General features: G+C 31.2%; 3 protein-coding genes and 1 long non-coding RNA gene across 4 annotated transcripts; 1 reads left to right on the top strand and 3 right to left on the bottom strand.

Moving 5' to 3' along the window:
- The first annotated feature begins 45 nt into the window (after positions 1 to 45).
- Positions 46 to 5,175, top strand: LOC147802504 (uncharacterized). The gene is made up of 4 exons (XM_087152739.1): positions 46 to 429; positions 550 to 644; positions 1,278 to 2,886; positions 2,938 to 5,175. The coding sequence occupies exons 1-4, from the start codon at positions 46 to 48 to the stop codon at positions 5,173 to 5,175; spliced, it is 4,326 nt and encodes a 1,441-aa protein (XP_087008865.1).
- Positions 5,176 to 20,179: 15,004 nt separating this feature from the next.
- LOC147802503 (uncharacterized) lies at positions 20,180 to 22,246 on the bottom strand. Its single transcript, XM_087152738.1, has 2 exons — positions 21,113 to 22,246; positions 20,180 to 21,070 (listed from the first exon to the last, which is right to left on the bottom strand). The coding sequence occupies exons 1-2, from the start codon at positions 22,244 to 22,246 to the stop codon at positions 20,180 to 20,182; spliced, it is 2,025 nt and encodes a 674-aa protein (XP_087008864.1).
- Positions 22,247 to 32,387: 10,141 nt separating this feature from the next.
- Positions 32,388 to 34,712, bottom strand: LOC147802502 (uncharacterized). Its single transcript, XR_015429998.1, has 3 exons — positions 34,652 to 34,712; positions 34,040 to 34,081; positions 32,388 to 32,611 (listed from the first exon to the last, which is right to left on the bottom strand). It is a non-coding gene; the product is annotated as an uncharacterized LOC147802502 (long non-coding RNA).
- Positions 34,713 to 36,787: 2,075 nt separating this feature from the next.
- LOC139427204 (uncharacterized) lies at positions 36,788 to 44,804 on the bottom strand. The gene is made up of 3 exons (XM_087152736.1): positions 44,495 to 44,804; positions 39,506 to 44,191; positions 36,788 to 37,299 (listed from the first exon to the last, which is right to left on the bottom strand). The coding sequence occupies exons 1-3, from the start codon at positions 44,802 to 44,804 to the stop codon at positions 36,788 to 36,790; spliced, it is 5,508 nt and encodes a 1,835-aa protein (XP_087008862.1).
- Between the last annotated feature and the right edge of the window lie 27,285 nt (positions 44,805 to 72,089).

Raw genomic sequence — 72,089 nt, 5'->3', positions numbered from 1 at the left:
ATCGATAGTTTTAGAAGCTAAGAATTTGATATTAAGATAGTAAAAATGGAAATAATAAAAAGAAATAAAACCGCTCAAAGAGCTTCATTTACTAAGGCCTACAAGAAACTAGAAAATTTATTAATTGGCGATAGTGTGACGTATGACGAAATTGAAACGGCTCTTTGTTTATTTAAACAAAAGGTAGACATTTTGGAAATAACTCATAATAGTTATTTAGATAGTTTGCGAGATGAAAAAGAATTCGAAACTGAATATAATTCCGTTGAAGAATACAGAGAAAAAGCTTTGAGAATTCAATTAAAAGCTAAACGTTCCTTGGATAATTTGAAAAAGAACTCGTGTGAAAACGAAATTGTTACTTCCGAAAATAACGGCGAATTACCGAACACTATATCTCCGAAAGCTTTATGTCAACGGCTCCCCGAAGTTGAATTATATAAATTCGGCGGAGACTTGAAAGATTGGTTAACGTTTTGGAACCAATTTAAAAATATTCATGAAAATGTTAATTTAACGAAAGCTGATAAATTTCATTATTTAATTCAGTCGACGAAGCTGAAATCGGAAGCTAGGGAAATTGTGGAATCTTTTCCTGTAACAGATGAAAATTATCCTTTAGCTGTTGAAAGTTTAACCGAAAGGTATGGCCGAAAAGATCTATTGATAGATTTTTATGTTAGAGAACTCCTGAAACTCGTATTAAATAATGCGAATAAGAATAAGAATGATTCTTTAAGTTGTTTATACAATAAACTGTCAACTCATTTGAGAGCATTAAACTCACTAGGAGTTACATCTGAGATGTGTGGTGTAATTTTGTATCCACTTGTTGAAAGTTCATTACCATTAAATGTGTTACGCTCATTTGAACGCCATAGAAAAAATTTAGAAAGTGAACAAAAACTATCCAGTCTTGATGCAATAATTTATTTTTTGAAAAACGAAGTACAAGCGGAAGAAAAAATAAAATTGAGTAGAACTGAAATATTTCATCCCCCCTTCGAACGAAGGAACTTGACACCACCGGCGAATCTGAATTTGAGAGATCGGAAATCGTCTGCGGCTGAATTAATTAGTCATAATTCAAACGATGATATCCTTTGTTTATTTTGTTTTAAAAACCACGAGACTCGTTTTTGCAAGAAAGCGTTTTATATGCCTTTAGAAGAAAAACAGTCTGTTATTAGAAGGAAGGGTTTATGTAAAATTTGTTTATTGAAAGGGCACCTGGCTTTTTCTTGTAGATCAAACATTAAATGTTCAATTTGCACAAGAAAACATTTAAAATTTATGTGTCCTGACTTAGAATGTAATCGATCGGATGAAAGAAAACAAGATCATAATGAAAGCAAAGAAAAAGAGACTGGCACCTTACATTCGCGCGTGCATGCAACTAAAGAAGTATTTTTACAGACTCTTGTAGTAATTATTAAGGGAAATAAAGCGCAGCGTAAAGCTAGAATTATTTTAGATACGGGTTCTCAAAAGTCTTATATTATGAAATCTACTGCAGAAGAGTTAGGTTTTGATTTTGAAAGGGAAGAAGAATTTTCGACCTCATTATTTGGGGGTAAGAAAACAGAAATTCAACGGCACAAATGTTATAAAATATATCTCGATAGCCTTGATGGTAAATATAGTTGTAATTTAGATGCATTGGATCAGGAAATAATTTGTAATAATGTTTCTAGCATTAGACAAGGGCCGTGGATTCAAGAATTGAGACAAAAAAGGATATTTATAACTGATTGTGGGAATTCAGGACCTATTGAAGTTCTTTTAGGGGCTGATGTTGTTGGTAAACTATTTACGGGTAAACAAGAACAATTAAAATCTGGATTAGTCGCCATCGACACTAAATTAGGATGGACATTAATAGGGAAGGTTCCTCAGTTTGAAAACCATGATAATTTAAATATGACGGTTGTAAATATGCTTTCTCAAGAATTACCTGTTTCATTTTTATGGGATTTAGAATTACTTGGTATTAGAGACCCTGTGGAACAAAACACTAGAGAAGATACACAGAGGGCAGTTATGATTCATTTTCGAGACACAGTTTATCAAAATTCAGATGGAAGATACGAAGTAAGCTTACCATGGAAAAAGGATCATGCTTCATTACCGAATAATTATGAGTTGTCTCTTAAAAGATTAAAATCTACTAACAAGAAATTAGAAAAAACGGGTTATGAAAAGAAATACCAGCAAGTTTTTGATGAATGGATAGAAGAAGAAGTGATTGAGAAAGTTCCACAAGAAGAATTGTCAATTAAAGGTACACATTACCTCCCACATCGCCCAATTATTAAGGAAAAGTCAACGACAACTTCTTTGAAAATTAGACCCGTCTTTGACGCTTCAGCCAAGAATCCGAACTTCCCATCACTAAATGATTGTTTAGAGACTGGAATAAATTTTATTGAGACAATACCATCCATTTTGGCTCGATTTCGATTGTATGAAATTGGTGTTATTTCTGACATTAGAAGAGCATTTCTGCAAATCTCTCTAAATGAAAGAGATAGGAATTATTTACGATTTCTTTTGATTGATGAACAAAATGAACTGAAGACTTATAGACATCGCCGAGTTGTTTTCGGTGTAACCAGTAGTCGTTTCTTATTGATGGCTGTCATTCATCATCATCTGTCCAAACAGACATTCAAGATACAATATTCTGAAGAACAGTTGGAAAAACTCCGAAACAGTTTTTATGTAGACAATTGCGTAACGAGTGTACAAGATTTAACTGAATTAGAAACTTTTATAAAGTCAGCTATAGAAATTATGAAAGAAGGTCAATTTGACCTAAGAAGTTGGGAAAGCAACCAATTATTAGATTGCCCGTCTGCAGCTACTGAAGGGCGAGTCTTAGGCTACGTATGGGATAAAAACTTAGACTCGTTATAAATTGATTCTGACTCACTGAAGCTGGAAGAATTCGAAAAATTAACTAAGAGAAAAATTTTGTCCCTGATAAGCCGAATCTTTGATCCGATTGGATTTCTTGCTCCAGCTTTAATAAGACCTAAGCTTTTACTTCAAGCAACCTGGAAGACTAAAGATCATTGGGATTCGGAAGTTAATGAAGAAATAAAGAAAAAATTCAATTCATGGTTCAAAGACTTACATTACTTAAATGATATTAAGATCCCAAGATGGTTGGGAGTTACTGCCTTATCTAAACTCAGCTTCCATACATTTGTTGATGCAAGCAAAACAGCTTATTCAGCTTGTATATTCCTAAGAAGTGAATCCCCTGATGGCTCTGTAAATGTCCAGCTACTCCAAGCTAAGTCAAGAATAACTCCACTGAAAAAAATAACGATCCCTCGTCTTGAATTGATGGGAGCAACTATTGGAGCTAGACTGTTCAATTCTATGGACTCTGCTTTAAAACTCGAAAAAGGAAACATTGACACCTACTTTTGGACAGATTCGTCGACTGTGTTAACTTGGATTAAGAGGAAAGAACAGTGGTCAGTGTTCGTGAACAATCGAATATCTGAAATAAATAGACTGACATCACCTGAGAATTGGTATCATGTACCAGGAAGCCAGAACCCGGCCGATCTTCTCTCGAGAGGATGTGGAGCTAAACAACTTCTGAAGTCCAAGTGGTGGCTAGGGCTTGCCTGGCTGAAGAATTCTAAGGATGATTGGCCGATGACAGTAGCTAATGTTAATGAAGAGGAAGTTGAAAAGGAAAAACGAAAGACTGTTGTTTCGGCTATCAATGTAGACTCGGAATCCATTGCAACTACTTTAGCATCCAGAATTTCGAAGTTTTCTAAGATAATCAGAGTTGTAGCATGGTTGTTACGCTTCCAACCAAAAGCTAAAGATTTAAGAAAGAATGTTGATTTAACGCAAGAAGAAATAAGAAATGCACAAAAGATTCTTCTGCGGTCAGTACAAAAAGAGTGCTTCAATGATGAAGAAGGTAAAAAATCTTTGAAAAACTTTCAAGTGTTTTCAGATCATGAGGAGATACTTCGATTAAAGTCTAGACTTTTGAATGAAGATGAAACCCCTGAATTCATTGCGCCTTTGATTCTTCCGTCAAAGCATCTTGTTGTCACCCGACTTATTGAACAAGAACACCTGTTGAATAAACATGCAGGAACGTCCATTCTTCTAACAATCCTGAGAGAGAGATTTTGGATTATAAAAGGTAGAAGAACTGTTCGCTCCGTTATTAGAGGATGTGTCACCTGCAAGAGACAAAAGGTTAAAAATCCTGAAGTACCATTTCCACCTCTGCCTCCTGATCGAACTAGATTATCGGCTGTATTCGAAGTGTCCGGTGTCGATCTGGCCGGACCTTTGATGACCAAGACTAATGAGAAGGTTTGGATCGTCCTTTTCTCCTGTGCTGTATATAGAACTGTTCACTTAGAGCTGATACCTTCTCTTAGCACAAACGCTTTTGTTCAAGCATTACGGCGTTTTATTGCTAGAAGAGGTAGAGTAGCTACACTATACTCAGACAATGGTAACAATTTCACTGGCCTCAACGCCTCCTTAAAGCGCCTTGATTGGAACAAAATCATGAAAGAATTTGAAGTTTCCCAAATCCAATGGAAATTCAATCCACCATCCGCCCCATGGTGGGGAGGATTCTGGGAAAGATTAATCGGAATTCTCAAAGATCTCTTAAGAAAAAACTTGGGACGGTCATCTCTTACTCATGAAGAACTCTCAACTCTTGTTTGTGAATGTGAGTCGATCATGAACAATAGACCTTTGACTTATGTGTCTGAAGAACCAGATTTGAGAGCTTTAACACCATCTTCATTCCTTCAAGACCTCCCTACTAACGACGTAGCCGACTTAGACAAAATTGACAAAACTAATTTAGACAAGAGATACAGATATGTTCAAAGATTGAGAGAAAGACTAAAAGAAAGGTTCAGGATCGAATATTTAGGTTTCTTGCGTTCATCTGTTTCCAAGAGACTTGACCAAACAAATATCGGAGACATCGTCCTGATTGGCAGAGAAGACAGAAAACGAATTTTCTGGCCGTTAGGAAAAGTTATTGAGCTGTTCCCTGGAAGAGATGGACGAGTAAGACTAGTCAAATTGAAAACGGACAAAGGGACTTTACTAAGACCTATTCAAAGACTATATCCCTTAGAGGTAACTGAAGATGCCAGTGAACATTAAATAACTATGAACATTTTTGGACGTTAAATACAGATTTGTATCTTTTAAAATTCTTTAAATTTTATAACATAACAATTGTATGTCTGCCATAATTTTAGTATTTTTTTTGTAATTTATTGTGTTGAGTTTTCTCCTACATAAAACTCAAGTGGGGAGAATGTTGCGGCAAACACTAACTCCAATTAGTTTGCGCCACCAAAAGTATTCAGAATATGTAGGTTACTCTGAGTATGGCAAGAGAAAAAAGAGAGAACTGGAAATATCGTTGAATTGGCTTTTTAAAAATATCTTTGGAACGCTGTGTTTTGTTTTGTTTTTTGTTGTTTTTTATTTAAAATAAATGTTTTGTTTTGTCTGTTTTTAAACGTTATCAATCAATAGACAAGATGCCTCTCACAAACACAGTCAATCCGGTTAGGAACGACACCCGTACTACTTGTACCTCGTCGCGCCTGAAATGCTGATGTGGATGGAAGGAAGGACGATGGCTGGAGATTGTCCCCTGAAACCAGTGAAAGCATCCCACCCGATGATCCTACAATTCCATAGTGCCTCTAAGTTGAAAGAAACATCATCCATGGTAGTGATTCGACACCGAGTGATCCTACAATTCTTACTACTCAAGTTTTGAAAACAAAAGTGAATGCGCGTTGCGAAGAAAAATGATATATTTTGTGTCTCTCGTCAAAGAAAAATAGATGAAGGTCAAAGGAAAAGTGTGGCAAATGGAAAGGATTGACTGTAGATAGATATTTTTTTCCTCTCTCATTTTTTTTCTTTCTCAATGTTATGATTAAATATTTTAGTAATATTAGATATCAGTAGTAATCTAAATATTTTATTTTGAATAATGGAATAGAGTATTATTATGAGTTAGATTGTATTTCTTGTGTTTATATATATATTTTTTAATATAATATTATGATATAGTATTGTATTTATCGTACATCTAAAATGTTTTTAAAGGAAATAAATGTGATTCAAACGTCAATTAAACTAGTGACGGCAAACTAAATTAGTTTTTTTTTTAAACTTTTGTTTCCAAATGATTTTTTAGATTTAACCACATGAAAAATTAAATTGTTCAGAACTTTCTTTTGAACTTAAAAATGAAGAGTTTTCAAATAAGCTTAAAGAAAGTGTAATACTTCTTTTACTTTTTCGGACTTGGTCAAAACTAAATATTCCTATTTAAAAAATGTGAAAACTTATATGTTACCCAAACAAACGGACAGTTAACACTTAACAAAATTTGTTAGACTCCCTTATTACGATAGGCCCAATTGTTAACTCAGTTAAGTTTTTTATACTTGATACTGATTTACCATATGCTTTAGTAGGGTTGTAGACTTGCAGGGATTTTTGTTTGTTTATTGATTGCTTCGGGCCAGTTGTTATTCTATTTGGTAAGAGACTGATCATCTCTGCTAATTCTAAAAGTGACAACTTATCTTTGCACATTAAACAGCAGAATTCTCAAAATGTTAAGGTTAAAAATGGTGAAAAAGATGTTTCAAAAAAAGTAAACATCGAAAAAAGAAAAGAATGATGTTTCAAAAAAGTAAGCATCGAAAAAATGAATGTTAAGGATGTTTCAGTAAAAGTAAACATCAAAAAATAGAAAGAAAGAATGTCCAAAAAGTTCAAATGTTTCGAAGATAGATCTAGTTAATGGATGCGTTCATTATCAGGTGAATATCGATGAAAAAATATGTAAAGGGTAACAAAAACAAAAACAAAAAATAAAAGGAAAAATAGGAAAAGGAAAGAATGACCAAGAAACTGATTACAAAAACAAAATAAACAAAAAGAATAATTTAAGTAAACAAAATTTTGAAATAATACATGTATCAAAGCTTAGGAAATATCACCAGGGGCGTACGCAAGGGGGGGGTTTAGGGGTTTAAACCCCCCCTCCCTTGAGCTCAGACAAAGTGAATTTACAAAATAATACAGATAAAAATAAAAATTTTAGTAGAAATTATGCGGGTTATTATTTTTTAAGACTATATATTTTTATTTGCCTTATGCCTACTTTTTTTTCTCACGGTATTTCTCAGAATACTGATAAAACATTTACTATAATAGGGTTGTATTTTTGAAACCAAATTCACGTGATACTGTTACGGGCGAGCCCCGATCACTGGTTCCTTTCTGTCCTGCCAGTCGCGATAGTTTTCGAGACTGGCTGGCATTCGCGAGGTCTGGAATCCTAGACGTTCTGTCGTCTTTGAGACAATTCGAGAATTTTGTAAATGCGGTTAAAAGAAATTATATGAAAGGGGGTTACATTTATTTTCGATTTTAGTCAGACTAAGAGTTATCTCTGCCGCTTGTCCTTCGGAGCTTGTTTCTAAATCTGTTTTGTTTTGGAGACTCTGTGCTCATTGAAGTTATTCATTCCAGCTCGAAACTTTGAGATCGTAGCTTAGTGGATATTTCTGTGCCAATATATATGTATATATTTTTGCTGTTCTTGGATCTTTAGGATGTCTAAACGCAAGAATTTAACAATTTTTAATTACTTGAGAAAAAATCACGACCTGAAATTAGTGAGGTGACAGCATCTAGTACCAATGTAAGTTTTTCTGTTGAACAGAAATGTGATACTTCCGTTGAAGAAAACGTTTCTAGCGTAACAGAATCGGATGAATGTGAAAGCGGCCCTCAAAGTGTTACTTCCCACCCATATGACATTGGACTTTTTTCAGAAGATAATACATGCGAGGATAAAAAACTGGATATACTTAAAAATGTTTGGGAACCCAATCCAGCATTTGTTTTTCCTGAAAAAGGAAAAAGAAAATTGAAATTTCAGTTCAAATGGCTTGCATATTCAGAGGTTAAGGGTGGTGCCTTTTGCAAATTTTGTGTACTTTTCGCCCCAAGTGGTGCCGGTTCTGGAAAGCAACCTTTAGGCCAACTGTACAATGTAAAATTTGACAACTGGAAAAATGCTGTAGAGCGATTTTCTGAACACGAGAAATGTCTTTATCACAAAAAATCGAACGAAACTGCTGGGACATTAAACGATATTTTATTTGGAAAGATGAAACCTGTGGATGAACAAGTTGACAGTGCAGCAAGCAGAAGAAAATTAGAAAATAGAAAAAACATTACTCCAATCATTGAAACCATCCTATTTTGTGGAAATCAAGGTCTCGCTCTAAGAGGACATAAGGATTCGGGAATAATTGCTGTACAATCAGGTGAAGAGAAGGACGGAAATTTTCGGGCATTGCTTCGTTTCCGGAGTAAGAACGATTCGACTCTTAAGAACATTTTAGAGTCAAGCAGAAAAAATGCTCAGTATACCAGCCCTCGATTTCAGAACGAAGTTATTGAGGTTTGCAATATTTTAATCCTGCAAAAACTAGTCAGCAAGATCAATGATGCAACTTGCTTTTTCATTCTTGCAGATGAAACAACTGATATTGCAGGTATAGAGCAATTATCGTTATGCGTTCGATATGTCGATAAAGAAAATTTTAACATCACCGAACAGTTTTTGCAATTCATTCCGGTGCATGACTTAACCGGAAAAGCAATAGCAACAACAATATTCGACCAATTACGGTCTATGAAAGTTGATATAAAAAAGTTACGTGGACAGGGGTACGATGGTGCTGCATCAATGAGTGGAAAAATTAATGGTGTACAAGCCCACGTAAGAAGTATTGTCCCCTCAGCACTCTATGTACATTGCTCTGCTCATAGCCTCAATTTGGCTGCATCAAATGCATGCGAAATAACTGGCATTAGAAATTGCTCAGGGACAATTAAAACATTATACGACTTTTTAAATACGCCAAAAAGACAGTATGTCCTATCTTCAGCAATAGAGGAGATGGAAACCAGCTCTAAGAGGGAGAAAATTAAACAGCTATGTGCAACCCGTTGGATGGAAAGATACGACTCAGTAACCGCTGTGGTGGAACTTTTCGAGCCTATCGCCGAAACACTACAAAAAATATCAGAATGGAAGGATAAGGAATCAGCTACCCAGGCTAATTCTTTACTGTGCACAGTATCTAATTGCCAGTTCGTAATATCTCTTTTGTGCATTTACAAAGTTTTCACCATAACAATCCATCTCTGTATACCTACAAAAAACAAGCATAGATTTGATAGAGGCAGTGAGTCTTACAGAAGATGTCATTAAAGATCTAAAATTAATGCGTGAAAATGCCACTGAAACATTCTCTGAAATATTCAGCTCTTCTTCTCTTATGCTAACAAGCATTGGATCTTCCACTTCCATGCAAATCCCTAGAATAACAGGAAAACAGAAAAATCGCGATAATTTTCCCTCATCGACACCGGAAACATATTTCAGAGTTAGTGTTTTTATTCCATTTATAGAAAATTTTATAACACAATTAAACTTAAGATTTGTATCGCATCGTGATATTTTGAAAGGATTTCAGTGTCTTCTACCTGCCGATCCTTTCATTTGCCAACCTTCAAACATAAAGGCTTTTGAAGCATTAGTGGAATTTTACGCTGGAGATTTGGATACCTGTAAAGAAAGCCTTAAGTCTGAACTAAAATTCTGGTATAAAAGATTAAAAAGGATTAGTGAAGACGGAGGTAGTGTTCCAAAAACTGCGGCGGTTGCTCTTGGAATGTGCAATAAAGATATAACACCAAACATTTTCAAACTCCTAGAAATATTGGTCGTTCTACCTGTTTCAACGAGTGCAAACGAAAGATCCTTTTCGACTTTGCGCCGTTTGAAGACTTATTTACGCAACTCAACGGGAAATAATAGATTGAATGGATTGGCGCTCTTAAGCATTCATAGAAAATTTACCCCAGCTGTCGAAGACATTTTAAACGAACTTGCAAAAAAAACCCCGTCGTTTGGATATTACAGCATAAATCAATAAATTTTTAGCGTGTTTGTATACTGGTTTAGTTCCCTATCTGTTGGAAAGTCATTTTTTAGTTAAATTCATTGGTTTTCTATGGAATATTCACATTTATATGGTTATTATTTAGGTAGCTGTTACAGTATGAGTAGTTTTTTCTGGCTTGATTTATTCCTACTTTTTAATAAAAATAAAATATTTTACCTCTTATTATAAAAAAAATTGTATTCTTTAACTTAAAAAATAAAAACAAAATTTAACTAAACAATGTTGTCTAAATAAAAAGTCAAAATTGTCTAGCTGTCAAAATTAGGGAAGTAATAGTGCTTTATTGCATACTCGAATTTCTTTTAGTAATTTCTGAAAATTAACCCCCCCCCTTGAAAAAATTCTGCGTACGCCACTGAATATCACAACCCACAAATGTTGAAATTAAATTCTGAATAAATGACACTTGTTGTCCAGTTCGTTTCCATAAAAAGTTGTATATTTTTGTGTGAAAAATGTTTTTGAAAATTTTAGTAGAATATTTTATAAACATGCTTCATTTTTTTTTCTGTTTTGATGTCTGAACAGATAATTTGCATAATCATGTTTTTCATATTTTTGTCATTGTAAAAAATTGTTTTTTTCTTCTTCACATAATTGAAAAAATGTTGTTTGTAGTAAGGAAAAAGGAACAGTCGTACCAACCTAAAAATTTTAAATTTAAAGTATTCTAAATTTTTTTATTTTGGCTTACCAAAATTTTTTTTTTTGGGGGGGGATGTAATACAAAAATTAAATACTTTTGAATTTATAAAAGAATTAAATCTCTTTCGTTTTCATAAAATGTCTTTGTTAAAGAATAAGCGTAGAGAGATTCTATTTTGGGAATTCAAGGCTACAAACATACCATTGAAATATAAATAGATTTATATTTCAAGGGAAGAGTTATTTTTAGAATCGTTCCCTTTTTCACTTCCATATAAGGAAGCATAAATGATTTTCCTTAATGCGTAAGGTTACAAGGAACGTACGAAGTGTGTCTTTTTACCTCAAATCTGTGTTGGTATAAAACGTAAGAACACATAGTTTTGCGTGTCCTTTCATCATGAGTTGATCCTGATAAGCTGTGCCGGAATTGTCAGGAGTCTTGTCCACTCCCCCTCCTTTGCAGGAGTGGGGACGTGAACTGTTATTCAATACCAGCCTACATTTAAATAAACCTGTTTAGAACGTCTGATGGCTTAAGACTGCAATTATTTCATGCCAAATACAACACTGATAACAGGGTTGTAGCCCTGATATTACATATATATATATATATATATATATATATATATATATATATATATATATATATATATATATATATATATATATATATATATATATATATATATATATATATATATATATATATATATATATATATATATATATATATATTATACAGGGCCAGTGCTAAGGATTTCAAATTCTTAGCCAAAACCAAACTTCAACAATTTTTATGATTAATTTTTTCCCGTAAAAACCCCGTAAAAATACAAATTTACTATAAATAAAAAAAATTTCTGAAATGCAAGTTCAAATCAAGAGGCAATTTGCAGTTAGAGAGGGTAGTAATTGAGTAATGAATGGGAAAGATATATGAATAGGTTGGGGATAATTTTTGATTATTTTTTAGACTTCTTAGGGGAGGGGGGAATATTGGGATAAACATTAAGCAATATTATGTTGTTGCCGTGTTGTTGATATGTTAGTGTCGTGAGGAAATATATTTTCTGCAAAAATAGTTGGATGATAATATGCATCTTGGCTACCACTTAATCCGTTTCATTTACACAGACTGTCGGAAAGATTTCGTCACGTGATATCGCGAGATCAGGTAATATTTTGGTACTATATTTGGCATGTTTTTTTATTTTACAAAGCAAAAAAGAAATATCAACATTACTTACTCTAATGGATATACAACCTCACTGTACTGTAGTAAACTTAACCATGTGCCAGTAAATCTGCCCCAAGATCCTACCCATCATTTTATCACCTGGGGATAATTACAGCTTTATGGCTATATCACACGAGAGAAAATATGTGCAACTGCAAGTGTAACTGCAAGTGTAAGTGCAACTGTAAGTGAAATTTCTCCAAAAATTGCTCGTGTGATATAGAAATCACGGTTGCACGAAATATCTGCAACCGTTCAGGCAATTCCTTTCATGAACCAATCAGATCGTTTGCTTTTATGACGTTTCAATTTTATGTGATGACGTATACAAATGTAAATAAAAATGGCGGCGACGTTGGTGAAGAGGATGATCGGATGAAATTTTTTATAGACGAAACGGAACAGTTTTTTAGTTTAATAATAACATTTTCTTTAAAATCAAAGCATTAAAAATACTTTCACACGATGAAATAACCATCTCAATACAGTTGATGTACTACCATAACAGGGACCTGCACATCATTTTAGTATCGGTGAGTATAGTACACTATTTTCTAGATAAATTTTCTTTTCAAAATATTTATTTATTTTAAGCTAATAAAATAAAAACTTATTATAATTTGTTCCGATCAAAGTTTTAATTACTTTAAATAGAAATAATTTCTATTTTTATATATGTAAAGATTTATACTGGCGAAAAGCTTTACTGTGAAATATTCGCCAAGCAACTCGCCAAACTTTGTTACATTATTATAACATAAAATATAGAGGAGAAGGTGTAAAAATGGGCACAGGTGTAAATATGGGCACCCCTCCCTAGTAGCTATGGGAGGTACTGAAGACTGGCGGTAAGGACTGTATATGGCGCCAGTTGCTAATATAAGATTGTACAGAGCAGTTGAAACCATTTTTTCAAGTAGTGTGGATGCAGCGTGAGTTATTGTGCAAATTGGTGTTTATTCTGGACTGCAAACTTTTGAGAGGTATGTGAAATCGTTTTCTTTTCATGTACTTATGTTCAGTTAAAAATAATTTGACAGTGATATCCGGAAAGCGGAGATCTTAAGCTATTTTTTGAAGCACACCTTTAGTCACGCACGCTTTTAGGTTACTTGTGATAGTGGCCATCCTTCTTAGGTGGGGTTGGTGTAAATATGGGCCCCCATTTAAAGGGTGCCCATAATTACACCAACTTTTTTTAGCGGAGTTTAGCACATCAGGCTCTAGTTATACCAATTGATAAGGCAGCTGAAATACCTCAATGTTCCCCGGGAACTTCAAGTGCAATTTCTCCGTTCCACATATCTCCTATTCCCAACATTAAGAAGATAACCACTACTCGTGGACGCAAAGCAGCAAGGTCCAGCCTCATCACCGGATTACCATACAAGGATCAGTTGACCAAGACGCTTGACAAGTGCTCTCAAGAAGACGTTCTTGAGTTTTCCCGGGGTAAGAGACCGGCCAGAGGGCAGGGTGGGAAGACGAAAGGCCTTCAAAAAAAGAAAATTCGGCCCACGCAACGATACGATTCATCATCGGACTCATCAGACTCGATGACCCTCCTCTTATCTACAGCGATGATGATACGAATCAAATAAATGTCAACGGTGGGGATAAACCAGACTCAAGCGATGCAACTTGCAGTTTTTGTGATGGAAAGTTCTCTGAAGACACTCGAGGAGAGGTGTGGGTAAGATGCGTTATGTGCCAAATGTGGGCACTGTGCCGGGGGTGAAAGAGCCAGTTATGTTTGCGATTTCAGTAAATAATTTTTTTTCCTGTAATAAATAAATTATCTACCATTTTGTATTATTTTTATCCTGTTTTTAAACTATTTTTGGTGGCTTTTTTGAAGAGGGCCCATATTTACACCCCATTTTTTCTGGTGCTTTTTTAAAAGATTTTTGAAAATCGTCGTTTTTGAAATGAAATAATTGATGTTAATCATTGTTTTGCCTTCTCGCATTTAGGAAACTTGTTATAGTTGTTAATGAAAGATAAAAATCTAGAAATTTTCAAATTGAAAGTAACTTTATCCAAAAAACAAAAGAGGGTGCCCATATTTACACCTTTTCCTCTAATAATGATTATATTTCTTTATTTTCAAATTTTAAACTTTATTACTGTTGATTGTAAAAGCATGTGTCCAATTATTTGAAATTTTTTTATTATTATAATTATTTGTGAATTAATTATTTTATTCTTCCCTAAGAATTTTTTTAATTTTTGAAAATCTAAAATGCAAATTTCCAATCTCCTTGTCTGTTTCTACATTCATCCCCTCAATTCTTTTTTCTTTTTTTGTGTGTGGGATGATTTACTAATGATACTTTACTTTTTATTTATACTTCACATTTATATTTTGATACTTAGCTTTTCTACAATGACAGTAAGTATGTAAGTGTACCTTACTAATTTTTCAATATACATAAATTTTTAATAGTCTTCGATCATAAATACAATCTATTTTTCTTAAAACAAATTTCAATCCAAACATAAGAACTACAAAACCAAATATACCTGCCATCTTTCGTTAGTGTATAGAATAATCTTAGAACTCTAATCAAAATATCTGTCAAACTTAAAATAAGTTTAAAGGGGATACCTAAGGACTTAAATGATTTCAAATTAATGGTATTTAATCTCTCTTATTCTAATAATGTGTTGGTAAAATTTTATCATGAAAGTGATTTCTTTCTTTTATTTCAGATATTTCGTATAATCCTGTAAGGTTTGTCTGGTGAAGAAGGAAAGAGATGCAATACTGTTTTTATGAAAGAAATTAAAAAATAAGAAATGAAAATGAATAATGTTCTAAATGTTTCACTTGACAATAAATGTTTTGTTTTTTAAATTGATTCTTGTATTATTTAAAATGCAAAACAAAACATGTAAAAGTCTTAACAAAATAATATGATACATAAAAAGTATGTTCTTAATAAAATATTGTTTTTTTTTTCATAGTTATAAATAAATTTTAATTTAAAACTGTATATTACAATAAATTTGTCCTAAAATAAATCCTATAATTTTTAATTAAATTATCTCATATCAATAAAGAATGTTTTAAATTTTACAATAATAAATTGTAAGTATGACATTGAAAATCCTCTTATATTTAAAAAACAATTTTACTAAGAAATTGGAAAAAATAATTTTCATAAAAGTGATATTCCTGATATGCAACGTGTAAATGAATAAAATTGATGATCCCTTAAAAACTAAACTAAACTCAGCGGCACAGCCCACAGAGAGCCAAGGCCTTCTGTGCCCATCTCAGTTTTCTTGACCTTTGGGCTCTGGGATGCAGGAGCATTTGTTCCGGTTAGGTAGTCAGCCATACGTGAAACCCCCAGTGTTTAGCTCCCAAGTATGCTTGGTACTCATTTATCGACCCACTGAAGGAATGAAAGGCTGAGTCAACCTTGCTCGGCCCGACGATCGAACCAGGGACCTATGGCACGACAGCGCGAAGAGCTACCGCTCAGTCACCGGGCGTGATGATTCCTTAATGCAATGTAAATTAATTTGATGACAATAAAATTCTGACACATTGTAGTATTGACAAGTATAGACATTAGTAGTATAGACATTATTTATTATGTATTTTTTAGACTAAATTAAAAAAATAGAATTGATTTGATAGAACTAATAGTTTTGATGTTATAAATATTTTATGAGCAAAAGGAAAGTCAAAAATTGTATATTTCATACATTAAACCCTCATTTCATCTAAAGAATTATTTCAAAGGACTATGTTTTTTAATTAAGCTTAAAAAATTAAATTTGAAGAAATGCCTTACTTGTTTAGATAGCAATGTCAGTTGCATAAAATGGTATAAGTCATAAAATTGTCCTTTCTACACATGAAACTTTTATAAATTTTCGAGTATCTAAACTATTAAATCAGACAGCTTGTTTTTATTCTCATTCGATTTAGCGTATACATAGATAACGATACCGCACTTGCCTAGCTAGCATGTTAGATAGTAAATATATATAAATAAACTATGCTTTTACAGGGTGCGGTGCCAAATTCAACAAAAAATAAGCAACTTTTAAGAACATTTTAGGCACTCAAAAAATCTTTTTAAGCACTATGTAAATTGACAAAATGCAAAATAAATCTCAGACTTCACATGATCATGATAAAATAACTAGAATTTGACAAAGAACTCTTTTCTTGATTATATTAGCCATTAAAAAATGATGAAGAGATTTTTCGGTTCGATTTCAGAGGGTGAAAAATAAAGCCTGAAATTGAGAATATCTTGCAAAATACAGCAGAGTTGCACATGAGAAAGCAAGGATCTCACCGAACCCAGCTCACTAGACGCACATGCGGACTCGCAAGTACTTCACCAAACCTTTAAAATGATTGGCGCTTTCATACGTTATGGACTGACTGTACGCTGAAATTGATCGTGGTTGAATGAATTCTGAAAACGTGAAATAGAAAAATGTGAAAAACACGTTTTTACATAATACGTGGCGAAAATCGACATTCCCTTTCATAAATTTCATTTTCGAAAAGGGAAAATAAAGCACCTTTTAAAAACACCCATTAAGAAAAGCACCTTTAAGGGCCTTTAAAAAATGAAAATCGAAAATAAGCACCTTTAAGCACTTTTCAAAAACGCTACGCACCATGTTTTATACCTTAGTCACTCAAATCAAGATAAAAAAAATTGTCAAAATTCTAGATAGTATTTAAGTCTATCTCCCTTTCACCCCCTTATCCTTTCAGGGACGCAGCATGAAATTCAATGATATCTTAATATCATCTCATATTATGAGGTAGAAATCATAATCCTTTTTATACTATGCTACTTCACTATTGGGGAAATAAAGTTTTTTAGAATTTTAATTTGCTGCTGAAAAAAAGACTTAACACAAATACAAATGTAAAAAATTAAATCAAAATCAATCAATATTCTACAGCGTCTGTGATTTCTTTTTCCTCCCTTTACGAACATCGTTCAGAAACTATGATATAATAAAATATGATAAAATAAAATATGAGCCAAAAGTAAAGATAAATAACAAAATATGGTAACCCAATTACATGCAACCGTTCAGGCAATTAAGCAACCCTTTCGGCAACTCCGAACGGAGGAATTGCGCTTAGAGTTTCACTTACACTTGCAGTTACACTTGCAGTTGCACATATTTTTCTCTCGTGTGATAGAGGCATTAGTCTTCTTTCCATCGTTCGTGTCAGAGTCTACCTAAGCATAGCTCACCTAACGTTTTGGTTTTCTCGCCATGGTGATAATTATTTAACACCAAAGCACTGTCACACCACAGGGAAGCGTTATCACCACTCTATCTCTGATGAGTTTCGCCAACCAACTGGATAGGGAAATAAGTTTTCGCTAGAGCTCTCGCTTGAAATCTTGCGAATAAAAATAAATAAAAGTTTTACTTATTTGAAATGTGATGGCTACGTTATCGGTTTTGATGATACGAGATTACAAACTATCTTCAATGAATATAGTTTTAATATTTTTTAAAAAATAAATATAAGTAAATAAATAAAACGTATTATTAGAAAGGAGTTAATTACAAAAATAAAATAAGATTACAAACAGATCCTTGTTAAAAAAATCTACTTTTTTTTGCTTTTGTGTAGATTCATTCATTTATACATTTATTTATTAATGATAAATATTATTAAGAAAATAAGTGTGTTTTTTCCTTCCTTTTGTATTTTCTGATATTATCTTGCGTTGCTTTTTATTTACGGAGTAATCAAGAGGAAGATTTGAATGGTAGTAAAATAATTCAGCAAGATAATTTTATTAAATTTTCTGTATTGCTGTGAGGCAATAAAACATAGAATAATAGTTTTATGTCATTCCATGCATAATTTACTTAGCAATACAGAAATACTAAATAAAATTATTTTAGCGAACCATTTTCCTCCCTCCAAAGTATATCTTATATTTAGCTGATTTTTTGAATATTTCAAATTTATGTATGAAATAATAATATATCACAGCTTTTATTGATATTTTTTTAATTATTCATACATTAAGTTTTCTGACAAATTTTATATCTTTAATAATTTTCAAGTATTTAACTTTAAAATGTACTCTTAAATTTTTTTTCTTAGAAATGAGCTTATTTCATCAAAATCTCATTTGAATTTGTTAGTTTGTAAAACATATTTTATAAAATGTGTAACTTAAGTCATTTGTTATTTCACAATTATCATTCATTATTTATATTCTAAAACTGTAAACTTAGAAAACCACACTACGTAATTGCAAATTTAAATTTACATTTGAATTAAGTTGAAAATTAACATAATTTTTTTTCTTTTAAAGTATAAATTAGTCTTTCAATTCCATAAATATAAAAGTAAAATTATATCTCGAATTTTCAAGTTGTTATTTTTTGTAATAATTGAAACAATAAAGAAAATTTATAAATATTCCAATTATTTATTTGCATAAATTTGTTCACTGAAATTAAATGGAAAAATACTTACTTAACTTTAAGAATCTGAAATTTTACTTACAAGACACTTTAAACAAAACCCAAAGGCACCAGTAGAAATATTTCCAGGTAGTGAAACGAAAAAAAAGCCTTTATGAATTTTAATTAAAAAAATTTGCCAATAACTTTTCGTAAGGTGAAAATAATTTTACATTGGCACATCAGAAATTTTTATTATTCAATAAATAGTTAAAGGTACTTATATTTACTTAAAATTTACGCAACATTTAAATCTCGAAAACAAAAATAAGTAGTAAATATTATATTTCATCAGAATTAAATTTGCACAAGCATTTAATTGCATACAAGTATGAGACGAAAAAACATAGCATATTTTTTTACTATAAGCTGCCTTTTGTATTGATCCAAACTTGACAACCATCAGTCATTTTTTGAAAACCTTGCTATCACAAAATTTTTGTTTGAAATCAATCAATTTCATTGTTTGTATTTCGCTTATAAGAGTTTATGCATTACAGTAAAATCATACATTACCCGCAAAGTAAAGACACACATATTACAGCTTTAAGTCAAAAGAACTTTTTACGATTACAATTATTTTACAATTACATTATTTTGAACATGATAAAAATAAAAAAGCATAAACTCTTTGTCTTAAATTTCAAATGAACAATCATGAGAAAATTTCCAAAATTAAAATAATAAACACAATGTTGATTTTGAAAATCTTCACGAGTTTAAGCTATGCTTTAAAATAAGCTTTAAAAGAAAATTGCTTCCGATATCATCTCGAAAGATTACAAATAACAAAATTTTTAAAATTTTCAACTGTTTTCATGACATTTTATTATAACGTTAGTTTTTTTTTAAAAAAAACCGTCGTTGAATAGGTGATCCAATTTAGGATTTACGATTACCATCAAGTAGAGAGGAAAACCTTCCACTGTTCCACTAGCCTGACAGCAAGGGGACTCTAACCCACAATTCATCGACCACTGAGGATATTTTACTTGAACCCTGTGATCGGTGTGAGCCGGGTTCGAATTGACCAGCCATCCCTGGATTCGAACCCGGCTCACCTCATTTGGAATCGATAGTTCTATCCCCTAAGCCGCAAATTGCTCTTTCAATATTATGTAAAATAATCAGTCTTAAACATTCCTGAGTCTCGCAGTGGACTGATAGTTAAGACACGGTTCCCAGCAGATCACCGAAGTCAAGCATCACTGACTGTGGTCAGTATGCGGGTGGGTGACTACTTGGATCAGTTTGCGTAGGGACCGAGAGTGTGCGATATTGGTCCTCGTTAAATTGCTCTACCGTTGTCAAAAAATTTCGAATCAAATAATTAAGACGCTACTAATACGTTTAATATAAAAGGAAGATTTATTAACTAAATAAAATTACCGCATCGCAGTTCCAAACAAAAAACAAATCTCTTACTCTCTCAAACCACTATTTACATTCTAAACCATCACCATGGCAACCAAAAAACTCTTCTCTTTGCCATCTATAAACTGATATATAATAAATAAATTATTTACCAAAAAATACGATGCGCATAAGCACATAATATTTTACATCCTCCCACCTAAGTTAACTATACTAACAAAGGAGTTAACTTACATAACTTAAAAATATTTTGGGTAAGAATGGCACCCTGCAAGAATTTGAAAAAAAATTTAAAGTTCTAAATCAATATGCAGTTCTCATAAATATAGTTTGTCAAGCCTTTTTAACAGCTTGTCCACTCCCTGTAAAATAAACGGCACAGGTAAATCTTGCCCTTTGAATTCTCTTTCAAAATCACAGGACCAGCAAAGTCCACACCCGTTACTTGGAAAACAGCTACATCTTGAACTCTCTCACTTGGTGGAGATGCAGTTGGTGGGTTTACAGGTTTGGTAGAAAAACGCTTGCATACTACACAAGGTCTCCATACAGATTTTACTTTTTCTCTACCACACAGCAGCCAAAATCTTTCTCTAAGAAAATTCAATAGGTATGAAACATCAGCATGTCCCCTTTTCTTATATTCAGACAGTACTAAACGTTTTACTATAGGATGCTCTCCTGGTAAAACAGCAGGTGTTCTAAACTCCTCAAAATTATCTCTCTTATATACAGTTGTTTTTAATCTATAGATTCCTTTCTCTTCAATAAATATATCCAAAGTTTTAAGGCTTTTATTTGAAACTCTTGTAAATGACTCCTGTTGTATCAAGTATACAGTGGCTTTCTCAGCTTCCTCTAATTCCCTTACAGAAAGATCTCCTTTTCTTCTTTCTTCCTTTTTGCAATTAAAAAGGAATCTCGTCACCCACACCATAGTATGTACAATTTTTCGATAATCAGAAATATTAGAACTCAAAAGTTTAGTCACTTCAAAATTTATCATTGAGGTTGTGACGCCTTTTCTTTTCTCACAGTTTACTTCCTCTTCATTAACGACATATTCAGACGAAGTCCACAATTCTTGAGGTAAATATATGGAACACTTCTTGGATCCAATTAGTCCAAAATACTTTGGAATATTAATTTTCACAATGTGCAGTACACCTTCAATCCATTTTAAAAATTCTCTTCTGGTGTTTTCATCAACATCATCATCCCAATTCAGTTTCAACTTTCAAATGCTCTGAAGAAGCAATTTTGGGATCAGTGTTACAGGACAGATTATACCCAAGGGGTCAAAAAGTCTATGTGCAGCTGACAGGATGGTTCTCTTCGTTAGTTTCTTAATGTTAAGCTCTTTAATGCAACCTGTACTGACTTGAAGAATATCATCTTTCTTATCCCAGCTCATATCAAGAACATTTGAGGATGGCTGTGAATTTTCCTCAGTTAAGTCGGTGAACTCCCACCCTCTAAGATCGAATTTTCTACTTGCCATTATTTCAGTAGCAACTCTTTCAAAAATATTCAATTCTTCTATATCCTTGACACTCGTGACACAATTGTCTATATTGAAACTTTTCATTAGTTTTTGTACAACATATTCAGGATAAGAGGATTTTTGTTCCCTTATTTCTTTCAAAACATTCATCAGAAGGTATTTGATAGTTGAGGACAACAGAAATGGTCTACAGGTGATTCCAAATACTATCCTGCTATGCCTGTAAATCTTCAAGCCTTCATCACTAAGCCACAAAAATCTTAGGTAATTCCTATCAGTTTTAGTAAGTCTGATTTGTAAGACGGCTTTACGTATGTCTGAAACGACACCAATTCTCTCAGTCCAAAACCACATCAAAATACTTGGTATCAATTCAATAAGATTTTCACCCTTCTCTAAGCAATCATTTATACTTGGAAAACCTTTGGCCTTAGCTGAAGCATCAAATACGCGTTTGATTTTGGTAGTGCTACTTGGTTTAATTGCTGCCCAATGATGTAGATAGTGTACATTTTCCTCACAATTATCTGTTACTTCTTCTATTATTCCCTCCTCCATCCATTCATTAAAAACTTGCTCATACTCTTTAAAAATAGACTGTGATTTAAGCCGATTGACATTCGAATTCAATCTCTTATACGCCAGATCATAGTTGGTTGGCAATGGAGGATGATCTTCCAGCCAAGGCATGCTAACCACAAAACGGTTTTCTACATCTAGTCTGATTGTCTCCAAAAAGTACTCTTGTGTAGCTCTTTGCAACTCTGCCTGCACTTTCTTCGCAGATGGATCTGTGATTCCCAAAACATACAATGACCACAGTTGATTCACTGATGCTTCAGTTAAAAGCAATGAAAGAGATGAATTTGTCGTCACAGCAATATCATTTTTCGGTATCTTCCCCATAAGAGTCTACCCTAGATGTGACTCAACGGCAACAGGACCTTCAATCAAACAATTTACATTGCCTGTGAAAAGCTTGCCGGCCACATCAGCTTTAAGTAATAATTTGACGTCATTAGATACTCCTAGAGAACTGTACTCAGTATCATTCACACAAATTCCATATTCATTCAACTTCTTTATCCATGGACCATATGGGATGCGTTTGACATAATCACAAATCACAGGTTGATCTAAACGAAGTACTTTGCAATAAAATTTGTTATCAATACTCGCTAAAGTAACTTTGTATTGAGAATGATGCTTTTCACCTGATGATACACCTCCAAACAATTTGTGTACTAACATAATTTCTCTATACCCAAATATTTGACTACGTCTCTCGTAATGCATGTTCTCTCAGAGCCTGTATCAATAATAGCTCTCACAAGTTTGTCTTTATTTCCATTTTTTATGCGCAGGACTAGAGTCTGTAATAAAACTTCAGAATGAAGTGATTGGCTAGTTAAGACGTTATCGCCAACGACACTTTCAGTTGCTTTACTCTCTGGGATTTGAGCTTCATTACTGGCGACAAATCCTCTACAAAGAAATATGTTGTGCTTTTTACCACAATTAAAACATGGTTTCCGTCTGCAACTTATTACTCTGTGGCCTGGTCGTAAGCATAAGAAACAACAACGTGATCTTGCAACAGCAGCTTCTCTATCATTTAAACTCCAATTTTTTGCATATTCACAATCCCAAGAATTGTGCTGGTTTTCACAAAAAAAGGCACTTTTTTTTTTCATGTGGTGAAGTAAGCAATTCAGAAGTGGAAGGTACTTGCGCAGATTTACCAAATTTTTGTTTCAACGGGAATCTACCATTCGTAGGAATTCTTCGTTTCTCACTATCATCTGTACCACTCACGAAGGATTGAGATGCATGTTCACTCTCTCTTCAGCCTCTACTTCTCCCTCTAAGAACTCTAGCATAGTATCCAAGCCAGTCTTGGTAGTGGGTTCAGCTCCTTCAACAATTGGAATAATATGAACAACTGACCGTTTATTTATAGTCCGATCCCTATTGGAAAAAATTCCCAGTACAAAAATTTTAATACCGGCTTATGAAACACCGGTTCCGGTATGATACTGGATCCAGTATAATACCAGTCCCAGTACCATACCGGAACCGGTGTTTCATAAACCGGTATCAAATTGATCCCAGTATGATACTGGAACCAGTATCATACCGGAACCGGTGTTTCATAAACCAGTATCAAATTAATCCCAGTATGATACTGGAACCAGTATCATACCGGAACCGGTGTTTCATAAACCAGTATCAAATTGATCCCAGTATGATACTGGAACCAGTATCATACCGGAACCGGTGTTTCATAAACCAGTATCAAATTGATCCCAGTATGATACTGGAACCAGTATCATACCGGAACCGGTGTTTCATAAGCTGGTATAAAATTTATTCCAGTATGATATCGAACCCAGTATCACTAGTGTACTGCACACAGTAAACTGGGATGATGTAACAATTTATTTTTAACACAAGTATAGTGAGGTACTACAGTTTGATACAGGAAGGTTAGTGAACTGAGCTGAATGGGAAAATAAAACATTGATACGAGTAAATAAATAAAGTTACCTGGTTTATACAGGGAAATAAAACATCCCCTATGAAATATCAATTCACACTTTGTCAAAAGCTATAGTTTGCATTAGGTTAAAAAAAAACAAATAAACTGTTTATTTTAAAACTTCTACACAGTTAATGTAATTTTTTTAATAATTTATGTATTAGAAATAATTATCAATAATATTTGAATCTAAAATACTACACAAAAAATGTTTTGCAGCCACATGCAGAAAAGTGTAAATGCATTCTTCAGATTTTATGAAAATTGATTGGGGATTAGAAATATCATGTAATGAATAGCCAAAAACTGACTAAAATAAGTCAAAATCTTAATTTTTATATCCTTTGAAATTACAAATTTGAATGATAAATTTTGTTAAATAAACCTCGGAAATATTTGACAAATGCAAATTCATATGCACAATAAGGAGACCGTGTGAAGTGTATATATCTATAAATATAAATTTAAACAATCTAATTATAAAATTATGATTTCATATAAATCAATTAACTTTGGTTTATATTTGTAATTCATAAATAAAATTGAATGCAAATAACACATATAATATATAATGTTCGAAATGCCGCAAAAAATATTTGAAATGAATCTAATTTGACACTGTTCATTTACTTTGAAATCAGGCATTGTAAAATATAATTATATAGTTACTAGGAGGCTTCACCCCCTGCTCGCTGGCGCTCACCAACCCCCGGAACTGCTTTCGCAGTTCATTTCGGATTGCTTCGCAATCCAATGCTCGCTTTGCTCGCTCATTGGATACGTTCTTAGCGTCTAGTTTTTGTATACTCTTTTGAATACTGAAGTTCCGAAAACTTTTCACTGTAGAAAATTCCAAACCTGTACATTTCAATATTAATTTGAAATTGCAAACAGTTCACGTATTTTTCTTAATTACACTATTTTAAATTTCAGTTGTTGATTGAGAAAAGTAACTGTTGTAAGTTTTGTTTTAAAGTCTTTCCCACCAGAGGGCTTAGGCCATGTGTTGTAAAACAATATGAAATAGTAGTCTGCCACTGAACGCCGGATGTAAAGCATCGGCTTTGATGAAGATAATTTTGTATTTTTAATTCTCTGGAGGGCGCCACCTTAATAATATGGAATTTGTAAAATAAATGTATATATTTTTGTTTGTTGACGAAGCCCATCATTTTGTGTTTTCATCAGTGTTTAGAAGCAGAACAACTATAAGTTTTTTATTTCATCACAAAAATATAAAATGTATAAAAAACACAGAAAAGAGTAAGAAAATGAGTATAGTCATAGAAAAAGTTAAAATTATAATATAGTATTTGTCAGTTAAAATAAAACTTTTTGCTTAAGTCATTGCTAACAACTCAAATTTCTCCGAGGCAATTCTAAAGTATAAATTAAGGTAGTACACTCTAAAAACTGTACCTCTTAAATAAAAGGCACAAGCTAAATGTACCCTTCATTTTCTCGTGTTAGAGGCACACAACTAATGTGCCTTTAAAAATGAGAGGCACCACAAGAAATGAAAGGCACCAAAGCAAACGCGAGTCAATGCGCGGTACGAAAGGATTTTACCGGTTCCCTGTGCCTCTCAAATGGACTTCAATTCTTTTTCTTCGGTACGATGTAACGGAGAAGAAGCGCATGCGCACATCAATGAAATATTTTATGACGAAATACAAATAATAAAAGCAGACGATAAAATTAGAACACCAGAAAGTTGTTGATTTTTTAGAATTAGTTTTGTGCGGAATTTGAGTTTTCATATTACCCGTTACGGGTTTATCTAGAGTGCCTTGATATTTTATCTATCCCGTTACGGGTGAGTTTTCATATATCCCGCTACGGGCACTTTTTCTAGTTTCCTTTATGAGATTTAACTATCCCGTTACGGGTACTTTATATTTGTTATTGTATTTGTTGTGGTGTGAAATAAATGATTTTATAAAAAAACTCAACAGTTCTTTAATATAGCTTGATACGCTACAGCTATGTATTTAATTGGTGGCAGCGTTGGGATCCGTTCCAGAAATGTTTTATTAAGTTTTTTAAAGAATTGGTGACAAATATTATTGTTATTATGGATTTCCTACTGAAGAAAAAATTAGTGAATGAGATGTTTAAAATTGATGCCAAGAAGTGTGGAATTCGACGGTACTTCGAACTCTTTGAACAGAAAGCGAAGAGATTTAGTATGAATTTCGATCTTTGGTTTTCGTGTGCTTTACAGCTAATTCCTGCTGAAAGGTCAGAAATTTATGATTATAATTATTATTACTTTAAAGAAAATCTCATTGCCAATTTTCAGTATGATCCACAAGATATTCCGTGTAATAACGATTGCCAGAAAGAACATTTTAATGAGAAATGGAATTCGCCAAGTATTGTGAAGAAATTTAGATCTGAAAGTGAATGTTTCTATTGTAGTGAAATAGGGCATTTCAAGAAATACTGTAGACATCGAAATTCGGATTATAGAAAAGAGAATTAAGATAGAAGTTTGAAGTTTATTAATCCTCAATCCGACTATAATCCGATTGTTGTAATTAAGTTGAAGCACGAAAGTAATTCTTATTTTAATGATATTTATAAAACAAATGCATGTTTAATGATTGGGACAAAAATGCAGAATTTCACGTTTTTTAAAATACAATAAAAAAAAATTCTGAGACAAGCTTTCCAAAAAAATTGCAGAAGGCTTTTCATATATTTTGAGCTCAAATAAAATCATCGATTAAATAATATTAAGTACAGTTAGTTCTAAAAAAATTGAAAGCTAATGTTCCCAAAATGGGAATGATGGCGCCTAACGGGTTAATATTCTTCGCCAAAATCTGGATTTTAAAAAAATTCATATCAATGGAAGGAAATCTTTCATTTTACACTTGTTAAGTCATTTGATTAAACATATTTTATGTTATAAAATATCCAAGTTGTCAAAATCTACATCTATCATTTTAAAATATTCTATGTAAGTTCTATGTTTTTCCATATTTGTGCAACTGTATACATCATATTGCAACTGTTACTAAATTATGTAAAATTGTTCTTTATGTGTGAAAATAAAATATATTAGATTTCATGATATTTAGTGTTTAATTTTGATCCTTATAAAACTATTTTATTAAATCTCTAAATATTTAAAAAATATCTAAATTTATAAGAAATTTCCATTTTGAGGATGCTTTTTGAAAAAAAAATCCATGAATTATTATTGACTTGGGTTAACAGAGATAAATATTATCTTTTTGTACCTATATCTGATCAGAAAAGCACCATTTTAGTTGTTGAAGTATCATTAAACGCTACATAATTAAAGAAATGGTATAAATTTACATATTTTATAATTGTCTATGAAAAAGCCTTAGATGGAATCCCTTGAAATGATCACTTTCAAGTGGCCAATATTCAAAGAATGGAGAAATATTTTTCATTAAGAATTATTATAATTAATATCTTGGTAATACACTCTAAAAACTGTACCTCTTAAATAAAAGGCACAAGCTAAATGCACCCTTTATTTTCTCGCGTTAGAGGCACATAACTAATGTGCCTTTAAAAATGAGAGGCACCACAAGAAATGAAAGGTACCAAAGCAAACGCGAGTCAATGCGCGGTACGAAAGGATTTTACCGGTTCCCTGTGCCTCTCAAATGAGCTTCCCTTTTTTTTCTTCGGTACGATGTAACGGAGAAGAAGCGCATGCGCACATCAATGAAATATTTTATGACGAAATACAAATAATAAAAGCAGACGATAAAATTAGAACACCAGAAAGTTGTTGATTTTTTAGAATTAGTTTTGTGTGGAATTTGAGTTTTCATATTACCCGTCACGGGTTTATCTAATTTGTTTTATGATATTTTATCTATCCCGTTACGGGTGAGTTTTCATATATCCCGCTACGGGCACTTTTTCTAGTTTCCTTTATAAGATTTAACTATCCCGTTACGGGTACTTTATATTTGTTATTGTATTTGTTGTGGTGTGACATTAATGTTTCTATAAAAAAACTGAACAGTTCTTTAATATAGCTTGATACGCTACAGCTATGTATTAATTGGTGGCAGCGGTGGGATCCGTTCCAGAAATGTTTTATTAAGTTTTTGAAAGAATTGGTGACAAATATTACTGTTATTAAGGATTTCCTACTTTAGAAAAAATTAGTGAATGAGATGTTTAAAATTGATGCCAAGAAGTGTGGAATTCGACGGTACTTCGAACTCTTTGAACAGAAAGCGAAGAGATTTAGTGTGAATTTCGATCTTTGGTTTTCGTGTGCTTTACAGCTTATTCCTGCTGAAAGGTCAGAAATTTATGATGATAATTATTATTACTTTAAAGAAAATCTCATTGCCAATTTTCAGTATGATCCACAAGCTATTCCGTGTAATAACGATCGCCAGAAAGAACATTTTAATGAGAAATGGAATTCGCCAAGTATTGTGAAGAAATTTAGATCTGAACGTGAATGTTTCTATTGTGGTGAAATAGGACATTTTAAGAAATACTGTAGACATCGAAATTCGGATTATAGAAAAAAGAATTATATCCGATTGTTGTAATCAAGTTTAAGCACGAAAGTAATTTATATTTTAATAATATTTATAAAACAAATGCATGTTTAATGATTGGGGCAAAAATGCAGAATTTCACGTTTTTTAAAATACAATAAAAAAAAATTCTGAAACAAGCTTTCCAAAAAATTGCAGAAGGCTTTTCATATATTCTGAGCTCAAATAAAATCATCGATTAAATAATATTAAGTACAGTTAGTTCTAAAAAAATTGAAAGCTAATGTTCCCAAAATGGGAATGATGGCGCCTAACGGGTTAATATGTTTCGCCAAAATCTGGATTTTAAAAAAATTCATTTCAATGGAAAGAAATCTTTTATTTTACACTTGTTAAGTCATTTGTTTAAGCATATTTCATGTTATAAAATATCCAAGTTGTCAAAATCTACATCTATCATTTTAAAATATTCTATGTTTTTCCAAATTTGTGCAACTGTATACATCATATTGTAACTGTTACTAAATTATGTAAAATTGTTCTTTATGTGTGAAAATAAACGATATTAGATTTCATGATATTTAGTGTTTAATTTTTGATCCTTATAAAACTATTTTATAAAATCTCTAAATATTTAAAAAATATCTAAATTTATTATAAATTTCCATTCTGAGGATGCTTTTTGGAAAAGAAAAAAAATCCATGAATTATATTGACTTGGCTTAACAGAAATAAATATTATCTTTTTGTACCTATACCTGATTAGAAAAGCATCATTGTAGTTGTTGAAGTATCATTAAACGCTACATAATTAAAGAAATGGTATAAATTTACATAGTTTATAATTGTCTATGAAAAAGCCTTAGATGGAATCCCTTGAAATGATCACTTTCAAGTGGCCAATATTCAAAGAATTGAGAAATATTTTTCATTAAGAATTATTATAATTAATATCTTGGTAATAGTGTAAACCAAACAGAAAGTCCCTTTTTATATAAAGTGCTAGCAAATTACAAATAGGTAAAAAAAAATGTGTTCTAATCTGGTAAATAACAGGTTTTGGTACCACTAAATGCTTGTTTCAATGAGCGGTACATAAAAGCAAAATCTAAGGTACAATGTACCTTCCAAGTTAAGAGGTACATCTGATTTTGCCTCTGAAATCAGAGGTACATTGTGCCTTTCATTTTTAAAGGTACGTTGTGCGCTTAAAATTCAGAGGCACGAATGATTCAAATATGCCTCTGAAATCAGAGGTACATTGTGCCTTTCATTTTTTAAAGGTACGTTGTGCCCTTAAAATTCAGAGGCACAAATGATTCAAATGTGCCTCTGAAATCAGAGGTACAGTTTTTAGAGTGTAGTGTAAACCAAATAGAAAGTCCCTTTTATATAAAGTGCAAATTACAAATAGGTAAAAAAAAATGTGTTCAAATCTGGTAAATAACAGGTTTTGGAACCACTAAATGCTTGTTTCAATGAGCGGTACACAAAAGCAAAATCTAAGGTACAGTGTACCTTTCAAGTTAAGAGGTACATCTGATTTCGCCTCTGAAATCAGAGATACATTGTGCCTTTCATTTTTAAAGGTACGTTGTGCCCTTAAAATTCAGCGGCACAAACGATCCAAATGTGCCTCTGAAATCAGAGGTACATAGTGCCTTTCATTTTTAAAGGTACGTTGTGCCCTTAAAATTCAGAGGCACAAACGATCCAAATGTACCTCTGAAATCAGAGGTACATTGTGCCTTTCATTTTTAAAGATACGTTGTGCCCTTAAAATTCAGAGGCACAAATGATCCAAATGTGCCTCTGAAATCAGAGGTACAGTTTTTAGAGTGTATTGTTAAGTTGAAACACAATATTTTTAGTTTTGATGTCAACAATACAATTCAATTTTTCACAAAAACGATTGTTTCCATTGCTAAGTTCAATGTCAACAATTCAAATTTTTCTGAAGCAACTCTTAACCTCTAAATATTATTTTTTTACGTACACATTTCTGTCAGTATTTAACCACAAAACAACTTAAAGTCCTCAAATTTAGCATGAAGTTGTAAAATGTAATGAAAGAGGGTCATAGCAATAATGAAAGTAGAAGTTAAGTTAGTACTGTAAAATTAAAACAATATTTTTAATCACTGAGCCAAGCTCTTCAAGAAGCAGTTGTAGAAGTAGGTTGTTTATTTAAAACTTTTTATAGAATTTCTTTAAGAACACAATTGTTAATTTGGGCTTTTGGCGATACAACACTTTTAGAATTGAAGGATTTGTTACGTCAAGCGCTCAGGTATCATAATTTTGATCTAGTTGCGCTTCTATGTCATTTTGATTTATGTTGCTAAGTTAACTTTCAAAAAATTCTATGGCTGGCAACAGCATTTTTATTTTTTAAGTTGTTTATTTTTATTTCTTTTAGAATTCGTTATTTTTTTAGTGAAATGTTTTTTAACCTAACAGAATTCTTTGCTGACTGTTTTCTCTATGAATGAAGAAAATAAAGTAAATATTTAACTGTTGTAAAAAGAATCTTATTTAGTTGTACAAAGTACTTCAGCCAAAATTTGGGAGCCACGTAAGAGAATTATATATATTAGATCAGAAACACATCATTAAAAGGCAGAATGCTTTGGAGTTTTCAAAACAAAGCAAACGTTGCCACCGGCGGAAAAGAAATACAGCCAAAATTTGGGAGCCACGTAAGAGAATTATATATAATAGATGTTACATTTTGATCAATGTACTTGCTTGCTACTATAGATTTAAATACTAACCATTTTAATTTTAGATATATTTGATATTTAAATTATAGTCAACTTTAATCATTCAAACATAATAGTGGTTAGAGTAGTAATTTAGCTACAAATAAAAGCTTAAATGACACAAGTTATTAACTAATATAAATAAAAATTTTGAATTATTTTACTCTGTCATTCTATTGACATTTTTCTTAAGATCCCTTGACTTAAAGCACAATTTGATATAGTCGTTTTCTATTTGAAGTATTTAATTTTTATAATTTACTTATCACATAATATCTGAAAATTAAATTAGGAAAAAAAGTTATCGCCTACAAAAATTAAATCTCAAGAGCGAATTATTTATATAACGACACATGTTCATAAATAATAAAATAAGCCTAAATTTTAGAAGGCTTTTCTTATCTCAGAATTGTTGTGAACTCAACAAGATATAATTAATAAAATAATTAATATACATACTGAATAAAAACACACGACACAAAATTAAAACTTTTAAACATTGAATATGACATAATTTAAACTCTGTCTTCAATAAGATATAAGAATTACACAATTACTAAATGATATAAACATTACCATAACAGCCTAAAAAATATTAATCTTTTTATAATCAAACGAAATCAGTATAGTCATATTTTAGTAGCGAAATCAAAAATATTGCATTCAAGTAGTTGATTGATTCGCATAGTTTAAATATTATATCTTCCTTGTTGTGGTTAATTTTTACTTTTTACAAACGCAACCGTCGTTTGCAGGCTTTATCTGCGTCAACCATGTATGATTGAGCGCATGCGAGCATGAAATGGACGGACGTGTGAAGGTCTAGCGTCATACAATCGTTCCAAGCTTAATGGAAAGACATCTTGCTTTAGAGGATGAGATTTGTAGGACTTCACATGATAGTAATATGCCAATGACAACTGCATGTGACGTAAATCGAGAGATGATTGGTGACAAATAACATATAAACTCTCAACTGGTGAAGTGCGGAATGCACCACTACATATACGTAAAGTCGTATGATGTACTGTATCTAAACGCCTTAAGTTGGAAGCAGTAGCAGTACCATAGACTGCACAAGCGTAATCTCTACGTGATAGTATTAACGCTTTGTACAGTCTTAGTAGGGCGATACGATAAGCACCCCAAAAGCTATTTCATAAAACGCATAGTACATTCAAGGATATAGATTTCCACGGATAGGATTCATATAGATTTCCGCGAAGTCCCATGTCGTAGAGTGTCTTCAAAATTCCGTATCGCCATTTCCGATCGTAAGCCTTCTCAATATCAAAGAAGATAGAGACGAAAATGCACTTTCTAACAGCCACTTTTCCAGTCTAGTTGGAGGTTGTCTGGTTGTGCAGGATCCCTCACTTTTCTTTAATGTCGACCTCTTAGTAGAATTATCTTTCTCACTTCACCAAAAAAGAGCCAGCAACAATGTCTCCATTTAGAGCTCCTAATATAAACAAAATTTCAATTAACATTAATTGTAAACTAAACAACAATTTCAAAAAATCTAATTTTTAACATTGCATACCTTATTTTTAATATTATGCTTTATCTGTTTATGCTAAATTTTAGATTACAATGTTGATTAAGTTAATATTTCAGATTGCAGTGCTAATTCCATTAGACATCTTTAACATAAGGTAATATTGAAATACACAGACTGCAAATAAATAAAAGAATAAACTATTTTAAATTAAGAATAAACAGTTATCTAAATAATATAGACTAATTTATACAGTAAAAACAATTTTTCAGAATAACTATTAAGTATGAAAAATACAATTGCAAATACTACTTATTTTTCAACTACTATATCAATCAATTATAAATATACTCCATATTTCAACTGGCTAATTGAAACTTAGATCAACGCGACAATAGTAAGAAAAAATAATGGTCCACCAAAATTTTATTATTTTTGTAATTTGAAAGAGATTTCTAATAAAGGGAAGTTAATGTGTAACATAGGTATCTCTCATACTACCCACTTCTAGTTGACAACACAAAAGAATTCACAAACGCCCACATCATGAGAGCACATTACCAACCTACTTTTGGAGTGACTCCATGCAAAAATTTAAGTATGAATGATCTGAAGTAACTTTTGACCATTTTAGTTTCAGTACAATAGTTTTTTAACAGTTCAGCTCATAACTTTGTCAAAAGGTTAACATTTAAATACATTATCATGACAAAGCATATTAAAGGTTTTAAACATAAAATTAAAATTTGAACTTTTCAGAGGCTGATCTTAGAAGTAAAAATATTGAAACATTTAAATTTGCATATACTTTTTACATTCATTAAAATCAAAGAAGCATTCAGTTCTATTTTATAATTAATTTGTAACTATAATATGAAAACTTACAAAAAGGCTTCACTAATTCAATTTATCAGCAAACTGAATATCTTTATATACACTGTATCACTTTTATGTACAAAGAAATATAATGAATTCAGAACTGCCAACTGCTATGCTTTTAGCAAAATGTTATATTGATATTGTTAACTAAAACTTTCAATATTCTGGGAATTTTGCAAACATCTTAAAAGCTTCAATAAGGAGAAATAAACAAGAAAAAAAAACCTCCAGGCGAAATTAAAACAAAAACATTAAAGAACAGGACCTATTTAAAGAGTATAACTCTCAGCTATCCCAGCCAAATCTCTACTAGTCTTTCTTTTTTATATAATAAATAAAATTTGTAAGCTTAAAATCTTTTAGGCATCTTGACAGTTGTAGCTGGTGCAATGGATCTTGACTCTGAAACATCCCTAAATGTAGATTTATAAAGGATAAAATTACTATCGAATTTAAAAAAAAAATTCTATAATAGTTTGCATGTTGAATATGTCAAGAACAAGAAAAACATACCTCTATTGAAATAAAAATAATAGGCTGTTTTCCAAATCATTTCTGAAAAAAAAAATTTATTTAGAAATTATACAATTACAAAATATATGTACACTATTAACTAGGCAGTAATATCAAACTCTTAAGTATCAACTACTTTGTTTTTAAAATGTTATTTTAGTTTAACTGAAACTTCATGGTACCAAAAGTTAATAAAATATAATTAAAATTAAATGCTTTAAAATAAAATTAAACATTAAAAATAACAAAAGAATTTGAGATTAACACTTAATATACAACGCGAAGTTTCCAAATATTATATAAAACTAAACAAATAATTAATTTGCCAATAACGGTGGTATTAATGAGAATTTATGTAAAAAAACATGTGGACAAAGCGTTTCAATTAAAGTTTCATTAAGAAACCCAGGAAAAAACATTAAAAATACTTTCTTCTCATGCAATGGAGTCTCAATGCAATGAACCCCATATCAAATGCATATGCAGTAATAATTCAAGAATAATATATATGTCTTGATTACTTTAAATATTACTGAAGCATACGTTTTAACATTATTGTAACTAACAAAGATGCAAATAAAAGCAAAGAAATAAAGAGAAAAATACACTTACTTTAAAATAACGCCATTCTTCCCACGATTCTTCCATGATGTAAACAAGATTAGTTGGCTGTGAAGTTCAAACAGAGAAACGGAAAGAACTGGAAAAACTGAACTGTATAGATCAGCTAGCGTGATATAGATTTAACGAACGAATTCATCGCTTCACGCTAGCTCGATAGATTTAACGAACGACTAAAAGTCGATTCTAATCTTTTCGTGGTTCCCATTCGTTTCTGAATTAATCGCTCTTTTTCTCTTTTATAGATTCAATTGAATTTAGTAACAAAACAAATTTATTTATTTCATTCAAAAAAAGTTTATTTTATTTTATGATTTAAATTTATTAATTACAAATTTCAAAAACGGACAGAAATTTATAAATTAATGAAGGAGAGTTTTATGTTTGAAGGTAAAAAGTAGAGATTTTACATCAATTTTTAATTTATGTAACTTATGTAAACTTATTGTAACTAACAAAGATGCAAATAAAAGCAAAGAAATAAAGAGAAAAATACACTTACTTTAAAATAACGCCATTCTTCCCACGATGCTTCCATGATGTAAACAAGATTAGTTGGCTGTGAAGTTCAAACAGAGAAACGGAAAGAACTGGAAAAACTGAACTGTATAGATCAGCTAGCGTGATATAGATTTAACGAACGAATTCATCGCTTCACGCTAGCTCGATAGATTTAACGAACGACTAAAAGTCGATTCTAATCTTTTCGTGGTTCCCATTCGTTTCTGAATTAATCGCTCTTTTTCTCTTTTATAGATTCAATTGAATTTAGTAACAAAACAAATTTATTTATTTCATTCAAAAAAAGTTTATTTTATTTTATGATTTAAATTTATTAATTACAAATTTCAAAAACGGACAGAAATTTATAAATTAATGAAGGAGAGTTTTATGTTTGAAGGTAAAAAGTAGAGATTTTACATCAATTTTTAATTTATGTAAACATATTTCCTTTGCTACGAAGTTGTTTGAAACCTGAACTAATTAATTTATTTCTCGAATTGATAAATTAGTTTCGGTTGGGAATAACATTGTTCTAGAATAAATTCAAATATAATAAATGAATAAATAAAAACAATTTATAATAAAATTTAAAGTGATACAATTAATAATATTCTTTTGTCATCATGACTTTGAGTAAAATAAATTTTGTAAATCAAAAAATAAATGAGTAAATAAATAATAAACGAATAAAAACACAGTCTATTATTAAATTATTTTTCTTAGAAAATTACTAACATTTAAATGACTTTAAGCAGATTTTAAAGTAATTAAAATGTGTAAAAATCTTACTCAAAAACTTCCTTTTTCTTCAAAATTATAAAATTATTTTAATATTTTTAAATATCTATTTTTTCAATTCATGTACATAGAAAATGTACGCTTTCACCGCTCTTGATATATACGTTAAGAATTCTAATAAAAATCTAAGAAATTAAGTATTTGAAATAAGTATATAATAAAAAAGAAATAAACGAAGTTTGATAATGTCAAAACTGTTAGATTTCCAGAAAAATATGTACTTACTAAGAATGAAGCTACATTTTAAAACTACTTTAAAACTCAGTATGTTTGAAAACTGGTATAAAAATTTCCAGTACGATTTTATATCTCATGTCGAAATTTCCAGTATGATCCATACTAGTTTTAAATTTCTGATATAGTGCCATACTGGTTTTACACTTTCCAGTATGGGACTATATAGGTTTCAAAATTTCTCGTATGGTGTTATACTGGTTTTAAAATTTCCCGTATGGTGTTATACTGGTTTTAAAATTTCCAGTATGGTGCTATACTGGTTTTAAAATTTCCCGTATGGTGTTATACTGGTTTTAAAATTTCCAGTATGGTGCTATACTGGTTTTAAAATTTCCAGTATGGTGCTATAATGGTTTTAAAATTTCCCGTATGGTGTTATACTGGTTTTAAAATTTCCAGTATGGTGCTATACTGGTTTTAAAATTTCCAGTATGGTGCTATACTGGTTTTAAAATTTCCAGTATGGTGCCATACTGGTTTTAAAATTTCCAGTATGGTCATACTGGTTCTGGTATCATTTTTACTGGTTTTTGATACTGGTTTTAAGATTTTTTTCCAATAGGGATATCTTTCCCACGCCTTGAGCATTTACTCTGGAATAGACGACTCGACTAGAGGAAACAACATTGCAGCATATTTTTCTCTTGTTACTCCTAACACTTCTAATGATCGAAGTTTTGATTCAAGTTGGTCATAAAGTTTCCGCAGAGATTTCTCAGATTTGCTTTGTTTATGTAATACTAAAGCTAATAACTCTCTCACATACACTTGAATCAACAATTCTTCCTTTCCATACCAAGTTTTAAGTTGATTAATTGCAGTTTTATAACTCTCTCCACTCGGAGGAAAACTCCTTAAAAGTTCATCAGCAGGTGATCCTTTTAACATGGATTGCGATAAATAAAGAAATTTATCATGGTCGCCAATATTTGGATCTTTGTCAATTTTCTCAAATTGGCACCAAAAACTGAGCCAGTTTTTCAAATTTCCATCAAAGACTGGAAGCTTAATCTTTGGATACTGCAAATTTGTCGGACCAACAACTAAATGGCTATTAACGGACATATTATGTTTTTCAGAAATAGAAGAAAGTAAGTTTTCTAATTTAATATCAAAAACTCTAATTCTATCAATATACGTTTCGGTATCATCTATTTCTTTATCAATTTCCTATCATCTCGAACCTCCGACAACAATTCAGTTCTTACATTTTCTTCAGATACAAGTACCTTTTTCTGATATGATTTTTAATTTCAACAATTTCTCTTCATCGTTCATATCGGTCTCAATTTTTGCAAAATCATTGCATGACTGTGTAAGCAATCTACGATGCTGTGTTCTCACTCGCTTCAATACTTCCATTTTCACTCAGATTCAGTAATAGTCGTTTTCTAAAATCTCAACAGAAATTCAAAGTCCTGTCGCGGACGCCATATGACAAAAAATACAAAATATTTACTGACCTCAAATAAAACTCAAAGGACTTCGAATCAAATAATTAAAACTCTACTAATACGTTTAATATAAAAGGAAGATTTATTAACTAAATAAAATTACCGCATCGCAGTTCCAAACAAAAAACAAATCTCTTACTCTCTCAAAACACTATTTACATTCTAAACCATCACCATGGCAACCAAAAAACTCTTCTCTTTGCCATCTATAAACTGATATATAATAAATAAATTATTTACCAAAAAATACGATGCGCATAAGCACATAATATTTTACATCCGTAAAGTGCTCAACTTCGCGTGCAGGTCCCCTCTGCTGAGGATCAAAATTGTGATGGCATGTCTTCGGATCCTTCTCATGGATGTTTCCCCGACCGTCGCCAATAGCCCATTGTGCAGCTCTAGTGCGTAAATTAACTACAACAACAAACATTCCTGAAAAATAAAACTAAGCCTATCAATTTCAAAACCTTTCCAATAATATCGGAGAAAAATAAGAAAATAATCATTGCAAGTAAATTGTATGTCTTTTTTTTCCGGATATGTTCCGCAGTGGACGTAAAGACACCATTTCCCAGAAGATTACCGATTGCAAGAATCACTAGCCGTTGTTAATAATCGGGTGGGTGACCACTTTTAGCAACGTGCGTAAGTAGTGAGGGTGTGAAGTATCGGTCCTCATTAAACTGTTCTACTGCAAAGTGCTCGACTGCACGTCGTCGAGCAGAGAATTAAAATTGGGATGGCATGGCATACTCGCATGCTCTACCACAGTGGAAAAATGATGTACACCGCGTCCAAGGTGATAATGGAGCATTTACACTTCATGCATGCGATTGCCCATGACGCACGCGCGAATGCCTAGAAATTGCATGCAAGATGATCGCATTAGCGGGTGATTGCATAAGCGAATCGCACCCTGTAAATATGCTCCATAAGACTCATTACCAAAACAATGGAATTTATAAGTGGTTTTAGAATTTTAAGAAATCATTCTCACTTCAAGAGATTATTGGTCTCTCAGTTACTGCAGTCTGGAAAGAATATTATAATATTTAACTTTACAAAAAATATGGCAACAGATTGTTGATAAGGCGGATAGATTTGTTTTGTTTAAAAAGTCATCTGAAATTAAGAATTCAGTAATTTACTTGTATTTTTCTATTAATCTTCCAATCTGTTCACGTCTTTCTACGGAGATAATAAAAAAAAAACTGTACAGTATACGCATCGATAAACAGTTACAATTGCGTATGTTCAGTATCCTACCTATTTTTTAAACAACTGAAAAAAGGTTTTTTCGTCTCGGGGAAAATAATCACTTACCATGCCGGTTTTAATTACACAACTTTATTGAGACAAAACACATAGAGAACTAAAACTACATATACATAAAACAAAAATTAACATTTACTATTCACGTGACTTTATACTGCCATCTATATTTCATTTTGAAAACTACTTTAAGCATAAACATCCTCCCCCGCCATGAACCCTTAGGGGGTTCATAAAATGTTATACATTCATTCAAACTTTAATTTCAAAGATAAAGCAGCAATAAATCAATTACAGAAAATTTTAAGTTTAAGAATCTTCACACAAAACTAAATCAACTTTAAATGAAATATATGTGAATCGTAGACAAACAATAAACAAATTAACTATAACAAAAACAAAATTGATCTAATGAAATGCACTTACAGACAAATATCAACCATCATAAAATTTTGATTTAAAATGAAAATTAAATTTGACTGAAAAATTAAAATTAACAGTTCAAAGTTCGTATGAGTTCAAAATTTGTATTCTATAGGCAGTGGGCAAAGTTTAACAATAGGACGTTTTAACTCACCATTTGCAGTTTTCAACCTTACCACTCTGATTTTACCATCTGCTCCAGGATAAGTCTCTAGCACACGTCCCAACTCCCACTTCAGTGGAGGTAAATCATCTTCTTTGATTAGCACCAGTTCATTTACAGCAAGATTTTTCTTTACTTGGAGCCATTTCGGTCGCCTTTGAAGAGTGGAAAGATAGTCAGTTGACCACTGTTTCCAAAATTGTTGTTTCATTTTTTGCATTAACCTCCATCGTTGTAAAGGTGTAATCACTTCCTTTGAAAGATCAGAATCCGGTACTGATGTCAATGAAGTACCAATAAGGAAATGACCAGGCGTCAATGCCTCACAATCAGCAGGTTCATCCGACAGAGGGGTAAGTGGCCTAGAATTAAGGCAAGCTTCTACTTCAGCAATCAGGGTTAGGAATTCTTCGTAGGTGAGGATCTGTTCACCGACAGTTTTTTTAAGGTGTGACTTCATAGATTTAACAGTAGATTCCCACAATCCTCCATGATGAGGTGCCGCAGGAGGATTGAATTTCCAAATGATATTATCCTTTGCAAGATAGCTTTGAAAACCTTCATCTGAAGAGAGTGATGCAATCAGGCGTTTCAACTCTCTATACGCACCAACATAATTTGTCCCACAGTCACTGTGTATCTGATCAGGTTTTCCACGTCGAGATGTAAATCTTCTTAAAGAAGCTAGGAAGGCATCACAAGTCAGATCACTTACAAGTTCTAAGTGAACTGCTTTTGTGGATAAACACACAAATAAACAAACATAGCATTTCATAGTCTTCACACCTCTTCCTTTTCTGGACTTCACTTGGAAAGGACCGGCATAATCAGTTCCAACAATGGAGAAAACTCGGGAAGGTGTTACTCTTACTGAAGGTAAATCAGACATAAATTGTGTCAAAATTCTAGCATTTTGACGATGACATTTTACACAACTGGAGATAGTCTTTCTGACAAGATTCTTGACACCAATTATCCAATATTCTTGCGTTAATGCTGATAATGTCATTTGAATAGTTCCATGTAGATGGCTTTCATGAAAATATCTCACAATTATCGTTGATAAATGATGACCTTTTGGGAGAAGTATTGGATGTTTTGGACGGTCAGAAAGATTGGAATTCTTCAATCTTCCACCAACTCGGAGCAGTCCCGATGAGTCAAGAAAGGGTGCCAAAGGCAACAGATTGCTATTTTTTGGGAGTGTCTTCTCTTTATGCAGATATTCTATTTCAGTACCAAAAGCATATTCTTGAACTATCTTCACCAGAGATTTTCTAGAATTTTGAATCTCTGCAGTTGTTAAACAACCACTAATCTTTGCAGCTGGAAACTTGCAATTTAAAATAAATCTTCTACACCAGGCAAATACTCTTTGCAATTTAGTCCATGACGAAATTTTATTTATGACGTTCATAAAATCAGGCTGGCTTTCTTCCTTGCAATCATTCATATTAATGTTCATGGGCTTGATTCGTTTCTCAATACGAACTTCATCGTCCAAGTGTTCGCTATGCGAAGAGCTGAAAACTTTACCATTATTCCATTCTGACTCTTTAAGTTTTAGCCATGAAGGTCCGTACCTCCATTTATCTCCTTCTTTCAATTCGCTTGCATTGCACCCACGTGTCAGCAAATCAGCAGGATTATCGATACCACAGCAATGTCTCCAATTTTCTGGTTCAGTTTTCGCTTGAACTTCCATTACTCTGTTCCCTACAAAGGGTTTCCAATTGCTAGCACACCCCTTGATCCAATGTAAAGTCACCATGGAATCACTCCATAAATAATAATTGTTCGTTATGTGGAAAACACTTCTCAAGGAGTCTAGCACTCTTGCACCAAGGACAGCGGATAAAAGCTCTAGTCGCGGTAACGTAATTTTCCTAACAGGTGCAACTCGAGCTTTTGCAAGGACAAAGCTAACTTCATACTGTCCTGATTCATTGATGTATCTGAGGTAAGCTATAGTACCGAAAGCTAATTCACTGGCATCGCAGAAAATATGTATCTGAAAATCGATGTTCTCTCGACTAGACCTAGGAAAGTACCAACGAGGTATAATAATGTCTTCCAGTTTCGGAACTTCAAATGTCCATTTCTTCCATTTTCTTCTCAAATCATTAGGTAACTCATCATCCCATCCAAGTCCTCTTTGCCAAGTAACTTGCAACAATATCTTTGCTCGAATCGTGAATGCAGCTATAAACCCGATAGGGTCAAAAATCATGCATGATAGTTGCAAAATGGCACGCTTCGTGCAAATAGTACTTGAGAGAGAACAGTTTATGGAAGATAAATCCAATTTCAGTTCATCTTTCACGGTGTCCCATATGACACCTAGTACCTTAATAGGAATCAAACTATTTTTGGAAGGTTCTTCGAATTTCGTTTCTTGCCAATATTGCGACAGTTCGATGCTGTTAGTTTTAAAGGCACGTAAGTTCATGTTGGCAGACATAAGAATGTTCTTTGTGTCGTTACACAGTTCAATAGCGTCTTCTAAATTATTCACACTTGTAATTAAATCATCGACATAGAGGCAATCGTTTAACGCCGCGTATGCTAACTCGTGTGACCCTTTAAATTTCTCAATATGGTGCTTAACTGTAGCGGCTAATAAAAATGGCGAAGACTTAACCCCGAACGCAACTGTAGTGTTCCGAAAAATCTTAATCTCATTTAGCGGCATCTGATCAAACCAAAGAAAGCGCTGACAATCTCTATCGTTTTTATTTAAAGAAATGCGCAAAAACGCTTTCTCAATATCTGCTATAATTCCAATAAAATTCTGTCGAAACCGCAAAAGAAGATTTAACAAATTAGGGTTAAGATTTGGACCTGCCTCTAAATTATCATTCAATGAATAACAGTTTTTATCTTTAGAAGATGCATCGAATACAATGCGTAGTTTTGTACGCGATTCCTCTTTATCCCTTCTGATAACTGGATGATGAGGCATGTAATACATATGGTCTGACGAAATCCCTTTCTCAATAGTAATAGGTTCAATTACACCCGATTTTAACTGTTCTCTAAACACTTCATTATAATCCTGAAAGAGAGCCTGATCTTTCTCAAAACGGGTAGTCAAACTCCAGAGCCTCCTCTTAGCATTCGAAAAATTATCAGAAAGATTCATGTTTTCCTTAAAAGGCAACCTAACCACATATTTTCCATTTTCAAATTTTATTTCATTTTCAAAGCGTCGCAAAATTTCCATATCATTAGTTAAAATGCTATTATCATCCTTCCCAATAAACAAATTATCTATTTCCCAAAGTTTCCTTAAATTAGCATTTAAATCACCATCTGAATTCGTAACATTTTTTCTTTCCGAAATACAAACGTTAACTGATTGAGTTCTTAAATTCATAGATTGCGTAACTCCACTAATACAATAACCGAATAAAGTTTCAATACAATAAAGCCCTTTAGAAAATTCTAGTTTATTTCCGGTATAAAATTTCCACATTAAATCGCATCCCAATAAAATGTGAATTTTCTCTTTTCCCTCAAAAGAAAACAATTCTTCAGATGATAAATTTAATTCCTTTAACATTCTTTTAATCATATCATTCGGAGCCTGCACGTGGCAATGAGAAATAGAATCAGTAATAAATAATTCTACTTTCGCGCATCTGCTTGGATTATTTATATGAGATAGGTTAACTGTCGTGACCCCGAAATCTTTTTGAATTGGGTTATTTCCAAATGTATATACTTCTAATCGCTCAGTTCGAGAAATCAATAAATTAAGACTATCTGCTAATTCCTTCGTAATGAAACTACAGCTACTAGCTGAATCATAAAGCATTAAAATATTTTTAGAATTACATTTTTTATTTGGATTACGCGCAGTTACAGAACACGTCGGCAAAATTATACTCTTGTTTTGACTATTGGCCTTATGCGCAATACTAGAAATAATTGATTCAGGATTTTGAGGCGCGGCTGCTGGCTCCTCATTTCGCTTTTCTGAGTGATTTGTTATTATCGGTTTCTCTTTCCCAAAACAAAACAGTTCGTTATGATTTTGACTCATACATTTTTTGCATCGAACATTTTCCTGGCATTCTACACTCAAATGACCTTTACATAAGCATTTAAAGCAGCGACCTTCTCTTTTTAATTTGGCCCTTTTCTCAAAAAGTGATAATAAGCGACAATTTAAAGAATCGTGTCCCTTAAAACAAAATATGCATTTTTTATCTTTTATGATAGTAGTTAAGGTGGAAGTGTGCGGATTATTTCTTTTCGCGTATGATTCGTTTGCCGAACGATGATATGGAGGGGAATAATCAATTTTTGGTTGTGTTAGCTGTAATGACGATTCTCTCGATTCTAATTCGATTTGGATAAACTTCATTAATTCATTTACATTAAACTGACCTTTAGATTCTTTTATTTTGTTATATCCCAAACTAACATCAGGAGGTAATAGTTTTAGAATTATGGGACACAAAAGCTGGCCATACGAACCAGATACGACATTCAAACTTTCAAGGGAACGAATATTAATTTCAAGTTGATCATATAAATTTCGAAACGCTCTCAAATTAGAAGAGTTTTTCACGGGTTCTAAATTAAGGAGTTTAGTCATGTGACCATTAATTACAAGATCCTCTCGTCCAAATCTATCAGATATTAATTTTATGCATTTGTCATAATTATAATCTGTCAAACAAAAACCCTTAATAGAATTTAATGCCAAACCACCCAACGAATTTTTTAAGTAATGGAATTTTTCGACATTTGATAATTCGGTATTTTTATGCACTGCATCTTCAAATTGGGCCCAAAATTCAAGCCATAAACAGGGGTCTCCAAAATATTTAGGCAAAGTTAATTTCGGTAAAGAAATCAATTTATTGTGTTCTATCATGGGAGTTCTACTTAATGAACTTAGAGGTAAATTTTCGTCACTAGAAACCGATTGCGTTTCTTCATTAATTTTATCAATTTTTCGTTTAACTTTACTTTTCCATTTTAAAATTTTCTCCGAATATTCATCAACCGAAATTATTTCCCTTTCAATTTCGTCAACGGAAATAAATGCCTCTATCTTTATGTTAAGTTTTACAAGCTCATATTCCTTTTCAATCAATTGATCGTATAAGGTTTTTAGTTCTTCATTTTTATTCTCATCATCTAAATTTTCATCTTTATAACAGGATTCTATTTTATTAAGCAGTTTAGTCGTTAATGCTCTATATGTTGTTCTCTTTTGAATGGTTTTTTTCTTCGAGTTTTCATCAATTGCATCTGTCTCATTATCACTGACCGACATGGTTATTCAAATTCAATTCTAAAGTTCCCAAATTCAAATTTCAATTCTATTCAAGTTTCAAACAAATTCAAAAATCAAAGTCACTTACATGAGTCATCCACATCTGCCGCACGTAATGGCGCCACAAATGAAAAAAGGTTTTTTCGTCTCGGGGAAAATAATCACTTACCATGCCGGTTTTAATTACACAACTTTATTGAGACAAAACACATAGAGAACTAAAACTACATATACATAAAACAAAAATTAACATTTACTATTCACGTGACTTTATACTGCCATCTATATTTCATTTTGAAAACTACTTTAAGCATAAACAACAACTAAGATAACTATGATAACCATCGGGGTAAAGAGTATCATTTAGAGAATGTGGGTGAAAAATTCTTCCTGGTAACCGGTATTAAGATATACTACAAAATAATGCGAAAAATGAAATACTGTGTCTTTTAAAATATGCCACTATTGTCAATTTCTACCTGTTTCTTTACCATTGACATTTTTTAATTAAACTATGTTTTGAAATATAAAACTAAAATGTTAAAATATTAATTTTTTTTATTTTTTTTATTGGTCATTTTGGGTTTTTTAAATGTGGGAACATTATTTATATTTTGCCCTCACAGCAGAATTGCAGCAATATTGACACAGAACATTATTGGACTCTTGCAGATAGAATCTTTCTTTGGGTACTAAATTTTTATGGTTTTTATATTCAACAGGTTCTTTCTTGTGTTCAGCTAAAATTAGAAATAATAATCAAATCAAAATTTTAACAAAAGTGTAAAAGATAATTCTCTCTTTAAACCATGCGAGGATATTTTAGTGTCATGATCTGTAGCGCCAACTTCTATCGCCAAGATGTGCCAAATAGATTTTAAACTTGCTAGATTCATTTTTTTAAGAAACAAAACCATGTAGATGTTTGCCAGGGGGTTGCAACAATTTATAACTTTCGAGTTGGTTCCTTTCTGTGACGTTTTATTTCAGTTCCGCTGTTTAATTTGCCAAGACTTGGTGATTATTCTGCCACAGATCACATAGCAAAAAATTCCCTAATAATGTTCTTTCCTTCAATTTTATTTTAAAAAAAAAACATATTTTAATAAAATAAGATTTTAACTGGGGATTTGATTACAAATTGTGATTTATAGCAAACCAACTAATCAGTGCTGTTCATTTGTATCTGTTTTTTTTTAATTTGGTTGAAATTAAATCAATCCAATATTTTTATAATATTCACCCATGAAAATTCTCAATCATGAATTTTAAATTTCACATTATCATTGCTTTCAACTTGAAAGAGATTTCATCAGAAATATATGCAGTGTTTTGTTTACTTTTTCAGCAATTATGTTTACTTTTATTTGAAATTCTGCTGTCTTTCATTGCTTAGTTATGATTATTGATATTCTTTTTTATACAAACCCATAAATCCATATAGTATATGATAAATTCTAATCCCACATTTGAGTACTTACTGTTAAACGCAATGATTATATCGTCATTTTAACAGTTATTGCAATTGAATGTTAGCATAGTTTATAAACTCTGACATTTTAAATATGATATTATTTATTACAACCACTAAATTTTTAAACAAAACAGGCAACTGAAAAATCTCTTCCCGAAAAGATTTTGTCATCAATCTTTTTTTTTAGATACTTACTGCTATGGACTTCCTCATTTTTTTAAACCTCATAATGATTTCCAAAATTCAAAAAAGAAAATAATTATTGAGTTTTCCCTTCTCAACAAAATGCAAAAATATTGATCACAATATTAGACTAAAAAAAGCAAGAGTCAATATCTCAAGAAAATACACATTATTTTGCAAACTGTTATTTTTATTAAACATTTTCAGGCTCTAGAAATTCTTCAAACATCTCAACAAGATCTATATGAGACCTTTCCCTCGCTATATCAATTGGTAGTTTATCAAGATAATTCTTGATTCTTCTGTCTGCGCCGCTTTCGAGCAATCTAATGGCTGCTTCTAAACATCCTTCTCTTGCAGCTGCGAAAAGGGGCGTTTCTCCTTCCCCGTCTTGTAAATTTGGGTTGGCTTTATGACTCAGAAGTAAGTTAATAGCAGACATATTATTCACGGCAACTGCCCAATGCAGTGCAGTCTTTCCTACAAATAAATAAATTTTGCTTTTAATTACACATTCTAACAACCTACACTAATTATAACCTGTAATGAAACAATAAATACTAGGAGGCTCCGCCCCCTGCTCGCTAACGCTCGCCAACCCCCGAGAATTGCTACGCAATCCTATGTGGTTCACGTTGTGAACCATGGCTCGCTCGCCAATGAACACAATGTTCTAGCACAAAGACATAGTATAATATCATCAAAGACATAGTATTTTATCATCAAAGACATAGTATTGTACTTATGTAGAAGAATTCTATCAATGTTCTTATTGGCTTTTAAAAAAGTATATTAGCTATTTAGATTGCACATGGTGAAAAAATCAAAACATTAGCTAAATGAGAAACATATTAGCAGAATAAATTATCACATATTGCAGTTACTTACCTAAATTCAACTAAATATGTATAATAAATTAGTTAATGCTAGAAATTCTAAAAGTTTTAGAAAAAAAATTTATTATTTAAAAATATAAACTTTAAACCCTAACTTTTCCTTGTGAGATAATAACCCTCAAAAAGTCTTTCATTTTCAAGAACACAAAAATTTGTTTTATCGCCAAATGAAATATTTTTTGGTGATCAACATTATTGAAATCAATTTCTATATTAATTAACATTTGTGATAAAGTACATAACATTTTAGAACAAAATAAGGATGTTTTACATACAATAAATTAAAATGCATGGCTGTTAGCATTACCCGAGAAATACCACGTGGAGGTCGCCATGCTGCATTTCTCATCGGAGAGTTTTGATTTTGGCAGGTCCCCTTGCCTACTGCCAATAGAAGTTTCAATTAAATTTTTTCCAAAAAACATTTTTTTCTGCAAAGCTCTAAGCAATTAATACTAAGCAATTAGAATTTCTTTGAAAACACAATTATAGATTTGGCCTCTTGGAGTAATTACTGAAAGGCTGTCAAATGACTTAACTCTTGACAGGCCAACATAAAGTTGTCCATGACTAAAAACTTGTTTAGTCAATACTAAACTGATTTTCTCAAAAGTCTGACCTTGTGACTTATTTATAGTCATGGAGAAGGTCAGCCTAATAGGAAATTGTTTTCTCTTAAAAGAAAACTGCATGTTTTTATCAGATGGGATTAGAGGTATTCTCGGAATGAAAAATGTACCTGCTTCATCATCATCAATCAGTTTAGCTTCAATTAAATTACGCTGCAAGTTTGTAACAATTAATCTAGTGCCATTGCAGAGTTCTTTAGATGGCATTAAATTTCTCAGTAACATTATTATGGCACCTTTCTTAATCTTTAATTTGTGGGGAGGCATTCCTGTAGGAGTGATGGTGTTCAAAAATTCCTCAGGGTAGCTTAGTTGATCTTGTGGATAATCACTAATGACAGTGTCCACACTTTCATAAATTTTAGTAATTTCTGGCAGTAGTTTCAGCACATCATTATTGGTACAACCTCTTTGGTTATTTCCGTTTTTAAAAGTGCTATATGTTGAGCCATCTCAGCTAGATTTGGCATGTGCAGTGGCGTATCTAGGGTATGGCAAGTATGGCGATTGCCATGGGCGCATTATTTCAAAAAGGCGCAAAATCAATCAACATCAACGATTATTTTCTTACTCAAAAATTTCACTAATTTTTTTTTTCAAGTTTTGGCCGAATTAAAAAAAGCATACAACATTTAACCTTTCCTCGAGAGCTCGAAAAGAAGACATCGAGGTCTTTTGAGGAACTCTTTTTATAACTAGGGGAGTGAAGTATGAAAGGGAACCGCTAATAATAAAAACAAAGTAGGTGACGAGCGTTAAACAATTTTAACCTCCCACTGTTTTTAATTTTTTTAATAACTTCGTTTGAAAACTCATAGACCACCTATCAGTTAGGGATAATAGGAGGGCCAGGGTTTCCAGCGCTTTTACATAACTCGAAAAGAGCGGGAAATCTAAGTTGTTATATTGGATTCAACATTAAAAAAAATTGGGGGGAAAGGAAAAAAAAAACATTCCACATACTGTTTAAACGACTTGACGCCTGTGTGATAACAATTCATACACGTTTCTGCATTCATTCACTAGACACTTTTCCTTTCATTAAACTTTCAAGTTAAGCAACAGAGGATTCGAAATAAATAAAAAAACTTAATATTTATGAATACATTCAAGATAAATACTAAAATAAATCAGTAATAAAAAGTTGCTTTTTCTATTATATTTACGATGATTTCGGCAAAAACCAAATTTTAATTATAATATCGTAATTTAAAGATTAATGCAGAGTTTTTAATAATTATAATTATTACTCTCTTTACTAACTTTTTGATACATTCCAATAAAAATATTTTTAATTTCAGAGAATTTCCTAAATAATTAACATTTAATGTCGATCATAATCCTTTGATAAAAAGACTTTTAGCCCCATATTTAATTTTATAACCGTCGTTGAACAGCCGACCTAATTCCGTAGCTTTGTAATTTTGAACCCAATCCAGAAGACAAGGGAACTCCTATATCGAGTAATGGGAGAAATTTGCCTTCGTGGAGTAAACCCGCATTTGCGTTACATGGAGAGGAAGACCACGAGAATCTCCCACGGTTAGCCTGACGGCAAGGGGACTCTGACCCATGATCAGTCTACAACTCAGGATATTTCCATAATATTTCACGTCAGCACTGTGGTCGGTGCAAGCCGGGTGCGGAATTCGTATCAACTGGGATTCGAACTTGGTTCGCCTCATTGGAAGGCGAAAGCTCTATCCCCTGAGTCATCGCGGCTCCCATATTTAAATTAAAATGAATTTAAACTTATTTTTTTCTAAAATGTAGCTTCTTATTGCTTCACGATACGTCAAAGCTGTAATAGAAAGAATTTGAGTTATCGCTGATAAAATGAAGAGACAAAATGTAAGCTCATTATTCATTATAGAAAATAACAGAGAATTTAATTTTTCTTCTTTTTTTTAGTGTATTATTAATTTCATTTTTTCTACTAAAAGCGAAAAATAAAGCACAAACTTAACGTAAAATTTTTTGAGGAAAATGAAAAAAAATTTTTTTTTTTCCAGGTATAAACGATGATAAAATAAACATTTAAATAATGTTCATTCAAAAGGGTTATTCACGAGTAAGAGTTATAAATATTAAAGTTCCCAATTTTATAAACAAGCAAGACATTATTTATAAGACTTTATTGAAGCTGTAACTCAGAGTCAAACTATAATATTGCACAAGGGGAAAAAAAACACTAAAATAGCAACAAAAATTCATGGTTACATATAAAAATAAAATAATTAACTTAATAACATAATTTAGATTACAAAAGTATGGAATATATACTAGCATTAAGAATGTATATTGTAGAATTGTATTGAATGTGTATTGTAGTACTATGTATGATGTTATAGCTCTTGAGTAGCAAATATATAGATATAAGGGAATGCCTTTTTCCTCGGCAATACATAAGATATTTATTTAAAATCGTGCACTTTTTAATAATAAGAACAGAAAACAAATCCTAAAAATAATATTTATTGATTTCGTTTATTTAAAATAGTTTACTTAGACAGTCATTTAAATTTAAAATAATTTATTAGGAAAAAATGCTTTTCTACTTAGATTATTTGATATTGTTTATGTATAATTGAAAATGCTATACGTTAAATATAAATTATAGTAATATAAGCTAAATCTTTAAATTAAGTATATTTATTTATATGAAAAAATTAGTACAACAGACTAAAAAAATGAAAGGCGAACGAAAGAAACTTTGGAAGTTCAAAAGTTGGTGACAAACGTAAAGAAATTTTTCACCCCTTATCTTAAGGAAAGTGAGACCTCCAGTTAAAAGAACAATTTTCGGGGGAGGAAATGAATGGAACCCCTTCAGGCAGCAAAACCAGATGGCCAGACGGTGATGACCAGAGGACAGAGAGATGTGAAAGCCATGGGGTGTCCCAGTCTAGCTTAGACTAATTATTCTGTAGTGAAATGCTTGTAAATCTTAAATTTTATCAGCGGTTAAAATCTCTTTGAAAAACATTTTCGGAGTTTGCTGAATAGATGTCAAATAGAACCCCTTCTATAAATTAGCGTAAATGGAGATTTTTGCCACCCATGGTGGGAATCACCTCCACTAAAGTGTGAAATACTAAAAATAGGAGGTTCCTCTGATGACTCGCTCTACAAGTAATTTAAACCAATGGAACGATTTAATAATGAATACACTTCGCTATTTTGAAAAATAAAGGGCAGGCGTTATAAGTAGTTAGATGCTCATACAAAAAATTCTGCTCAATTTAGTTAATGTTTCAAAATTTAAGTCAAGAAAATCAAATATTTAAAGTCTTTAGATTTTTATAATCTATTTTGATGCAGCTTCTGGGCATTTATAGTTGGTTCATAGATAAGTGAACAACGTGTACTACAAGGATTTTCTTTGATTGTAAGTAATCATTTCCTAAATATTTAAATTAATGCATTATACTTAAATTATTAATTACCGTTATATGCGTTCGTTATATTTTCTAGAAATGATGTCTATATGCAGGGATGTCAACTGCTAAGATTTCTCCGAAATATTTTATTAAGTGGTAGAGAGTTAAAAACTAAACCTTGCAAATTTTAGATGATATTGGTAAAATTTGAAATTCTTACCACGAGGTAACTGGAGTAAAATTGTATTTCATTGAAAATTTCGAATTATACATACGTAGTGGCGGAAAATATAATTTTAAATCAAATTTACATAAACCAAGAATAAAGCATCAAAACATAAATTTTGCTACCACTAGAAAAAAGTTCCCCATTAAGTTGCAAGTTAGCATCTCTGTATGTGTAGATCGAGTGGGACATTTGCGCTCCCTCCTTTTAATGCTATAAATTAGAATTTATAATATTTTTTAGTTTTTATTGTTACTGTTTTATGACAGTACATTTAATATGCACATAGATTTTTTGTATTGTATAATTAAATACTCGTTAATGCATTATAATTATAAATAATATGTAATAAAAAAACAACAAATGTTAAAATTTCTATTGTTAGTAGGAATATATTTTTTTAATTTTCCTGAAAAATAATTGCGATAAGTAAATAATTTTGTGTTTATTACGTAACATTCATTACGTTCAGCAAATAGTTTCCTGCAACCGATAAATGTTTTTCTTTCTATTCATAAATAGATAGATTTTGAGTTTAACTATTTGTTTTTTTTCCCCCTTGTTTTCTTTGAATGGTTATATTAAGGAACAATGCTTTAAGTGTAAGTTTCAATAATCCTTTTACTTACAAATTGATTTTTTTTAATTTATAAAGACATGTTTGTTTTGTACTTTTAAATTACATTTATTTAATATTTATCAACCTTTCTTCGAGTTATGGAACAGGCTTCCATAGCATCTAAGGTGCAAAATTTTGTAATCTTTCTTTCCCCTATATCTTTTATTTCAGATTACAATTTTCTTCCCTTTTCAAAAAAAAAAAAAAAAAAAAAAAAAAAAAAACAAAATTTGATTAAATAATTACTTTTTTTTTTAAATTTTATAAGTCTTTTACAATACATATCACTTACATTATGTTTATATCACTACATATTATATTACTTGAAAAAAAATCAATAAAGTAACAATCACAATAATTATTTTTCATTAAATAATTATCTTTATAGTAAGAATATAAAAAAAAACAATAAGTATTTTATGTATTGAAAAATTAGACCTTGTTTAATAATGAAGTATACGCATTCTTATAATGTATTTTCATAAAGATACAAAAAAAGCCCTCCTTTCCTCAAATATTCCAATCATTTATATTTCTCTTCTTCCTAAAAAGCAAATTTTAAAACTAATTAATTTTGATTATTTTTTTAAAAATTTTTTCCCCCTGTTATACAGATTGGTCTAAATTCATGTTGTTTGAATATGGAGTTAGGATTCCTGAGAAATAGAATTGAAAAAAAGTCGGATATTTAAAATTTGATTTCTTAGGAACTATTTGATCAATTTCGCTAAAATATAGCATTTTTTAAAACAATGTAAAAAATGTACATATCACAATTGAATTTTTTTACGAATATTACAAATAAAATAATAAATATTTACGAAAAGTTATTTTTTAACAAAGGACCTTTATAATTATGGGAAAATTTTTTTAAAATTCGATTGAGTTACTTCTCATATTGTGGCTACCCCCAACACTTAGGGGTACAGAAATCCAAATCAGTCAAAAAAATGGCATGTTTATTCAGAGAAAGTACGTTTTAGTGTCTGATTTCGTAACTTGAAATATTGTCCCTGCACTTATTAATTAGCATATTTAAGTCACCTCCTTGAACCATTGACATGAGAAGAACGTGAAGATCTGATTATTATATCAAAAGTTATCAGGGTATTCCGTTTATTTATTTATTTTTTTGCGCACCTAACGTCTACAAACTTATGATTCAAATCTGTTAAATTTTTTTCTGCTTTTTCTCCAATTTGTTCCATTCTGATGCGAAGAGAATTTTTCATAATTTGATATTTTTTGGTCTATTTCTTAACTTTTTGCCTTTTTTTTTCACTGTTAAAAAATCAATTTTTTCTAGATATTCTTAAACTAAGACGTCAACTTCCTCTAATTTATTTCTCATTAAAGAATGTATTATTGTCGCTATTTTGTCTAGAGTTCTGTATTAATAACTATATGTATATTTTTTCTTATTATCGGTTATTATATAATGTTTGTAAAACTTAATTATATTAAAACCATCGGTTTTTTGTAAATAAAAAGCTAACGAAGTTATAAAATTTGATTGTAGCTATTTTATTTGTAATTGTCATAACAAATCGTAATTATTTACACTGTGATCTTTAATGAATTTATTATATCGCGATGATTTTATTGTTTTGGTATTAGCAAAGCATGATTATTTCTATAAACAATTAATTTTATTCAGTTTAAATTTTGAAAATAATGGGTAATCATCTGGTTATGTTATAGTTCTTCTTTAACTCAGAGACATTTGCTGTGCGTGCGTATTTTTGTTACCTAATTGTATTTGTTGCTTAATTAAACAAATTGTTAGAATTGTTATTGACCGTTGAAGAAGCGCAAGAGAATCTTCTTTAAATATGATAAAGCAAACTTTTTTTTTCTAACTAATGCTGATTTCGAACACACGTGAATGTATTACAATTAAAAAGAGATAATTTTATTGTTATAGTTAATTTTTTATTTATTTATTAATCTATTAAAAAAAATTGCATTGCAATCTTTTTGGAAAATTTTATAAACGTTGTTGAACAGCCGATCCAATTGTTTAAGTTTGCGACTGCTGATGTTCAACTTCGTAGCCTTGTAATTTTGAACCCGATTCAGAAGACAAGGGAACTCCTGTATCGAGCATTTTGGAGAAATTTGTCTTCGCGGAGGACTTTTTTGATTGAACTAATCCGCATTTGCGTTACATGGAGAGGAGGATTGCGAAAGCCTCCCGTGATTAGTCTGACGGCAAGGGTAACCAATGATCCGTCAAAGAAGATATTTTACGTCAACACCGTGGTAGGTGCAAGCCGGATACGGAAATCGTGTCGAGCAGTCACTGCTGGGAATCGAACCCGGCTCACTTCGTTGGAAGGTGAATTCTCTATCCCCTGAACCACCACGGTTCTTTATGCAATATTGCCAAAATGCTTAAATACTTCAAACGATGCTTTTATTCCGTATTGCATAAAAAAAGAGATTATAAATAGTTTAGGCAGGGCGCCAGTGCGAGATTTGCCATAGGCGCTTCTTTCCATAGATACGCCTCTGGGCATGTGACATTTTTAGCAGCAATCATTGGTCAATTTTCTTACGTTGCCATTCGGGGAGTTGTAACGGGGCTTTTTTTTGGTGCCGTGTAAGAGAAATATATATATATATATATAGATAAAATTCCTTACCATATGAATCAGAAGCGTTAATATCGCATCCAGCTTCTACTAAAATTGGACCAATATCTTCTAATTCATAGCGACATGCTAGAATTAAGGGAGTAGATCCGTCAATGGATTTAGAATTAATATCTATGTTTTTATGCTTCATCAAAATCTGTACAAAGAAAAATATCTTTTAAAAGTGGAAAAGTATGCATAAAAAAACATTTAATTTAACAATATTAACATTTTATTTAAAAGCATAAGAGATTCGTACTGCTATTGCTGGTTCAAAAATTTCTTAAGTTGTTTCTTGTTTTGACTTAGAATTTTTTTAAAACTTTTCATACTTTGAAAAATTCTGAATCTGATGGTTTTAGAAATATTCTGAAGTTATTTGAAATAGGAAATTTTACAGCAATATAACAAATAGCAGAAGTAGCTTTGAAAAATTTTCAAACTGTTAGTACTTAAAAAGAATTCTGACGTTGTTTGAACTTAAAAAAATTTAAAATTGTTTGTACTTGGAAATAATCTGCAACTGTTTAAACATAGAAATTTTTTAAAGTAAAAAAAACGGCTATTTAATGTGTAGCATAAGTTTAATTTTATAAATTTGTTTTCGACCTTTTCAAAAATTTCAAAAAATTTCAAATTGAAAAAAAAATTTCAAATTGACTTAGAAATGACTTCAAATTGACTTGTTGTTGGTACATAAAAAAAATTTCTAATTACTTATACAAAAAAATTTAAAAATTTTCTGTACCGAAATTATTATGGAGTTGAAGCTTTGAAATTTTTTAAGTTAGAAAGAAAGGTACATAAGATATGGCAGAAGTTTGGAGTTTAAAAATTTTCAACTTATTCGGACTTGTTTTGTGCTTAGAATTATTCTGAAATACTTTGAACGTTATAAATTATTTTAATTGGGGAGAAACGGGTATATAAGAAGTCGCAGAATGTTGCTTTCAAATAGGTTTGACTTCGAAAAATTTTCAAATTATTTGTACTCTCAAAATTTTTTTGATCTTTCTGTATTCGAAATATCGTGAAATTGCTTGAACATGAAAAAAAAACTCTTTTTTAGTTTAAATAATGGGTATATGAGGAGTCGCAAGAGTTCGAAGTCAGAAAAATTTTCAACTTGTTTTGGACTGGAAAAAATTATAAATTACCTATCCCCCCTAAAGTTGTGTGAACTGAGGAAAAAAAACTGGTATGTAAAGAGTAGCTGATGTTTGGTCATAGAAAAGTTTTCGATTTTGAAAATTTTTCGAACTTTGAATCTGTTGGCTTTTGAAAAATTCTGAAAGTGTTAAGAATTGGAAAAATTCTAATGTTCTTAATAAACTGGTCTGTAAGGAGCCACAGAAATTGGAAGTTAGAAAAATTTTCAAGCTGTTTACAGTTAGAAAAATTCTGATGTTAGTTGTTGGTACTTTGAATTAAAAAAAAATTTTTTTTTTGTACTTAAAAATATTTTGAAGATGTGTGAACTTGAGAGTTTTTAAAGTTAGAAAAAAAGGTATTTATGGAGTAGCAAAAGTTTAAAGTTAGAAAGTCTGTTTTAAAAATGTTCTGAAGTTGTTTGAATACAGAAAATTTTTTAAAGTTGGAAAAAACGGCTATCTAACAAACAGTAGCTCTTGGAGTAATTTTCAAATGTTTTATAATGATGGGTGAATGTTATAAAATTATTGTAAATATATAATAAAAATATATCAATTTAATTTCAACCAAATTAAAGAAAAAACAGATTTAAAGATGCGGAACAGATACAGAGCAGATCCAAGCAATTGAATTTAGCATAAATAAATAGTTTAAGAATTGTATTTAATTTCACTTTACCATAAATACATTTAGAGCATCGGCGCCAATTGCCGTATGGATAGGGGCTCTGCCAGTTCCATCAGGAGCATTCACATCTGCTACATTTCTCAACAAACTTTCGGCCTCATCTGCTCTGTCGTGCCTGGCTGCCACGTGCAAATTTGTTTCACCTAAAAACAATTTAAATATTCAGTTAAAATACAATGATTCTTTATGCATGCTTGACATACTTTATAAAAATCAGTATTTGTTATACTTTTAAGACTATAAATAATTTAATTTACTTTAAAAGGATTTTTGTATATATTTATAAAACACACTTATCTCTGGCTTAAATTGGGTCGTAATTAATACCATTCTAAATAATTGAATATTTGGTAATTATAATTTTATTTGTATGTGATGAGTAATTAAATGTACAACAAAATAACTACAATGGACCCAAATGTTTAAAATATGAATAGAAAAAAGTTATATTGTAAAAATATTATAGTGAAAGTAATTTTATTACATTTTTTAATAAGTAATTTTTTTTAGATTCATATTTTATTTAGAGTAGGAAATTTGATTTGATAAGAAAAGCGGTGCTATAGTTTTATTTCCCTTTAGGTATTTTTTTTAATTTCCAATGGCAGGGAATACGAACAATAACACAGAGGAACAATAAAAATAGAAAATAACAAAACATCGCAGTCATCTTCCCAAAAGTTCTCTCGCACGCGATCTTGCGGTCTCCGAGTCAGGTCCGTGGAGCCTCCTACAGGAATGGAGGTGCTCTCTATTCATTGGTGCTCCAGAACCACACAGTTGACACTGAGGGTGGTCATAAATACCTATACGATGCAGGTGTTCTCCTAGACAATCATGAGATGACCCGCTAGGAGACTTAAAGGTGGCTACTGCATCTCGGCGAGGCCTATCTGGCACTGCCTTAAGATCTGTCTCACTCCAGTTCTTATTCCTTATGCTTTCTCGTAGATTAGCAGCGACATTCATTTTCATTATGTTTTTAACATGTAGTTTTATGGAATGGTATGACAATCCAGAGCAACTTGGTAGGGGGATTTGTGTTCCCTTGCGAGCAAGAAAGTCAGCTTGCTCGTTACCATAGATGTTACAATGGCTGGGAATCCGCAGGATGACTACTCTTTTGTTTTTTAGTGCCAAAAGTCTGATAAGTCTCCGACACTGCAGCACTTCATCTGACAAAGTGTCTTCCTGTGAGCCGATCGCCTGGATTGCAGCCTGGGATTCTGACAGCAATACGACAAATTTTGAATGGATGGCCAACAGTTGTTTCAATTTCTCTTTAGGTATACAATTTAATATTTTGTAATAAAACAATTTAATATTTTTGTTTACTACAGTTTTTTTTTCTGATTAGAACAGTGCGAACCAGTACCTTGTTTTCCAATCTAACAAAGAAATAAAGAGTACTCCTTATTTTTTACCGTGTAAAGAAGAAACATAGTTTTGCATTTAAATTTGTTTAAATAGTATTTTTTAAATATATTATCAGAAAGTTTTCAATTTTGGGTGTACTTTAAAACTATTTTTTTCCAACAACTCTTACGCGATAGTATAAAATATTCATAGAAATAGATTATTTGACAAGTAATTTATAAGCTTAACAAGCTGCTGACGTTTAAAGTCGTTGGTATTTAAAGATAAACGTTTTTTAAATATAATCACGTTAAATTAATGGCAATAAAAAAATACTTATTTAAAACACGGAAATGTGTAACTGCTGAAATATTTTTGACGGGTAAGCACATGCTTTAATTGTCAACTGAATATTATCTATCTATACAGATACCAATAAATTTCTATCCAATAACAGGATTTTTCTTTTTAATCTAAATATTTATGAATACAATGTGTGACAATAAAATTTCTCTCATAGTCGCAATTCGTTATATTTAAGATGTTTAGTTCGTTTTTACTTCAAAAAGAGATGGGGGACAGTGGGCTTGTTTTCATTTCAGGAGACGCCAGTTTTTGGGCTCTTCCAGATGTGTCACCACGACCTCCTAGAAGAGGGGAATTTTTCGCTTTTTCTATCATTACCAGTGGTCAAGATCTCCATAGGTTAAAGAAAGATAACCTACTCAAACCATCGTAGAACTCATTGCTTTTTAAAGTTTCGACTTGTAGCCATAGAATAACACTCGACTTGAATCGCAAGCTTTAAGGCCGTTAGCACCGTTGCCAGCTTCAATCGACTTCTCAATGTTATTCTATGGGAGAACATAAATCACTTTTTCTCAATAATTTACAACCTGACAGCTCAATGTTTAATATTAATGAATAGATCTCATTTAAACAAACATAACTAATGTAAAAAATTATTTTAAAATTCTATTAATAATTTTTAAAACGAGTTTAAATGTGATTTTAGAGTAATTTTCAAGCGTTTTTCACAAAGTTACTTTTTTAGCTAAATTCACGAAATTTTTTTTTAAAAAAACTTATAAATATGTAGTTCAAAACTAATTTCAGCAATATGAAATTATACATTAGGAACTATTGCTAAAAAATGATTTTTTCCGGGGTATGAAACATTTTTCTACTCTGAAATCGTTCTTCAGTTCCTCCTTTTCTCTCCAGGAGGCTATCACTCAACCGTGAAGAAATCCCCCAGGCATGAAGAGGGGGACATAAGCGAATTTTCATGGTTGTCGTAAATAAACCTGTGATCTTTTTCGTAATGGTGGTTTTCAATGGTCGCCAAGAAACAAACATTCACAAGACCCTGACAAGAAGTAATCATTTACTGAAATGAGTGATTCAGATCTTATTTTCCTCCACGGCCTAAGAATATCTTTTTCAAGATTGAAATAATGTTTAACTATAAACCGTGAGAATTATTAATAAATAATTCACTCGTTTAAATAAATTGCACATTAAAGCCATTTTCAATTTTTAGGAAAAAGATAATTTCGTTTACAAAATTCTTCCTATAGTTTTTTGAAATTTAGTAATCAAAAATAGCTAGTTTCGGACAATTTTTTAATATCTTCTTCAAATTACTATCTAAATATTACTATCTTCAAAATTTTTTTTCGAGAAGGTATTTAAAACGGTAGACGGAAAAAAAGGTCCCGGAAAAAAAGGTACGGAAAAAAAGGTCCCGGTAAAAAAGGTCCCGGTAAAAAAGGTCCCTGGAAAAAAAGGTACGGAAAAAAGGGTCCCTGGAAAAAAAGGTCCCGGAAAAAAAGGTCCCGGTAAAAAAGGTACCTTCATAGGGAAAATCTGTAGGGATATTTCCCCTCTCGCTTTCAGGGCAGCATGAATGCTTCTCGCTGTTTCAATGAATATTCTTTTTATCTGTAATAAGTTAGATTAGATCATTGAGGTAAGGAGAAGGGTAAGGGGGGGGGGACTTATGGGCTGGTTGTATTACGCTTTTTTTTAAAATTTTATTTTATTTATTTATTCTTCTTTGAATATTTTTTAAAGCGGGAAGATACTATTTAAATTTTTCAATAATATTTTACTTTTTTTTTGTTAATTTTTTTAAGTGAAAAATGTGTTATTTTCTATCTTAAATTATATTTTGTGAGGAAGTTGCTACTGTGAGGCTTAAAGTAGCCAATCGGGGAAGTTGGGAGAATTTATGTGTTGGATGTTTATTCGTGATTGGAGGTGAAAGTATTGGTCCTTTTTAATTAATTAAAAACGCGCGACACGAAAAAAAAAAAAAAAAAAACATGCACGGAACAGCAAAATGCGCTTCAATCTAATCTTCTCATTTCAACTATTTTCCCCCACAGAATTTTCCCTACACAGGTACCTTTTTTACCGGGACCTTTTTTTTTCCGGGGACCTTTTTTTCCGGGACCTTTTTTTCCAGGTACCTTAAAATCAAACTAATAGAAAATTTGCTTGAAAGTCGTACATTTTCTTATTTAATTTCTTTTGTACTAGAACAAATAGTTCGGCTACGTTCAATATATTGCCCTATTTTTGCCTTAAGAAAATTAATATCGTTTTACTTACATTGATATCTCCAAACACACTTTTGGCGTAAAGTTCCCGCATGACAACATAGTGCAACATTATAAATTAGTTTTCTATGTGCTTTATTATGCATTGTGCTTTTGGATCAGGTTATTGCATCTTTCAACGCTCATACGGTCCATATTATACTTAAAAAGGGGTGTCAATGTTCTAATAAAAAGAGTAAACAACTTAACATTTTTACTTAGCATTCACTTTGAAATTAAAATTGTCATATTTCGTCACTATGTATAATTATTTGAAATTATAAGGCGTAGTTGTTGATAAAACTTATAACGATGCGTAATTGTCGTCCTTTTTAAGGTTTGTATGAATCCTGAATTATCTTAAACTCTTCCACTGATATTCTGATCTCAGAGCAAACATCGCCTACAACTATTTAGCTACACATTTATGCCTACTGCTTTCGTTTTGATCAAAACAAAACCAAATATCTGCTGCAACTCACTATCCAAAGTGCAATAATATGAATTATTTTGACATATAAAGACATAATAGCTTTTAACTGCTAATAAAACGCATTCATTGTACTAAGAATCTGAATGTCAACTTAACTTATCGACATTAATGCCAGTAAAATATACTTGAGACAAGATTTGACATCGCAGATAGCATACGAAACACAATGGGCTGGATAGATTTTATTGTTGCTCAACGTGTGCATTCTACAGAAAAGACAAATACTATCTTTATTTTTTTTTATTTCTGGAAAACATTTAACATAACGTAACGTCACAAAACGTAAGTGTCCCGTTTTACGTTACCTCAGTTTGAAGTTCCATGACATTTATTTATTTAAAGTGACATTTCCTTTTTATTTAATGAATTATGGATGAGAAATAAGGTTCTAATTTAAATTTTTAAAATCAATCATTTTAATAATCCCAACATAAATTCCATTGACGAAATTGGCATCTATGTAAGCGTTTTTAAATTTTGATGCTTGATAATCTTTTCATTTTTATTAATTAATTGTTAATAGTTAATGATATCCTAATGATATTTATTTAAAATTTACAAATATGTATTAAATTTGTTTATAGCAAGAGAGGAACAAGATTTTTTATCAAACAAGTTGAAAACAAAATTAATTTTTTTTTCCTGAAAATTATAATCGAACTAAAAACTTGTTTACTCAATGAAGTTTGATAGAAATTATGAGAAAGCTCTGTTTTGCAGTATCGTACAGTTAACTTAATTTTACGTTGCGCTATATTTTCCTTTATCGCGAGCATATGGTTATTTTAAGAAACTTTTGGTTTTAAATTTCTTATAGTTTTTTTTTGTTGTTGTTGGCATTATTGCGAGAAGTAATAAAAATTGTATTTGCTATAAAATATATAAATTTAAAGTATTTTGAGTCAATACGAATCTTAAAACTATTTCAGAGTTTAGGAGGTTTTATTATTAGCGACTCGAGTGAGCTCTCTAAAGAAATCCATCCAGAGGTCAATCCAAAGGTTGACCTCTCGGACAACCCTTGCTTCACACAAACGCTTTCTCCTATTCTTTTGTAAATAAGAGTAAAAATGTTTGGCTATTTCAGAAAGTGAATACTGGAGAGAAGGTGTAAAATAGCTCATTGTCGGCGAGAAGACCAAGCTATTAGCAGCAAGATGATTATGCACCTGTTGAAAAAATACTTTTGTGTAAGAGCAGCTGTTTTTGTGCAATACATTGCAGTTAAATCTACTCTTTTTCAGTCGAGAACCTAAAGGTAGTGGCTTTCGAAAGAGAAAAGCATGAAGATTTAGCTTTCTAGTTTCTTTTGTTTATGTATATGCTTTCTTCGCGTCGTTTGCTCACAAAAGACACTTTTTAAAGAAGTAGTGACGAGTCAGATTAGTTCAAGTCTTTTATTACTCTTGTCTTTAATTAAACCGCACAAATTAAAGACGTTCTTAAAAATATCACGTCTATTATTAATTAATGATTTAAATACATTTGAAACGAAGTATTGCATTTCATCGGATTGGGGGACAATATTGTTTTTTTGTTATAGTACTCTCATCACTAGTAACCCAATACAAAACCTTTGTACTTTTTAAAACTTTTAATTGGAGAAAAAATGGTAATTCAGATTTGAAAAAGCAGTTACTTTTTTTGAGAAAACATTATATCAAATTTTCCCCACCCAAAAGTTTTCATTGGCCATTTTTTAATTTCTCGGAAATTATCTTCAAAAATTTTTCAAACTTTTATAAATAATCTTTAATAGTGCTTTATTAACTTTCAAAATATTTTTTAATTTCTTCGAATATTTTTTACTAGAACATTTTTGATAAATTTTTTTTTATTATATTTTAAGAATATTTTTATATTATATTTAGAATATTTTTTTATTATATCGCTAAAGGTTTTTGTTCCTTACAAGGCTCTAAAACACATTGCTCTCCCCCATTCTCCAATTATTTTTCTTTCATGCGATGTTTTTATATAAATTTCATTCAAATGTATATATGCTCCTAAAATCTTCTGTTTTTCTGTTGTTTTGTAAAATAATTCTGTTTTTATAATCACACGCGTTTTATCTATTACGTTATCTTTACATAGAAAAAGAAATTGCAAAAGAAAGTAAGTCAACATGAACAAGGTAAATTTATTTGATTTAGATTTTAATTTTGTTCGATTCCAAAACATCAATAAAGAATTATCTCGCACAGAATATAAATATTTGCAGAATAATACAATTAGAGAATAAAACAAAGATGGTATTTTTTCGACACATAGAGAACTATTGGGAGTAGAGAAATTATTATAATTGTTTTCTAATCACGCAAGTTTTAATTTTACTAAAGACAAAAATAATATATTTGAAACTTATACCCATCTCTCTCCTATTTATAGTGTTAAATTTTTCTATTCAAATTTTTATTTTGTAGAACGAAATTTACTTTGCATTGTTAAATTGTTATAAATATAAAATTTGCTTGAGGAAATAATTTTATTTTTTAAATGAAAAAATAAAAAGTAATTTTTTGTGTTCTATGTAGGGCAGAAATATGCGGTAAATCAGTATGGTAAACAAACTTTTGATATGTAGATTTATATATGCATAGTATGCGTTATATAATAATAATGATCATATGTATAAAGAATATTTCATTGATGTTGTAACAAAAATATTTTGAAAATTAAAATAGAATAATAAAATATTAAAAAGGAATTGTACTTACGTGTTATTATTTGAACTTATAGTAACTTATGTTAATTTAATTTTGAACTATTTTCCAATAGAGTTGGTAAAATAACAATTGGTCAATAATTATAAGAAAAAACAAAAGGAGATAATTTAGTCTTTAATCAGAGAAACTAAAAGGTAAAACTGAAAAAGAAAATTTATTAGAAATTTCTAGTAAGGGGTAAGCGGATAGTGAGTCAATTCAAAATATTGACGTGTCAGTGTGGCCGAGAGGTCGGAGTCGTCCTGGAAAGACTGAGATTCAGGGTTCGATCCGCAGAACTGTAAGAAAATATAAAACTCTAAAATAAGCTTTTATTTATTATTTATGTTTCTTCTAGAAATTTCTAGAATGTTCTAGCATATCGTTCCTGTCACTTCCTGTTATTATTCCTATAAAAGACTGGATGTCTCTAGCCGAGGCCCCAGTTACTTTGTTCACTGTACTTTGTAGGTGTTGAATAAAGCTCTCCAACTTTGTAGACTAAGTCCTAGTTATTCTACGTGACAATATTGTAATGATTTGATAAAGTTGTCGTCAAACACTAACATGACCTATGTAATTAATAATGCAATTAAATATTTTATTTCGCCGTATAATAAGTCATGAAAATCCTCATCGTTTTAAATACTGACTTTTTAATTTCTATGAGTAGTCAATTAACACCATAGTAGCGCAAAATGATGCTCATGACAGGCAATATATGAAATCAAACGATTCCAAATCCATTATTTTTTGTGTACAATGTAAAAAAAAATATTCATTTCGCATTTTTTTTTTGTCTCGATAAATGTTCTTAAGCATTCTATATAATCTCGCAATTATTGGACATCAGTCCTAAAAAAATTAAAATTTATTTTAAATTGAATTTTAAACTCTTCCTCACACAATTATGCCAAACTAATTTTATAAACCCATGCAATCAATTCCCGTGTTTCTCTGTAAGATTGGCTTAACTTTTAATGTTTGAATAAATTAAACTATATGAGTAAATAAAAATGCATATTGAAACACCAGTTTCGGAATTACATAGAAGGAAGATCACATTTGGCCTTTTCATTGAGACCCTTTACTAAAATAAAACACAACGAACCAGCAGGAACGAAAAAAAAAAAAAGAAGAAAGAAAACCTGTTGTATACGCTTTCACGGGAGTCTAAATTTTGTATGTAGTTGCGATTTCGAGAAAGTAAAGTAGCGATAACTTGCCAAAGAAAAAAACCGGATTTGAATGGAGGGGGTGACCCTCAGGCCAATCGAAACCCTCACTATAATGATTCAATCCTCCCAGATTTCTGAGGAGTTTTAACCGTTTTACTGACCACCAGGGGCAGCGTATTTACAAAGACTCAAGGATACAGCCCACTTGGCGCGATATTAGGGATTGTCGCCAGATTTGTGGTAAACCCACACATCCTCTTTCGATTGTTGTAACCCCGTACAGAATGCGTTGTTGTGTTTACATTTCAATTTAAGGTTAAGGAATCGTGAAAATGTGTACAATATTTCAACAGCAGTTTATAAATTTTTAATCGTCTTTCGAAATGAAATCGACGAATTGTGATTAGCATAACAATACTTTAGTATCGAGCTGTAACAAAACGATTTGACATAATTATAATACTTCAGCTCAGAACGAATTTTTTTAATAAGATGAGATTAAAGTGTTTGATTGCTTGTAAAAAAAGCATAGATGTTTTAATTTTAAAAATCTGTATGGAGATATGTCTAATATAGCATTTTTGAGATCGCCACTGTGTTTCTACTGCTTACACTGTTGTAGTAAATTTAATATATATATGATACAAATATTCAAACTGCTGATTAATGATAAACACTATTTTATTTTTAAAAAATTGTTACCCTAATAGACGTTATTATAAGAAATTGGATATATGATATAATATCGGTACTTTTGAAAAAAAAAATGGGTTTATGTTTTACATTCTTGAAAAGGGCATTTGTTTTGAATTATCATCTGTCATACCTAAGATTAATAAACTACTAAGGTTGAACCTGGTTAAATGTCACAAACTAAAATAGCGAGCGACTAAAAGTGTCAACAACGGAACTAACCCAAACGCAAAGGATTGCTCTATATGCCTTTTCCTTACAGCGCATGCGCAGCTTTCTTTTTCGCACCAAAAATGCTTAGATGCTCTTTATCGCGCCAAGTGGGCTGTATCCTTGAGTCTTTGTAAATACGCCCAGGGGCAAAGGTTTCCTCCACTCTTCCTCCCCATAGATAGTTCACTTCCTTTTTCAGGTGCCAGTGAAAACGTAATCCAGTGAATAATCCAGTGAAAACGTAGTGAATAATCTAATAATCCAGTGAAAACGTAAGTAGCTTTTTTAAATAAATTATTTTGTTTCAAACTTTAAATCTTAACTTATAATAATCATATTAAACAATAATAACTTATAAAAATTTTTTATTAAAAGAACATTACAAACATTTAAGTTATTTGTTATAAGAATTATTTATTTTCAAAGTCTTAGAAATTTTTTTAAAGTTTTTAGTTAAGATTTTAAATTAAAAATTAAAGCTTTAGTTTCTTTTTTCCTTAGATATAACGAAGTATTTTTCATATAATTTTCTAAGCTATTTTAAGCAATGTGTTTAAATTTTTGTTTCTTCCAGAGTTAATACTTTACTTTTAATGTTTTTGCGTAAATCAAGAAATAAAACTTTTTGAATAAGATGAAATTGAATTTTTCCAATATTATTCAAATTAAAATAAGAGTACTATTAATGTATTTTACATACTTTGTTTTATAAGAGGAGGGTGATTACTTGCATTCATTTCTTATTTAATTATAAGTTTCTTAATTTCAGATTTAGTTTTTCTACCAACCATGAAGTTAATTGAATTTCATTATGATTATAATAATAATATTGCTAAAACTCTTTAAAAAATCTAAGCACTTTAAAAGCTAAAAATGATCCTTGCAAATTCGTTCTATTATTTTCATACACTATCTTTTACAATATTATATTTGAAAATTTTGAAGGAAAAACATCTCTTTATTTTATTATTTTAAGTTATGATTAAAAAATACTTGCCTTATTTAAAGGCAAATTTCTTTAAAAATATTTATGTAAATTAAAGCAAAATAAGGCAAAAAAAAATATTTATGTAAAAGAGAGAGCAATATTTTAAAAATTAAAAAAAAAGAACTTAATTACACTTTTTTAATGTTATTGTTGTTTTTTAGGTTTTCTCTCTTGGATTGCTAGGAGGGAAGGATCCCGCTGATGGAATCAAAAGGATACTCTCTAGAATCATCTCAAATAATCTGGCCACCTAAATGAATTGGGTTGAAGGACGTAAAAGGTCCATACAGGAGTAGCACATATTAACATTTAAGGAAGCAAATTGAAAATTTCATAATATTTATTTTAATGAAAAATTTATTTTAAAAGAAAAGGGGACATCATTGCTTCACTTAAAATTTGATGAGGTAAATCTTAGTTTGAAAAAAAAGAAAGTATTTTTTATTAACCTTTTTTAAGAATAAATTTTAAAGTATTGAATTTAAAATAAAACAGCACGCAACAGTTACAACGCAAATATACAATGAAAAGTTACAATACTAACCTGGCACGGTGATCCTGGGAGGGTGGTGATCGGGAACATTGGCTGCTGAAAATTCATACCTAAAAATAATAAGTAGCAGTTGATCAGTAAGAAAAAAGTCATAGTTAAGATTTCAGTTTATATAACTTCGTTTTATATAAGAAAATTTGTATTTGAGTTTACGAATGTCAAGAGTAGAACATGTATGTTTTGTTTTGATTTACACGTCTATCTTTAGACATTTCTTTCAGCTTAATTAAGGTTTTGAATGACGATTTATATTTTGATATAATATTTTTATGAGATACATTATTCATTATAATTGGATTTATTCATGAAAATTTTTGTTTCGAGTGAATAATATTTTTCTTTCTTTTTGGTTTGGTTCTTATCATTGCTGTTCCATGTTATTAAATAACCTATTAAACATAAAATTACAGTGTCATAAAATTTATAGTTTTGTTTCAAATTAAATGTTATGATTATTTTATTGTTCAGCTAAGTAATTAATTGAGGTAAGTATATTTATTTACGTTGAGTTAATAAGGATATAATTTTTTCTTTGGTAGAATATCTACACATATAACTTAAAATTTTTGTTCACATTTAAATTAAAATTCATTAGTTGAAATTTTTGATTTATTATTTAATCTTAACCATGGCATTCTTGGGCAAGGGATTAAAGGAAGATTTATTAGAGTTAGCATCAGAGTTAGAGATCGATGTTAATACAAGTAGGACAATAATATCACTGAAAAAAGCCATAACAGAAGATGATAAGTATGGAGAGGAGTTAGCTAAAGAGTTATTTTTACAATTTTCGAGGAAAGGAAAAAACAAAAGGAAGAGGAGAAGAAGTCTGAATGATTTGTTGCTCCTTTTTTTATTTATTAAGGGTCACATCATGAAAACTGTTGGGTAAACTGATCTAAGGTAACAATCACTACTGATAAAATTGAAGTAATGCAAGAAGAAATATAATAGGTAATACACAACAAACCTCATCTCTTGACCATCTGGTTCTCGACGAGGGGTATTCTGTACACTTCCAGAAGGTGTAACACATCCTTCAGGATACCAAGTTCCTTTCACTTTTACCGTTATAACGCCCACCAAAAATCCTATAAAGCACGTTAGAGAAGTTATCGTAAGATATAGAAAAGCATGGTAATTTCCATTCCAGTTGTCCACTACCACATCCGGATCTTTCAAATTTTCATTGCTGTTTGGATAATTTTCTAAGCTTCGAGGTTTGGTTGAAAGCGTCAGATCTTTCTTTCGCTGATAATCTTCATCGTGATCTTGATTCCCATTGTAAATTGGTTTTTCAAGTACCCTGAAATCGCCAATACCAGGAAGATGAGCTAACCTAGCGTAAGCATCCAATCCATGTCCACCATCTGCTATATGGATTCCACCTTCTGAATCTACTAAAGGAGGTGCAGCTTCTTCATATTTTGGTTCTTTAGGATCATAATTATCTTGTAGTATCTAATAAATGGAAATATATTTACTAACATGAATTAATAAATACTAATCCATTTTTAAAAATATTATAAAAATATATAATTTGATTACTTATATTTCAGTTCAAAAATAAACTTAGAATCTTTCTTTTCTATTAAGGATGTTTTTTTTAATATACTATATTCGTTGAATACGTCCTTCAGAAATTTAAAAGTGGGCCTTAAGAAAATGTTTTCTTATGAACATAATATAATAAACGCAAGTGTTGATCATAATGAAGCATTGGACATAATGCAGAGGTGCCAACTGCTCCGGATCCGACAAAATAATTTATGAAACAGTAAGGAACTACAAACTAAAATTTAACGATTTTTTGGTTAATTTTGTCAACTTTTTAAAAGGCTCATCATGGCTTTACTATAACAAAGTGGCAAATCACATAACTCCTTGAATTATTTAAAAGCAGTGGTGAATAAAAAACCTTTAAATCGAATTTGCTAAATCGAAAAATATACATTAAAAGACTGTCAATCGAAAATATTGTCCGGAGCAAGTCGACATCTTTGATAATGGACACAAGCGAAAATGTTAATGGGAATAGCGTAAATTGATATGTTTTACACATTATCCAGATCAAACCCAACATTTGTTTTTTGAATAATTTTTATCAGCTTAACTCAAGAAAATGTGGTCTAATATTCCCCTGAATAAGGTGCAGAGAGTAATATTGAAGGGTTTTAATCTAAATTTAGGTTTCTATCTATATTTTAATAACCTACACATCTACTAAAATTTTAGAGGAAGATATTTGTCCTATTAGTTATTCTACTGTCGATAAATTTTAAAAATAAAAAATATTTTAGAGAGATTACTTATTAATTTTAGATGGAAAATCTTGTCTGCTTGAATTCTTGGATGGTATTCCAAGATTCCAACACATTTACACCCGAAATAACTGCTAGTAAATTAAAATGAATAAAAATACATTTTAATTATGTTGTATACATTTCAATTGCTTTTCATTACATTTACCGAAAACCTTCATGTATATATTTTTTTACACTAGCATATTTTAACCATATAATTGCAATTATTTTTAAATTAATCACTCAGGGAAACAATGCGAAAATTCTTAGAAGAAATCGGAACTCAAAAGTTATCTCCTGAATAGAAGAAAGGCATTAGGACGAAAACAAAATTTGAAGCTAATTTGCATTTATATGGGATTTTACGGCTAATTTACGGTGAAGGAAAATATACGATGAAGGAAAATTTACGGCATAAGCAAAAATAATAGTAATACATACTTTTCTGTCTTCATCACTTTCATACAAAGGATCGGCAGACGAGCTATCACATTGATCTTGAACTTCAGGCAATGCTTTATCAACAAACTCAGGCCGGCTGGTTCGAAAATGAGGAGACTGTGTCGTACTATCTGTTGGAGAAAACCTCTGTGAAGTTCGGCTCTGATCTGGGCTTTCAGTTCTGGATCTAGACTCTTTCTTCTCTAACTCAGCACTGTTTTGCGAGTTCTTCGATTCTTCACCAATACTGGCTTCTAATGACTGGTAGTTGGACACTGGATCACTTTCGACTATTTGTAGTTTTAGTTGAGGAGGTAGGTTTTCTTTAGCCAGTGTGGACGAGGCTCTTCTACTTGAACTGAATACTTCGTCTTCGATTTCTATCACTTTTTCCTCCAATAGGGTTTCATCTATAAGACGAAGTTTTATATAACCGTCAATGAATGACGTACAGCATTCCATGAAATATCTAAAACTGACAGACAAATTGCAATTTCCCATATAGACTAGGAACTCAAAATTATTAGTGAATCACCTACACGGATTTCTTTAAAATAACTATGCCAAGTATATAATAATTTTCATATTTTATACTTTACCTTCAGAACATTTGTTATTCTACAAGCATTCAAACCCACGAGTGGGCAAAGTATTGAATTTTATATTTCATGCGTTGTCAAAAATGGTCATGCGTTCTGAAAGAATATTGGCATTTCATACATTGACAATAACATACCTAAGAATATATATACAATCGTCTGCATATCTAGAAGAATATATAAAATGCATAAGAATAAATATAATATAATTAAGAATATTATATGTAAAATATATATATATTCTTTTATATATGTAAGAACATAGATAATGAAAAGCTAATGCGAAATTCTGATGCTCACTAATGGATTCTAAACATATCTAAACTACAAACCATAATCTACATTCTACAGCCTAATTAAAATTATATTTATGTTCATAAATATATTTTTACAAAAATAGAAATCAAAATTAAAATATAATAATCTTAACGGCTTGTTTATATGTAGCATTGAATTACCCTACTTATTTTAAAAGTATTCCCAGTATTCTAAACAATTAGAAGCATGAAAAATAAAAATTCAGTACCTATGAAAATTGTTCTTGAATTTTAAAGAATTATTTTTTACTACATTTAATTTTTAAAGATTTGAAAAGATCTTGTTTGATGCAATTAATTTCAAAATTACAACCTGATAAATATGAATACTTATAATTGGAACAACGAGAACATAAAAACTAAAGTTACTTATGATCGGATCGATTCAAACACGCTCCTTATTTACGCTGTTAGTGGTGCGTTGTAAATAAAAGCAATTATGAGTCATTTAAGACTACTAAGCTCAGCATTATCTTCACTGTTTCATATATACTCTAGATCAGTGGTTCCCAACCTGGGGGCGATCGCCCCAAAGGGGGTGACGAGTATTCAAAAGATAAAAGACCCGCGTTTAAATCTGACCGGCATAAAACCTGACATTCAAGCTTTAACTTGAAATACACCAAGCACAGGGCACATGTGGTAAAAATGTACTTTCTCACACTTCATTTTTTTCTCAAATTTTAGTTGTTAACGTTTTAACTTTGTCATGATTACATTAAAATATGAATTTAAAAACGTGTACTTTTGTTTCGATTATTCCATTTTAAATATCATTTCTTTTTGAAAAAAAAAAAGATGCACAATTTTTTTTTAATTAATAAAAATGACAGGATAAATGTGCCTCCTTATTTGCATTACAATTTAAATTAAAATCAAATAACTTAGCATATTTTCAGTGTTTGGTTGCCCACAAGCAACAATGAATGGTTTTTTTGAGCAAAAAGAGAAAGGGGCGATA

Source organism: Parasteatoda tepidariorum, chromosome 10 (genome assembly GCF_982258835.1).
Source record: "Parasteatoda tepidariorum strain Cologne lab strain chromosome 10, Ptep-v5.0, whole genome shotgun sequence".
Lineage (NCBI taxonomy): Eukaryota > Metazoa > Arthropoda > Arachnida > Araneae > Theridiidae > Parasteatoda > Parasteatoda tepidariorum.
This window is presented reverse-complemented; position numbering and strand designations above follow the sequence as displayed.

Excerpts from the sequence above, each read along its gene's own strand:
- LOC147802504 (XM_087152739.1), top strand. The coding sequence starts at position 46 with ATGGAAATAATAAAAAGAAATAAAACCGCTCAAAGAGCTTCATTTACT. Across the intron at positions 430-549 it reads TATGTCAACGGCTCCCCGAA|TCGACGAAGCTGAAATCGGA; the intron begins GTTGAATTATAT and ends TATTTAATTCAG. Across the intron at positions 645-1,277 it reads GTTGAAAGTTTAACCGAAAG|AAAACATTTAAAATTTATGT; the intron begins GTATGGCCGAAA and ends AATTTGCACAAG.
- LOC147802503 (XM_087152738.1), bottom strand. The coding sequence starts at position 22,246 with ATGGGGAAGATACCGAAAAATGATATTGCTGTGACGACAAATTCATCT. Across the intron at positions 21,071-21,112 it reads CCTTGGGTATAATCTGTCCT|TTGAAACTGAATTGGGATGA; the intron begins GTAACACTGATC and ends AGCATTTGAAAG.
- LOC139427204 (XM_087152736.1), bottom strand. The coding sequence starts at position 44,804 with ATGTCGGTCAGTGATAATGAGACAGATGCAATTGATGAAAACTCGAAG. Across the intron at positions 44,192-44,494 it reads GAAAATTTTAAAATGGAAAA|ATTATAATTATGACAAATGC; the intron begins GTAAAGTTAAAC and ends TTTGTTTGACAG. Across the intron at positions 37,300-39,505 it reads AAGGTTGAAAACTGCAAATG|AAAACTTACTTTCTTCTATT; the intron begins GTGAGTTAAAAC and ends ATATTAAATTAG.